The 53536-nt window shown below is 39.5% G+C and overlaps 4 protein-coding genes across 12 annotated transcripts in view; 2 read left to right on the top strand and 2 right to left on the bottom strand.

Annotated features, from left to right (window-relative positions):
* Positions 1 to 1057: 1057 nt before the first annotated feature.
* Positions 1058 to 24572, bottom strand: COL28A1 (collagen type XXVIII alpha 1 chain). Its single transcript, XM_051609257.1, has 8 exons — positions 24200 to 24572; positions 19252 to 21999; positions 14747 to 14815; positions 9581 to 9646; positions 7644 to 7712; positions 6969 to 7048; positions 2064 to 2132; positions 1058 to 1273 (listed from the first exon to the last, which is right to left on the bottom strand). The coding sequence occupies exons 2-8, from the start codon at positions 19355 to 19357 to the stop codon at positions 1058 to 1060; spliced, it is 675 nt and encodes a 224-aa protein (XP_051465217.1). The 5' UTR covers positions 19358 to 21999; positions 24200 to 24572.
* Positions 24573 to 24775: 203 nt separating this feature from the next.
* MIOS (meiosis regulator for oocyte development) lies at positions 24776 to 38095 on the top strand. 6 transcript variants are annotated; one of them, XM_051609394.1, is made up of 11 exons: positions 24780 to 24931; positions 25705 to 27074; positions 27275 to 27373; positions 28225 to 28482; positions 29789 to 29958; positions 31595 to 31660; positions 32221 to 32379; positions 33120 to 33272; positions 34672 to 34876; positions 35946 to 36075; positions 36315 to 38095. In XM_051609394.1, exons 2-11 carry the CDS (start codon positions 25778 to 25780, stop codon positions 36409 to 36411), a joined length of 2634 nt encoding a protein of 877 aa, XP_051465354.1. In that variant the 5' UTR covers positions 24780 to 24931; positions 25705 to 25777; the 3' UTR covers positions 36412 to 38095. The 6 variants fall into 6 exon arrangements, with proteins under 6 accessions (XP_051465359.1, XP_051465354.1, XP_051465355.1 ...); XM_051609395.1 differs by having other exon boundaries at positions 25708 to 27074; XM_051609397.1 differs by lacking the exon at positions 24780 to 24931 and adding an exon at positions 24996 to 25124.
* A 1767-nt stretch (positions 38096 to 39862) lies between these two features.
* On the bottom strand, positions 39863 to 43028 carry RPA3 (replication protein A3). Its single transcript, XM_051609406.1, has 4 exons — positions 42861 to 43028; positions 42510 to 42584; positions 40967 to 41075; positions 39863 to 40477 (listed from the first exon to the last, which is right to left on the bottom strand). Exons 1-4 carry the CDS (start codon positions 42957 to 42959, stop codon positions 40395 to 40397), a joined length of 366 nt encoding a protein of 121 aa, XP_051465366.1. The 5' UTR covers positions 42960 to 43028; the 3' UTR covers positions 39863 to 40394.
* A 13-nt stretch (positions 43029 to 43041) lies between these two features.
* Positions 43042 to 53536, top strand: part of UMAD1 (UBAP1-MVB12-associated (UMA) domain containing 1) — an 82094-nt gene continuing 71599 nt past the window's right edge. Inside the window, exons 1-3 of one of the 4 annotated variants that reach the window (XM_051609403.1) lie at positions 43110 to 43750; positions 47338 to 47480; positions 49448 to 49565. In XM_051609403.1, the coding sequence (XP_051465363.1) occupies positions 49484 to 49565 (82 nt within the window). In that variant the 5' untranslated portion in view covers positions 43110 to 43750; positions 47338 to 47480; positions 49448 to 49483. Of the gene's footprint in view, positions 43084 to 43109; positions 43751 to 47337; positions 47481 to 48225; positions 48318 to 49447; positions 49566 to 53536 lie in introns of those variants that run through there. The other 3 variants (XM_051609401.1, XM_051609400.1, XM_051609404.1) reach the window with 3 other exon arrangements.

Raw genomic sequence — 53536 nt, forward strand, 5'->3', positions numbered from 1 at the left:
AATATGCTTTATATAGCTGGTCTAGATCAATGGACTTTTTTTTTCTTTTTCTTTTCTTTTTTTCTTAAATGGGTCATTATAGGTTTCCTCTGGATTTTCTCCTAATTCCAGCTGTGTCTATAGGATTTTTTTCAAGTCACATTTGAAATATACAAAGTACTTACCAGAATGCTTTCCCTTGTGTGCTGCACCACCACTTTTCCCCTAGAATTAGGATGAAAGCATAGATTTTCCTATCACTTTCAGATAACAAAACCAAAACAGAGCTTGTTAGACCCGGTGGAGGAACTCAAAGACTGACAAGAGCTATATGCAATAGAGAGAACAAGACACGGATGTTGTCAAGGTGGAAGAAAATCTACCAACCTCTCTGGGATGAAACCATGGCTAAGCACAAGAGGGGTATGAGGGAAGGCTGATGCAATCTTTCACACAAGAGTGCCCCAAAGGAGGCCTCAGCTCAGAAAACTGGTGTTCATTGTGTTTTATTGTTTCTGCAAGAGGTAAAAATTTAGTAAAAGTTCCATTTTGCCAAAGAAGAAGAGAAACAGAAAAGCAAGCTGCATCTGGAAGAGAAACATTAGCTGCCATTCAGCAAGCTGCCTTGCCTTGCTGTGAGAAAGGCAAACTCTTATACGCTTATTTCAAGTTTCCTCTTACTAAAGTAGTTTCTTTCACCTGAAAGAGTAATGAAGTCATCTATGTGGTAAACATGTTCTTCATCAGGGTCTGTAGCCATGAGCTGCATTTCTTTCAGAAAAGCATCATAATGAGGATCAGTCTTTTGAACAATCCCAATGACAAACATCTCAATATTCATAGCACGGACCTTTCTTACTGAAGTATCCAGCTGTACTTTATCACAACTAGCAGCTTGTCCATCTGTTAGTACAACAGCCACTTTTCTTACTGCTGGGTGTGCTGCCTGGAATGACTGAGTGGCTTCCTGGATAGCAGAAGCTGTGTACATGCTTTCTCCTAACTAGGGCATTTTATCAGCAGCTGAATTCAGGTATTCTTTGGTCTGGTATTGCTTCAGAGAAGACAGCAATTCCACTTAATGGCTGAAGTTGATAATGCCAATGCAGGTTCTGGTGTGGTTGGCTGATACTTTATGAATGACTGCTTTCAGAAAAGTTTTGATAATATTGAAGTTATCTGGTCTAACACTTTCTGAACTGTCAATGACAAATACCAGTTCCAGTGGTGTTACTGTACGTTTGATACCACAACCTAGAAGAATAACCATTTCAGACATTTTATGAGAAATTACCTTCATAAAAAGGAATTCAACTCTTATATCAGATATGCAGTTAAAGCTCAATTAATGAACTAATTTATAGTTACTGATAAATACAAACAGAGCTGGACAAAATTACTTCCAGTATAGCTCTGGCAACATAGTAAAGCATCATTTTCACATCAATGGTATCTTTACATACAAAAATGCAGAGGACAAATCCATTCAATCAACATAAATTCAGCTTGTTTTATTAAAACTACTTTGTTTCCTATATTGTAATGCTTACTACATATGTCATTGATAAGTCTGGTAACTTCTTGTCTCTGAAAAAAAGGTATTAATTAATTTGCTGTGTGTTCTAGTTTTAAGAATGCTGAAATCTGTTTGTTTATTCACAAGAATACAGGCAATGCAATACTCCATAAACAACCTTGTATCAAAAAAAAAAAATCAAACAAAACAAAGCCCTGAAAAGACATTAGGAAAAAAACAATTATTTTTTTGTCAAAGCTTGGCAAATAAAAGGACAGTTTGTAATGACTAAAAAATATCGGAGGTAATTGAATACATAATTTGACTAATATTATTCTCCTATGAATAGGCATGACCTCATTCTATATCCTACTTCAGAGCCTGGTTCATAAAGACAATTGGGATTTTCACAGACTCTAAAGCAAAAAATAAGTAGTAGGTACTTACCTTGTTAGCTGTACTAGGCAATGTCTTGCCTTCCATTTATCTTCAAAGACACAAATAACTAAGAAAGGAAGAAAAAATTACCTTTTTCTTTTCCTTACCTTACCATAAATGTAGGATTTACCTTTGGTCCAGGAAGGCCAATACCTATTGATCCTTTTACTCCAGGAAGACCTTGATTTCCTTTTTCTCCCTGAACAGAATATGGAAAGTAAGTTTAACTGAAAATTAAAGTAAAATCTATACTGTATCTCTTCACTATTCTGCTTCATAGAATTCTTCATTCACATTCTGCCTCATAGAAAATGCCAGATATTTGTACTATGCAATGGAGCACACCATTTTCAAGACAGAAGTGGTCTGAAGCTGGAGAAATAAGCAATTGGATATTATTCACAACACACTTGAAGCTTTTATAAAGTATATAATGAGGAATTTATTCCTGATTAAGTAAATGAAGTATTTGCATTTCACTGAAACAGATGTAAGACAAAAGTAACCTCAGTGAGAGTCAGACAATTATTCATCCAGTCTACAAGCAGCAAAACAATGTCCAAAGCAATATGAAATACACACCCAGAACCTCTGCAGGGTTGACTTAGTTTTTCTGATCTTACGTAAACAAAAAGACGTCATTGCTTTCCACTATGTGGACAGCAGAACACCTTTCTGCTGATACTTCAGACCACAGTTATCAATTCAGCTACAAAGTTCAAATTTGTTTATAATTATTGTTACATGTGCCCTGCTGCATGCACACAGAATTGAAAAGCATGACTATGCTAGCAGTGAGAGCATACAACATATCAAACACAGCTGTTATGTAGAGAATATACATGTACAGAATATTCTTCCTAGCATCTGGCTTCCAGAAACTTTCCTGCTTTATTTAACAAGGTAACACAAGTATTTTTTTTCAGATCAACTGCTGTATACATTTTAAAAACAGCTAGAGGTGATTACATTCCCTGGTACATAAATGCTTCACCATAACTCACATTACATACATAATTCACATAATAGCAGAGCCTGGTATAGATACCAAAACTAGCTCCAGAGAACGTCAATGAGTTCAGGAGCAGTCATCACCTGTACCAAATCTAGCCTATGTACAAGGTTAGTTTTATTTTTCAGTCAAGAGCTCTCAGACTGTCTCACTAAAGCATATTTTGCTAATACTTGTATAGTGTGCTGTGCTCACACAGCATCAAGGCCTTTTCTACTTCCCACACTGCTCTGCCAACAAGTAGGCTGGGGGTGCACAAGAAACTGAGAGGGGACACAACAGGACAGATGACCCCAACTGACCAAAGAGACATCCCATCCCATACAACATGGTGCTCGGCAATAAAAGCTGGTGGAAGAAGAAGGAAGGGGAGATGTTTGGAGTGATGGTGTTTGTCTCCTCAAGTACCTGCTACGCATGATGGAGTCTGGCTTTTCCTGGGGATGGCTGCACACCTGCCTGTCAAAGGGAAGAAGTGAGTGAATCCCTCCTCTTGCTTTGCTTGTGTACACATCTTTTGCTTTACCTATGAAGCTGTCTTCAATTTCAATGCAAGAGTTTTCTCATTTTCACCCTCCCGATTCTGTCCCCCATCCCACTGGGAGGAGCGAGCGAACGTTTGTGTTGTGCTTAGTTGCCAGCTGGGGTTAAACCACAACACAGAGCTGCTCACAAATGGGCCTAAAGGGGTTATATTGCTCATAACAGGCAGAGAAATACAAAACACATTTCCAAATTTATCAAAACTCCAACCTTCTCCAGAGGCACACTAATTCAGCAGGACTGACCAGTGACAATTCCTGCTGTGCTGATAGGGGTTTGTGAATTTCTGTAGGTGGAGAAGCAGCTGCACAGTGCACCAGCCAAGTCAAACGTCTCTTCCTTGTACTCAAGGCTCCTGAATCCCAGGAGCTGAGAGTTCACAAGGAGTTAGAAAATGAGATGCAGCTCCTAGAAGAGGCAGTATACTATGAGTCATGGTCTGTGGATGGCTTTTGCTGTCCAAATTCCAGATTTGACTCAGATCCTTCTAAATGGAAGCTACTGCTTCCACACAGGTGAGCACTGCACTCCACTCTTCACATCTTCATTGGAGCCCTTCCTTGACAGCCCTGCCCTGCAGGAGCCCTTTGGTCTGCCAGCCCTAACACAGGGAGCTTAAGTGCTCTGCTCATCATCAGGGCTACCTACCACTGACCTGCTAACCGGCAGCCTCTTGCCTCTGTAAGCAGAACTTTTCGCCTTTCCCCTTCCCCAGTTCCTTACAGCAGCAAAAATTCAAACACTGTAAAGCAGACTCTGGAGACTGCATAAAAAGCTGTGATGCACCAAATTACATAGCTGATTCACTAGGAAAAAAAAATAATCCTGCAAATAGGATATATTCCTAAGGCAATGGGATACACAAGGCAATTTATTTTTGTGCTGTTGTAGGAATGCACAGGGTCTATTTAATCTAATTTACTTTGAATCCTTTTTTTAGCAGGATTGTGCTTCCTGGGTCCTTCATGTAGATGATTAATACAAATGGCTTTTAAACAGAGTGAGAGTGCCAGCTTGTCTCAGTACTTGCTGTGCAGCACTGGGACTGACTATCCTTCCTGATTACAGAGCTTCCTGATCAACACCTTTGCAGATCTGCAGAGCACATACAGATGAACCTAAATCACGATATGCTGTGTATTCCAGTGGTCCTTCACTAATAATAACTTTTTTACAGCCCATTTGACATTGTTAGGATGGTGTTCAAGTAATCAAAACTGAATGAGACCTACTGTTCTAAAAAAAATTCATACCTGTACAGCTGACATTTCTCACAGGCATACATGCCAGTTCTATCCTTTGAAACGTCAGCTGCAGAACCAGATCCTGCTTCCTCTACTTGAGCAATCAATCAACATAGAAAGATTTATCATAGATACCATAACTGAACATGTAGTAAAATCCAGTAAGTATGCTGTATTAATTTAAAAATATTTATTGCTTTGCTTGTTCAATCCCCATACAGAATTAAATTCAAACTTGACCATTAGTCTTAGCATAAAAAACGAACTGGTATGCATGTAAAAATGCAGACCCTGAGATCCTTGACCCTAATATCCTGCTAGATTGCTGATAAATAAGCATACTTCTATATAAAAATGTAATTCAATGAACTGAGTGCAGATCTGAGAATGTCTAGACTGTGGTTTTGAAAGGAAACCAAGCATAAAAAAGACCTGTGAATGTAGCTATCAACATAAAGTTACTTGAAAACCACCTCATTTTTATCGTTCTCATCTTACGTTATGCAGACTGAGCTCTATGTATATATTAAAAAATATTTCAAGTGATATTGATAGTTCAAATGCAGGAGTATAGTGGCTTTCAGCTGATGAAGACTGGCCAAAAAAAAATGAAGTTTGACATGTCTGTGAAAAGATAGAAGGACAGAAGAGACAGATAGGAGCTGAAGAAGCATCAGTGTATGGAGGAAACAGGTACTACAGGAGCAAGACAGAACCAAAGCTGTTCAGAAATCAGTTGCTCATAAGGATTATATTAAAATAATATGAATAATAATAATTTTTAAAAGCAATTGTAAAGGAAAGAAAATTCAAATGACAAGAGTGTACCTACATAACTCATGGAATGTTATAGAAACACCACCAGCTGAGTTTGATCCACCATATCTTTACAGTTTTGGTTTCAAACCTAAAGACAAAGACCTTCCATAGCCAGAGCGCACGTTACTTCCCCACATCCCTAAATTCCACACCCTTACATTCAAACCTGCCTCCTTCTGACAGCGTGTCACTGGCCCGTGTTATTCCACTGGAATATCTCCATGCAGTGTATGGGAGAGGGACCTGGGGCTCCTGGTGGAGAGGACGATGACCATAAGCCAGCAATGTGCCCTTGTAACCAAGAAGGCCAATGGCATCCTGGGGTGCATTAGAAAGGGTCTGGTTAGTAGGTCAAAGGAGGTTCTCCTCCCCCTCTATTCTGCCTTGGGGAGGCCACATCTGGAATATTGTGCCCAGTTCTGGGTTCCTCAGTTCCAGAAGGACAGGGAACTGCTTGAAAGAGTCCAGCGCAGAGCCACAAAGATGATTATGGGAGTGGAACATCTCCCTTATGAGGAAAGGCTGAGGGAGCTGGGTCTCTTTAGCTTGGAGAAGAGGAGACTGAGGGGTGACCTCATTAATGTTTACAAATATGTAAAGGGCGAGTGTCTGGAGGACAGAACCAGGCTCTTCTCAGTGGTGTCCAGTGATAGGACAAGGGGCAGTGGGTACAAACTGGACCATAGGAGGTTCCACATAAACATCAGGAAGAACTTCTTTACTGTGAGAGTGACAGAGCCCTGGAACAGGCTGCCCAGAGAGGTTGTGGAGTCTCCTTCACTGGAGACATTCAAAACCCACCTGGACACGTTCCTGTGTGATGTGCTCTAGGTGATCCTGCTCTGGCAGGGGGGTTGGACTAGATGATCTTTCGAGGTCCCTTCCAATCCCTAGGATTCTGTGATTCTGTGATGATGAAACAGAGCTCTCTACACTTCTAAAATATGCTTTAGGTATTTATTCATGGCAGCACCAACATCCAGAATTCTGTATATATCTATATAGAGATAGATAGACAGACAAACAGATAGATGTACATACCAAGTATATTTTGTGTAACCTTTATCATTTTCAGGAACAGAAAAAATATTATCTAATATTTTTTTTTCATGTATCATTATAAATATAGAAGACATTGAAGCTAGAATCAGAGCAAGTACTGACAAAACAAATTCAAAATAATTGCTTTCCTGGTAAAGCTTTTATGAAGCAATTCCAGGCTGAAGCAAATAAAGGTTCTCCTCTGAAACAAGGTAAATTTTAATTATTTTGTTGTTGTTTCAGCATGCCACTGTTTTCCAAGGAAAACCTACTTGTCAATGAATTCCCTGGTGGATTTAGTGTCTTCAGCCAACCACAGTATAGAGAGGCATCTTTCCTAAACCAACTAAAACAATGCCCCTCTCACTGGTCTCACCGGTGGTTTGATGACCTGGAGCTGGAGAGCTGAGCAGTCTTCTTGATCCAGGGAAATAATCATGTTCAACTTCAAGAACACTGATTTAAGAGAAACACAAGAAACAGGTTATTCTTCACTAGAGCCTCAAGTTTTAATAACTTTCTTCCACACATTTATGACACGCAGTTTATTAGCTTTGAATGTTCAGAATATGTTTCCATGTTTGTGTTTTTCCTTATAAGGAGACAAGTTGTGGAACTGGGTGAGTGAAAACTTGATTAAGAGTATGTGGAAGACCAGCTAATTTCTTTTATATTCCTGTACATGTTGTTTGACTTATTTTGACACGGTAGATCTTTGTAACTGTCTTTTGCAGAGGCATCCAGAGAAAACCGTGGATGTTTTCTTTGGACGATCCTTTAAGTCTAAATAAATCGTAAGATGTGGCTGAGATGAGACTTTTTTTTCCAGGTTACATGTATTTATAGTGACAAGAATAATAGGAGAGCAATTGGGTGCTACCAATACTGTAAACTCAGTTAAAGTATTACATGCCTTATGAACAAGAAACTTAACTATACAGTGAATACTTGCAGGAGTTCACTGACTCAATGGTAAAGAGAAAAACAAGGACTCTCCAGGAGAGACAGTTTTGAGAAGAAACTGGACTGATGTCACATTAAACTGGATTACCTTGCTTCCTTGTATGCTGTCGCCAGGGGAGCCAGGTGGACCAGGCAAGCCTTGCTGTCCCATGACACCCTGTAACAGTCAGTGGGGCAAAAAAAAAGAATTAGGAGGCAAATTTTATTCCTGGTAACACTGAAGAAGTTACCTCAAAGTCACTGCAAGAAAAAAGTAAAACCATGTCAAGACTCAAGTTCTGATTCTTCTTTGGTTTATGGTTTCACACTGTGGGCCTTAGTAATTATCCTTGGTGAATTCCCAGGACAGCAAAAGAACAATTAAGCTGAAAATAATTAAAGACTAAAATTGACTTATGACACAGTGTGGTATTTTCCCTAGATTTTCCTGCATAGAAACCAACAGAAAATGTCTTTTTACAACAGCCTCATGCAATTACTCCACACAAGGGAGGCACAACAGTGGAGGCACATATGAGCAGAGCAATAACAGTAAAGCCTTTTGCTTTGGAGGCAGGCTAGTCTAACATTTCGAAGTTAAATAAAAATTAAATGTTTTTCCTTTTCTCCCCTTTCTTCATTTTTAATTGAAAAAAGCTTCTGAAATTTGACCAAGCTTCATAAAACTTTCTGTAGCATTCAGGTTGCATTTTTTATTACTGTCTTATAATAACTAATCACTGTGCTCCAATATAGTAAAAGGAATTCAATCAGTAGTAGATACATTACCTAAATTTTGCATATGTTGAATATCTAGACAGAAGTATATAAAAACTTGATTGTTATTAAATAGAAATATATCACTCTAAATATTTAATTTCTAGATATTAATGATGTTTGAAAAGTCATCATTCTCATCTGTGTAGACAAAAAATGTGCCACAAATTTTGACAGAATCTCCTGTGAAAAATACTGTTAATCCTATATATTTATAAGCAGGAATTAACACAAAATATTGTGCCGAATAGCTTATCTCAAGAACTAGATGACACAAACAGGTCCTGACCCTTGAAAACTAATGTTTCCCCACAGAGAACACATTTTTCATTCTCAAAGGCTTTGTGAAAGTAGCATGGAGTCAGTCACACATTTGTAAGATTTTGACACTCGATCCAAAGCTACTTTTACAAAACAGACTGTGCCTGTATGATCTACCAAAGTACTGAAATTGCTGCAGTTTTCAGAAAGCAAGGCAAAGTCACATACATTCTGAGAAAATTTCCATGCCCTGTTGCTCTTTGCATTTCCGTAACAGGTTGGTAATAGCAATGATTCTCCATTCAGATTCTAGTTTACTCAAAATGGCAGCAGAGACTTCTGTTAAGGAAATCATAGGAAAAATGACAAAGGCATATAAATTTTTAACTTCAGTTAACGTGGAGAGATATACATGATGTTTCTTCTCGTTGCCTTTATAAAAATAATTGATGGATACACCTACAATAAAGAAATCCAGGCATGTATTGAATTTATTTTCTTACCAGCACCTCTTTTTTGAATATTAAATCACTTCAGTGGTGGGTGGAAAAAATTGCCCAGATGTCGCATGCTGGCTGCTTACAGAATTGACGTTTTGTTTTCATGTTTCTTTCATAATGGTTTTACTAATGAAATTAATTGGATTCAATTTCTTTGAGCAAAAATTGTAAACATAAAATTCACATTTAACGTATTTTCCACCACAACATAATCTCTTAGAAACAGAATAGATACAAAGAGAAGAAATGCATCATTTAGCTAATTTATCAGCCTGATAGTTCTGTTCAATTTCCATCTGTAATCTCATAAAGTTTAGCTGCAAATGGAATTTTCATCCAGTTAGTATTCTTAACCATTTGGTAGAAGTGTATGATCAGTGCCCATGTTTTTGTGCAGTTGCAGTAATGTAAATCAATAACTGATGAAGATATTTTTGTCTGAGAGATCAGAGTCTAGCAGCCAGCATCACAAAAGAGCACTAAAGCTTCAACACGGCATCATACCAACCTTGGGACCAACTGTTCTGCTTCCCCTTGGTCCTGGAGGCCCAGGATAGACTATTCCACAATCTCCCTGAAAATAGCCACAGAAATGTCAGTAATTTATCACCTATTAACTGTTATGGCTCATCCACCCAAGAAGACAGTAAAATTACTGAGTTTAAAAAAACAAAACAATTGTTACACACACAAACAGTCACATTATAGATAGATATAAAAAAAAACCACAACCCAAGTGCAGTCACCTACTTTTTTTTTTAGTTTTAGGTGAAGAACATTAATCCCCAAGCAAAGGTCTGCTTGATCAAAATAATTAACAGAGTTAGGAGTCCAATTTGCAAACTTATCAGCCACAGAAGAAAAAGAAAAACAAGCTTATTTGGCAATAGTGCCATCTTCCCATTACACCGTGCCAGGGCTTGGGCAGGGATGGACAGGGAGCTGACTAGTGGGACACAACTGCAGAAACGGCTGCCCCTGCAGAGGGAGCATTCCAGCTGGGAGAGAGACACAAGCACGAATCACACAAATCACTGCTGACACTTGCGTTGGGGTAGGTGAAAAGAAATAACATATCAAACTGATTAAAAAGGGAGAGAAACAAAGTACGGAATCTTTTACTGACTTCCTTTACTTTCTGAGAGGAATGTGTGCAGACATTTTAATGACTGCTTTTAGATTCATTGCCCAAGGTTCAGTCTCTAGATTGGAGATCACTCCAATCTGTGTTTTTTATAAATGTCTATGATACTCTAACGCTAAGTCCTGACGTGTGCTATTTATATATATTAGGGCCCAAACTATGCTCAGGTTTGATGGATTTAGAGAGGTGGGAACTCTGAATCTTATAATGCTTATAATGTTTTCCTTCTTGATATAACATTTGGGTCCTGAATTTGTTTTCAATTTCTCTTTCTGCACTAGAGACTGGCCAATTTGAGCCAGGACATATGTATGGTAGATGGATGCTCTTAGCTTTTAATTGGTGTGTCAAGCTGATTGGGTGAAACTGATCGTTGTGTTCACTCAGAAGGGAATTTCTCCCTCAGTTCTGATCAAAGAGGGGAATTTGTTGTTTTGATCTGGTCTGGTTTGGAAAAGGGAACTAAAGAGATAGGTACTTTTTTTAGTAGTGTTCTTCCTCAGATGATCTGAGGCAATGTCCTTGAACTTTTTGCCCTTCTTCCCCTCCCCCCCCACTCCAGATTCTAGCTATCAACTCTTTAAAAGATTACAATCTTAAACACTTAGAGATTGTACTGCTTGTCTGGTACATGGTGCTGGGAAACGCTCCTCTGCAGTGGGATGAATGACAGATATTCCTGATCTTACAAAAAATGCCCAGTTTCTCAATTCCTCCTGCAATGCATCTTCTTACAATTAGCTTGAGATTGTCATGCTCTTAGGGAAGACTGAGAGTCTAGGCATATATGGATAACTTCCTATTTAGTACCATCTACTATCACAGAAATAATTATTGCAGTCCATGTCCCCACAGGCCATAATACAACCAACTCCTTGTAGGAGAACTCTTCATAAACAGAAGTTGAGCAGAGTAGCCAGAGCTTTCCTTGCCCCAGCCTCCTTCAGAAACTGCCAGAGATGCCAGAACTAAGAGGTGGATATACAGGTAAGACTTTGCATTGCAAGCTTTTTTTAGAAGATCCTGGGCTGCTGTGGGCTGAGAAGCAGCCTGTAAGCTGCTGTGAAGAAAGCTGAACGGGGGGTTACCCAACAAGTAAATGGTTCCTTATGGTCCAGTATCCAATATACCTACAACCTGCTCTTAGACCAGCCCTGACCAAAAAGAGCATAAGGGTGACTTGAAGTCATCTGTCTCTCCTCCCATGGGTAACACATTCTTACACAGGGGTCGTTGCAGGTGAAGGATTGAATTTTAGCCTCACATGCTTAGTTAATACCAGATGTCTCACTGAAAAGCTCTTTTGTAGACCTTTATAGTAACCCTCAAATGTCTGTATTTCTTGGCTTAGAGAAAAAGACTTTTATTTTGCTTTATGAGTTGCAAACTGGAGCAGTTCTTTTTTCTAAGGTATAACCCTACACTTTCCTCCAGGGAATTCATTTAAAGAAGGATTAGTACTGTTCTTTGATGAGGTCTAATGTATTTCTTGGATTGTGCTTGTAGACAAGGTTCTCATCACCCGCAAAACAGTAAACTAGAAAAACACCATTGAAACAAGAAATTGAGCTGAGGCAAGACAGCCTAAGAATGGGATTCCAATGTCTATTCCATACAATTTTTTAAAGAAAATTAATTAAATTACTTAATGGTCATCTGCAAAATAAATCTTGGGTTCCAAATATATACACCTAATTTACTGTGAAGCATGTATATTTGACACTGAAACATAAAACAGACACTGCACTACATAGTGAGAGCTGGTGGATAGAATGGTATTTGTAAGAACATATTTTTAAAAAGACATTGCATCTCTACTTTCCACATTTTAGTTCAAATAGACAGGGCCCAAGCTGCAAAAGTTATTTATATTGCAACTAGATCCAGCTCAAATGTTCATGCACTAGGGACTGGGCTAAGGGTTTTAATAATCCTTCTGCTATCCAGTTACTGAGAATGAAGTTTGCTTTATTTCTAGTGCTGAGCTCTTACTCTTGAATGTCTGTAAGCCACCTCCTAGTTGGTAACAGTGCTTTTAAATCATTTTTTTATTATATTCTGACATTATGTGCTTCTGTTTCAATGCTACAGAAAATAGGGTGCTGCCAGGATTGAATGTATCCCACATGTTCCAATTTTGTTTTCATGTGAATTTGACCTCTGATACATAAAATTCCTATCTAGCAGCGTGCACATATGTGAGCCATTTCTGAAAGTGGGGAGAACAGAGCTCTGATTCAGCAGAGTGGAACATTCTTTTATAATGATACTCCAAGGAATTTCAAATTAACTAGTGTGTAAATTTATTAGCCTCTTCTATCAAATAAATGTTCTTTTTTATAGGCAGAGATTGTTGCTGTTCTTCTCATATTCATTTTTTTATGTGGAAGAAATGAGAGGTAGCCAGTACACTTGCATTTTATTTGAAAAAAACAGATTGTTCATTTTATTATTTAAGTTCTGTGGGAATTCTTGCAATTCAAGTGTATTGTTTTTCCTTGTGGCACCTTTGCTACTAGGAAGTTATGCAGAGACTAAGGATTCACAATTTTGAATAAGCAAACAGGAGCAAAAAATCAGGGATGGGGAAAAACATTTTTATATTTTCTTTTTTCCCAGTGTAGTCTGCACCATGTCTAGAGTGGGTGCACAGAGCTAAATCACAGGTGTGATTATCTATTACTAATTCCCAATAATTACAAAGCCAAATAATTGCTTGTCCCAGCAATTATATGAATTCATGATTATAGGAACAAATGGGACTTGTGACCCACTTTTTGATCTCTCATGTAAGCCAGGCACTATGATTTTCCTGAGTGCATTTCTGTGTATCATGTATATTTGTGATACTTCTCAGGAACACAACCACAAATGTTCATTTTAAAAATTCCAGTTATGAGAAATTTCACTGCAAATACTCTATTGGTTTCCTTTCACTAAAAAAATAAAATAAAATAAAATAAAATAAAATATTTTATTTCCATTTTGGATATAACTCAAATTTCTTTATATTAAGCCCCTATATTCCCACTGAAATTCTGATTTATATTTCTGGGGTTTGTAATGTTTCAACCATGTCTTCATAATGAGAAATAATCTTATTTCATTACCTGACCTGATCTTCCATTTCCTTTTCTTTGGGAAATGCTGTTTTCCAGAATTATGTATTTAGGAAATGAGGAGGAATACCATACATAATGATGGCCCTAGATATTCTGTAGTTTTAAGTTACATTCTTATCAATATCTGCCTTAATAATTTTATACAAGGTTCCAGGGTTTAATGAAATGTTCTCCCATAGTACCAAGAAAAATGTCTTACAGGACTTTACTATGTCAAATTTCATATCTCTATTTGGAAAATATATAATCTCATATAAAAATCAACAGTTCAGCCATATGTATTTTATGGAAGTCTATATTGAATAACATAACTAAAATTAATTTCAGTTGTTTAGTAGTTTGTGTCATGGGCCAGATCTTGCATCGCTTTCTGTGGAATGTCATGTATTGATAAGCAGCAATTTAGAATAAGAGAACAAAGCCAGGATTCCCCAATCCCATTGTCAAGCTATTCTGTGGTCATTCTAAGGATGAGTGTCCATCAGTTTCTTCTTTACCGTGGATATATTTATAAGAAGTTATTGTTGTTGTTTATTTTAAATGGGAATTCTCATGTTCTGGGAAATGAAGCTGAAAGTTCCTTCAAAAAAAAACTTGCTTGGACAATATTTGTTTTGCTTTCTCCTGCAACAGGCTGTCTGTTTCCTATGTCACATATGTAACAAGGAAAAAATTAATAAAACCACTCTGTGGGATATTTTAAAGCTATTTATTCTAGGATTTTAGTCTTAAGTCTCCTTTTTTTTCCTAATTCCTTATAACATAGTATTTACAGCATGACTTCTTAGGTGAATTACGTACTGCTTAGAACTTTATAACACTTCAGCTATTCTGTGAATTATGAAAAAAAACTTGGAATATTTCAGTGTTGTATTTCTACCCCCTTTATCAGTTTTGTTTTCGTTTGGTTTAGTTGCTGCCTAGTTTTGCCTCTGAGCTAATAGTAACTTTAGATGAAGGTTTATAGTCTTAGGAATCCATTTCTAGGAACTTAAAAATATCTCACTAGTTCCACATAAGCAATATTTCCTACTCTGGGGGCTCCTCCCTTGCATTTCTGTAGGACAAAGGAAGTGCATGATTATTAGTGCATAATTATTATTATACTCTGCCTGTGTTGGATTCTAACTTCCACATGGAAACTCCAGCATCTACAAACTTGCTGGGTCTTTGGATGTATGGAAAACCTGCAGATTGGCATCAGATTTGGGGATAAAGCTAGAATTTATTTGTATCGATCATGGCAGAAAAGTCTATTGTAAACTTTTCCTCTAACTGAAATGGGAAGTGGGAGATGAGATGGCAGCATTTTGTCATATAAATACCATTCTAATCTAATGCATTTTCTGGAAGATATTTGTCTACCTTGTCTGCTAGTCAGCTGCATGTACTTCTACTGTACACATACCTTTGGTCCAGCATCTCCCATGCCTTTTGGGCCTATTGGGCCTGGGGGGGTGGCTGGTCCTGGAGGTCCCTAGTACAGGAGAGGAATAAAGCATGTCAGTAGTTGTCCTAAAGGAAGAGTACTTGTGCTCTTCAACAAAGGAGATAATTTTAGCAATAGTTAATAATCTCTTTGGTTTTACTGTATTTTGTAAAATTCTTTACATTTCCGATGTGCGCTGAACAACAGTCGTCCTCTGTCCCAAGCAGAAACTTGAAAAGACCACCAGAGTAGTGGAAAAAATGCCCAGCTCTTGACCTAAGAACATCAGAGTTGTTCTCAGCTCAGAAAACACAGTGAGAAAGCACACATTGCTTCAAGATTCATACACTGCAGACGTTATACATCTGGGATACCACAGCTAACCCCTCTAAATTTGGGGGTTGGGTAACCCAAACATACTTTGGTGTATTTGTGCTCGACAGCCTGTTCTCCTGAAATCCCTGCTCAATCCACCACAGCCCCCTGAAGTGCCCCTCATGCTGCTGGAGGCATCCTCAGCCTCCCTTTCAGCATTCATAGGGCAGATACCTTTGCCCCATCATGCTACAGAGACCTTAGTTCCATAAATCTTGTCCGTGTCTGCCAGGGGTTTACAAGGTTGATCTTTCCAGATCGTGGGGAATGGAAAGGCTGCCCGAGAAGGGGAACGATGCATGCTAGTGCAAACAGAACCCTCACACATTTCAAGGACTTGTAGTCATGTGGCAGATGGAACACGTTCAGCTTTTACTGAAGCCTGAGATGGAGTTGCAGAGAAGCATGACTTCTATGGCAGCTGCAGATGTGAATTCTACAACAGACATGATTTCAGGAATACTACTGCAGAGCAAAACTATTACTTTTAGTTGTCTAGTGACTGACAGAAATGCAAGAAGCGCATACGTACAAGTTTGTCTTCCTGTGACTGGGCAAACTACAACCAGCATCTGTATGACTTCATTAATTAATGGTCACAAAACCAGGCTTCTCATGAATCATTTGATTAATTAGAAGGTAAAGGTTTTTTACTTCTGACTGACATCTTTGCTCTATTTCTACCAACAGTTCTTCTTCATATAGTTTAAACAGATATCTTTACTTGTGGGAAACTGTTCTTTTCTTCCCCACATAAGTCTAAACAAAATGTCTTTAAGGCAGCAAAGGCCTTCTGCTGATTATTTCCAGCTAATGGACTAAAACAGACTTGCTACTCAAGGACAACTGAAACAAAAACAACAGATGTGGTAGGGGACAGAAAGGATGAGCGACAAGTCATACCTTGCCCCTGGCAGTCACCGCCCTAACTTGGGGCTCATGGATGCTCATTGGCTCTGGACAGTGACACTGCCTGGACAGGTGGGTCACGGGGGTATCAAAGGCAGCGAGTGCTGCAGGTGGCCCCTCTGCGGGCTGCTCAGGTGCTTTCTGCGTGGGACATTCCCCTGCTGCAGAGCCTGGTGCTGGGACCCACCCTGCCTGCCCTCCTGCCCCGGGTCCAGCCGGGCCTCAGCGCCCAGTGCGCCGGGGTCCTGAGCCCTGGGGTTGGGGCCGGAGCCCCCCCGTGTTGCTGCCGGTTGCAGCACATATATATATATCCCTGGTAGCCATTTTCATTTATATTTTCCCTAAACCTCATCCCTCAGTTTGTGTTAACCCTTAATAAACCGATTAATTTGTGAAGTAAACATTGGTCTCAGTAGCAATTTGTGAGGGTGGTGGGGGTGCATTCTAACCTCCACCCTACAACACGGCCCCGCCGCGGCCGCTCCTCTGCGAGAGGCAGCGCCACGGGGGATCCTCGGGCTCATCCAACAGCCCCTCCACGTCGGGGGGGAAGTCGCAAAAGCTCCTGACAGCCGGTAGCCCCCCAGTACCGGCTCATGACACGTGTAAAGCTTAAAACTTCAGTTTTCATGAGACATTTTAAGTCCTACTAAAAGTTTGTCAGTCATCTGTTTGCATCACTGTCTTCTTAATTATTGTCTTTGCATTCACTTTTAAATTTTTGTTAAATGATTTATTTAATTTTTTTCCCCCCTGATTTTTTTTTTTATTTATATTGTTAATTTCTTTAACAAGGCTGATGATTTGCTATGATCCAGTTTTTATTATTCGGAAAATAGAGAAACAAAAAGAAAAAAAAACTATAAAAGGAGTAACATTAATGTTGTTTCATATGCTGTATTAAAAATGCAAAATGGAAAATACCAGTTATTTAGTGATGCTCTAAGCCTAAGACACCAGGAAGACCTTCTATAAGTACACAAGTAGCAAAGACAGCCTTCTGTGATTATAAATCCACAGAACTACACCTGAAGCAGTCTATCTACTAGACTCATACAAACCAAATCTGTTAAAATTACTGACGAATATTTTCCTTACAGCAGGTTAAACAAGGTGGGGAAAACCATTTTTTGCCTCCTGCAGAATCCTGAGAGCCTCTTTTCTAACCTAAGTGAATCTCATGCAGTCAGCCTTTGAGTTCTATGGCTACTTTCTACCAGATTTAAGACAGAGATACTAAGCTGGCACTTGTAATAAGTCACAGGAGCCATGCAGTGAATGCAGCACCTGGTGGCGTCTACCACCACCACCCTCTGACACACACATACAAGGCAAATAGAAGTCAGCCCTTACTTGAGTTTCCTCCACTGGCTGCTCAGTCCATAGGAACTCATGAACTTGACAATCAGAGCCCAAGGCTGCAAACCAGACACATTATTTGCTAACTCTTACCAAAAAGGCAGGAAAAGACACAGGTGGCTGGTAGGGCTGATGGGAGCAGTGAGGACAGGGAAGGAAAATGAAGACAAGGTACTTAAGTAATGTGGGAAGGGAGCAGAAGTACTGCAAAAGAGGACTCCAGACACTGTAGGAGTACCTACGTGCATTGCAATAAATAGAAATATTAGGAAATCGGAGGTTACTGTTGTATGGCTGGGAATATTTGATCCAAAGAAACCTAGTCTTTGTTTCATTGTTTACAAAAAAACTTGCTGTACTGGAAAGCACACTTCATAAATCTGCATACAAATGTTATATTGTTCTTGAAGGAAGTTAAAGCAGTTATGAGCAGGGAGGGAAAGAAGCAATTCACTGAGGAGAGTAACATTCTAAGATTCAGATTACCTTCACATTCTGCAATATGGAAAACTAAAAGGGGAAGGAATGAACTACTTAAACTTCACTAATCAAATACTCATTTTTTATTTTTGGTACAGTTACAGACCCTAATAGCAATGTAGGTGAAAGTCATAGGTTAGGGTTTCTCCTAAATCAGAGAGTTATTACAATGTTTGATCTCCCTGGACACAGACACAGCAAGTGGTGTTTCACTAAAACTTGCTATTATAAAATGGTGTAGATAATCACACCTGCCTGTCTTTTTTCAGTTGCCTTGTAGAAAACTGTAGAGAAGCCATACCTGCTTTGCTTTAAATCTGGTGTTTAAATAACCACAATGGAATATGCTAACTAGGAGCTTTTAAGTAAGTAGAGTACATTTTCTGCTAATTTCATTAACATTTCGGTGAAGGGGAAAGTACAGGAGGAAAAAGAACAGGGCATCACTGACCACTGAGAATAAAAGAGTCTCTGACTTCATTCAGCCTAGTAGAAGCACCCTTCATCTATCCTGAGAGCAATGTCTCCTCTGTTGGTAGACCAAACACCTCCTGAATCCCCACTTTCTGCTTCTCCAAGGATAGATCCTCTTTTCAAAGCTATTCATCTAGAATTCACACTTTTGCAAACACCCATAATCTAGTAATGAATTCTGTGAGCCAGTATGATAGCATATGTGACTTTAATTTATTTAAACTGTGAGAGAACACATACTAAGTAACTCAGTTCTTAGCTCTTAGCAAAGATGGAGATAATGGTAACCTGGTTGCATGGGAGAGCTGTACATCTGCCATGAGATTGTACATAGTACCATTCCAACACAGAACTGTCAGTCTGTGCATGCCCTGTTAACATGAAACACACTGGAGGAACATGCTGCTACCAGAAAATAATAATAATAATAATAATAATAATAATAATAATAATAATAATAATAATAATAATAATAATAATAATAACAACAACAACAACAACAATAATAATAATACATGGCACTGCTGCTCACACTCTTTTCCCAGTGCAACTGAGGAAGGATTAGCTGTCCCAGCAGCTGCAGCCTGCTTCTGAAAGGCCCCTTTCCTAGAAACCTCTCCATCATCTCCTGTCAGATGCTGGATGAGCATGTGCCACATCCACTGAGGCTAATTTTCTTAATTAAATAAATGCTGTCTCCATTATATAAAACCGAGACTAAAGAGTTTCAGTGGAATACGATCTTTCACACTAAATATCTGCTAATGCTATATATAAATTATAATTACCAGCAGCATTCAGCATCTATTGGATCAGACACAATAGTGATTAAGCATTTTCCTAGTAACATATTAGTCACATGGATCTGTTTACACACTTATTCTTACCATTATGCATGTTTAGATCAAGACTTGTAAACAGCCGGTTCCAGAAAGACATTGTCAGATGGTCAGAAGAATGCTTTTTCCAGCACTCATCAAGGTTTATCAGCATTATGTGCTAAAACAGAATGGAGTGAATGGATTTCTGGCTGTGTTCAAAGATTGCTCCTTTTTTTTGGACCTGCAAACATGATTCATTTATCAGAGATCAGAAAATGCTAACATTAATTATTTTTAGACATAATAATTCCTGACCGGTCAAACACAGATGTAACCTGGTAGTTCTCACAAACATTTAGTGCTCATATAGCAATGGAGTAAAATTTGGTTGTATTTCTCTGGCTAGACAATCTGTAGATCTGTTGTTACATGTTGTGTGTACCTGGTCTCTGGAACAGTCTAAACTGTCTTTCACTATTTACTTTGGAGGTACAATAATGATCTTGATGATTCTGTTACAAGATTGTAGATTTATGATTCGTGCTTTATTTTTTCACTAGTCTTTGCAGTACATAGCTTCATAGCTTTATATTCACTTAGAAATCAAATCTGATGGAAGTAATGCCTCCAGATTGACAGCATTGTATTTAACACTACTAATACTTCTTGTTAAACTGTTTAGTACAGCTGTGTTTCAATGGCTGCTCTGAACCACATGCCCTGAATAAGATGCTCAGTACATCTATCTAGCCCCCAGGACTATTGAATTTGCCTAAATTCACTCATAACATGGCCATACTAAAGCTCTGGTCTGCAACAGAAAGTTTTATCTCTAAAACTCACCTTATGCCGCTATAGAATTTCAAGTTTAAAAGCCCTTAGTTCCTGCATTCATGCTAATTCACCTCTTCTATTGGAAAAAATCACATATCAGCTTTCTTTCCTGGTACAATATCTACCCTCTTTGAATACTTCCTGTTATTCTTCTTCCTGCAACTCAAAAACCTGTAAAGAAGAAATGAAAAGAGAGCTGACAAAGACAAGAGATAGCTTCTGTATCAAGACAAAGTAAATTGTGATTCTGTATCTTGGAAAGCCACAAGTGAATGCAAATACGATACAGATCTATGAAAGTATGAAAGAAGGTGACTATTCTATTGTACATTCATGTAATATGTCAAAGGAATTTTACACTTTAGATCAATTTCGTTGAGGATATAAACTAAAATTGACTGCCCTAAATTTACATATTTTCCCCCCAATATGTTCTTGACTCAGTAAGAATGACAACAGTTACTAAAAAGAATGGTAGAATTTTTTTCTGGCTAGGAGATACAGCTAAAGGAAGCAATTTGAAGCTCCTATTTTAAACAGTTTTTTTAAAAACCACCGTTCCTTATACTAGTTATAACTTATTTCAGGGCTACTGTTATTCACACACTATGTTAGTAAAGGCATGATTCTATGTCTTTTGAAAATTGGATTGCAATAAATATATCAAAAGGGTCATTTAGCTGCTGAATTCAATTAATGTAACGTTAGAAAAGAAATGTAGTGTTGTTTTCGCATCTTAGTGTTAGAAACATATTGTTGGGTTTTGTTTTGGTTTTTTATATACCCTAGTATTAGGAATATAATAGTTTGTTTAAGAGAGAAGTGAGATATCTGCGGATTCCAGTGACACCTGGGGTGGTTTATGGTCCACAAAACTGAGGGACTTAATTGGGCTCCATCTGGGGGATCCGAACATGGAGGATTTATGGCCAAGATAAGACCAAACAAAGTCACTTCTATCTTGCTCCTCGGAGCAGGAGGACACCAGTAGGTATAGATCATTTTGGTGCTTGGGAAGACAGCCAAGGGGGCAAGAAAGGTCAGAATTATACCTTAAAAGGTAAAAAGTAAACTGCTAGAATGGAATGTGTAAGCAGGGGCAGGAAACTTATAGGATAACTAGAAGCGTTGGATAGGCTGTAAACCCTGGACTACGCAGCCAGTGGGGAAACATGGGAGGGAACTTTGCTTCGGGAATAGAGAATATAAACAGTTGCTCACCTCACTATCAGGTGTGCCTACTTGGTTAGGTCACCCGTTCTTGCAAGAGTGTAAATAAACTGCTTCGCTGAAGGATCTGTTTGGGCCTGTTCATTGGCGCTACAAACGTTTCTCACAGCAAGCTGTAAAGATATTTATGCTATCTAAACCCTGCCCTCTGGTGTATCTACAAGATAATGCATAATGATAGCCTGTCATACAGGGTGACTCATTCAACACCTACTTAAGAGGCAGCTGGTGAGTAAGGCTACTGTCTGAGCAAAATGCTGGCCCCATTGTAACAGAAGGTGGAAGCTGAAGACTAAGATCCAATGCTTTAAGGAGGGAGGCCATTTCCCAAAAGAACTGGTTTTACTCCTTAGTTCCTATCTGATCCTGAGAAACTAAATATCCATTTAGAACTTTCCTCACTTTTAGATACCCTGACTGGGAGCACCAGTATCTGGTATGTAGATCTTCTGAGCACTACAAAGTCCATGAAAGCTGAAAGTGATCACATACATATCAGCAAGGTAGTGTCATCTGCTAAAGGCAGCACAGTTCAGGGTTTCCAGAGAATCCAAATGACAATCCGGTTGTGTCACTTTAGAACACATGTAATACTGGCCTTACAAATGTTGCTCATTGGTCTTCAGGTAAATTATTATTTACAACAGTAAGAAAACAGAGCAAGGATTAAAACAGTAACTATTTCAAGACAGATTTACTTGTACTTCCTGGCAGTCCTGTTCCTGAAATTCCACAATCCCTTTGTTGTCCCTAAGAAAAAAAGGGGTAAAAAAATTGGACTTTAGAATTATTTTAATAAAATGCTTTACTTCACTGACAGCTTAAAGCAAAGATGAACAGAGTTTTTATATGCAGTGATCACAACATCCATTTTGTAGCTATGAAAAATTATTAGTTTGAAAAATTGCATTGGTCAGGCTCAGCAATAAGGAACCTGGTTGAAATACAGCATATTCTGTCTTCAAATCCTTTACATCACCCTTTGTAAAGCCTGTACACTTCAATTTATTTTTGTAAGCACCTGATGACCAAGCTTGCTTATCAAAACATAAGATCCAGTTCAAGAGAAGTTCTCTCTATGACAGTGAACTACTGATAGTGATCCCATTGCTGAGTTCCTAAAGGTTATTATTAGTAAGGAAAACTATTCTGGGGTTTAGTTATGATCCACACGATAAACCTAAGTGATGGCAAGAATACCTGTTTTTCAGTATGTTTTAACTTACATACATGAAAGGAGATAATTTTGAGTTTATCTGACATGACTATGTAATAAAGCCTTAGTTGTTCTTCCCTGGGCATCTTTGTGAGTATATGAAGTCAAACAAAGACTCCTGTTTGGCATCTGTGGGGCTTGGATCAGACTTCATAACCACTTGTAATGCCCATCACAGAGCACATTCAAAACCAGAGATGAAGCAAAGGGCACAGCTAGGGAGCATGCATAGAACACATCTGCCTGATTACTGGCAGGCTGGCAACCACACTCTTTTATTACAGTGGCCCAGTATTTCCCATTTATGCCTCCGTTTTTTGTTGTTTATAGTCACATGTAACTTTAAAAGCAAAAATTGAAACTATTCATGCCAGATATCTTTCTAAGTTTTTGAGCCAAAGCACTCCAGTCGTTTCCAAGACGGAGCCTAATGAAACCCAGGTGTTTTTCTTTTAAATATAATCTGCATCCTTAGTGTTTTGGAGCAGTAAGGTGTACTTTGGAAAGTAGAGGGCGTAGAGAAAGAAGGTAGAAGATAGATGTTTTTACTGTACTTCTTATGCAAATCTACTGATCTTTAGCCCAACTGAAAGCCTTTGAAAAAGGTAACCTGCCCGTAGTCATGATACACTTGGATTAGAACAGGGAGAAGAACTTGGAAAGAGAGAAGCTAGAGGGACTAAACGCAAAAAGAGCTGAGCATGAAGGGGAAAGCTGGAGTACCTCCTTGGTGCACCACAGTCCTTGGAATCAGACTACATTTTCCCCAACCTTTTTCATCCCTCTCTAACAACAGTCCACGTAAATGGCAACCAGCTAGTCTTGCTGTTATGTAATGTCTGGGTAGAAGATTTCAAATCTTACTTAAGTGTAAAATCAGATCTTAACTAAGTCAGTGTTTTCTATGATGACTATAGGTCTAGCATTAGCAATTCCTTCTGAAATACAAACCTTTTTCTTCTGTAGAAGATACATTGTAAAGACTTGCAGGGAGAATACCTCCCCTACTACCTCACAAAATTTCAGCAAATGATTACTGCACTGTATCCATAAAATACGCAAACACCAGATACAATAAAACATTTCTTTTAGTTGGTTTAAGGGGTTTGAGTCTTGGAGAATACTACTGTGCTATCTGCTTCAAAACGTGTACTTGATATTCTGCCAAAAGATGCTAAGCTCCAATTTCCAGGCACAGGCTTTTACCGTTTCTTTATCTGCACAATTAGAAAGACCTCCAGCATCAGCTATTCCCTCCATTCATAGACAACAGATGATTAGAAAAGTTTTTGTTTGTTTGTTGTTTTGTTGTATTCTTTTCCACACAGAAAACGCACACAATTTTTAGTTTGTTTTATTCGTTTTCTGAAGAATTTCAACTTCAATTAACAAGTCACTGCTAGTATTTCTGAAGAACCTGAGGTCAGCTGTCACCCGCTCTCTCCTGACCACAGCAGCAGATCTCCAGCGGGCTCACACGTCTTGTTCTGCTCTCTCTGTTCCATACCGGGGGGAGGAAAGTCCTTCGTCGCAGGAACTGGCTTTGCAGGCGATGCTACATCGGATCCCAACCGTGTCCTCTCTTACAACAAATACTCATTCAGTGCCACTAACACGCCACAGAACTACTTTCAGACAAAAGCTGGTCCGTATAAAATGAAAATTTTATTCCGGAAGATGCTCCAAGATCGCCACCAAACAAGTTTCAACAGCAACTCTTACCAGGCCACGTACCAGTCACAGCCAGGGTTTTCACGTTTGCAGACCTCCGCAGCACATACACAGGAGAACATCTACTTCGTGCTGCCGATAACGAGACCCTCAGAGAAACCAGAGGCTTGGGAAGCTACTGCCGTCAGAAAACGTGCAGGGAGAGCCACCTGGATGGCAAAAGGCAGCAGGAGGCTCCGAAACAAACCCGCTCTTCCCGAGGTTTGCCACCTCCGGCCGCACCGCTGCAGCTCTCAGCGTAACTACCGGCGTCCCGCCGGGCCCTCCGGCAGGCCGCTCCCGCCCGGGGCGCAGACCGGGGGGCGCAGACCGGGCACCCGGCCCGGCCCGGCCCGGCGACGAGCCCCCCGCGCCCCCGCTCCGGAAGCGCAACAGCCCTTCCTTCCCCCCGCCCCTGCGCCGGAAGTGCCGCCGCTTTTCCTTCCCCGCTGCCCCCGCAACCGGAAGCACTGGTGCGGTGCCCGTTCTGCCCTGCGGAGCGGCGGGACCTGCGGGGGCTGCGGGGCTGCCGAGGCTGCCGGGGCTGCGGAGCCTGCGGGACCTGCGGGACCTGCGGGGGCTGCGGAGCCTGCGGGGCCGCCCTCCCGGCGGCCTGGGAGGGCCCAGCGGGGCGGGGGAGCGGCTGCTGCGGCGGGGGCCTGGCGGGCCCCGGCAGCCTCCCCGTGCCGCGGCCCCTGCGCTGGGAGCGGCCGGACGGGCCGGGCTGCGGTCAGCGGGCCCTGCTCCCCCGGGCAGGTAGGAGCCGGGCTGGGGAGGTCCGGAAGAAGTAAATAGCCCTTCCTTGTCGTGCTTCCCCAGCTAGCCTGTCCCAGTTTCCAGCTGTTGGGGAACTTTATAGGATCTGCGGGGGCTTTTTCTTTGTGTGTAGGTACATGTGATGATTCCAGAGGTACAGCCACTGAAAATGTAAACGAGAGTTCACAGCGATGTAAGTTTGTGCGGGCTGCTGGGCCAAACACGAAGGGAGATGAGGGAGCACTGGGGAAGGAGGTGGGATTAGAAGCAGTAGAATAAGATGAGGAGTGGAAAGCTGTATTTCCATAGAAATCTTCAAAGGAGGCAAGTCTTTCTAGTTTACAGAACCGACTTCAGACAACAGACAGACTCTCAGTTCTGTCGATTAATGCATGTCAGGCAGAGATGTTTTCTTCTGCGTGTTTCAGGGTGTGGCTCTTCAGCAGCAGCAGCAGCAGCAGCACACCCACTTATCATGCCACATCACATTTCAGTTAACTCTTTCCATAATAAGATGATACTGGTGTGGCATTTGTAAACACAGCAAACCCTGTTGGAAGTTGGTGGGTGGTTACGCTGGTTCTGTTTCAGTAGGTATATCCCAGACAAACAAAGCCTGTTGCTGTGGAGAGGATTCAGGCTTTGGCCTGAGGTGTGCTCTAGGTGAACCCTTGGGCCGAGAGTTGTCCAGAACCGTCTTCTTGATTGTTTGAAGATACCAGATTACAGAATCACTTGGGATTTGATAACATTCATACACATTATTTTCTCAGCAGCGTCCTTGTGAATGGATATCACCTGAATCTTCTTCCAAGAGCTTAAATTGCATGTAAAGTTGCCTTAAAGATGAGTGGCTCCAAACCCGACATCCTGTGGGCCCCACACCACGTGGACCGGTTCGTTGTGTGCGATTCGGAGCTGAGTCTTTACCACATTGACGCTGCTGTCAGCTCCGAGCTCAAGGCGGGGTCCTTGCGCTTATCAGAAGAGACCACAGCTACCCTGTTGTCCATCAATTCAGAGACTCCATATATGAAATGTGTGGCTTGGTACCCAAAGTACGATCCCGAGTGTCTCCTTGCTGTTGGACAGGCCAATGGTCGAGTGGTGCTGACGAGCCTCGGTCAGGATCACAACTCAAAATCTAAAGACTTGATAGGCAAAGAGTTTGTTCCCAAACACGCCCGGCAGTGCAATACCCTTGCATGGAACCCACTGGATAGCAATTGGCTTGCTGCTGGGTTAGATAAACATCGGGCTGATTTCTCAGTGTTGATCTGGGATATCAGCAGCAAATACGCCCCGGAGACTGCAGTTGCTGCAGAGAAAGTCAGGCTTTCAGCAGGAGAGCCGGAAGCGGGACTGGTAGTAACAAAGCCACTGTACGAATTGGGACAGAACGATGCTTGTCTCTCTCTTTGTTGGCTTCCACGGGATCAGAAGCTTCTTTTAGCTGGAATGCATCGAAATCTGGCAATCTTTGATCTGAGGAACACAAGCCAAAAAATATTTGTAAACACCAAGGCTGTCCAAGGAGTGACTGTTGATCCCTATTTCCACGATCGTGTAGCTTCCTTCTATGAAGGTCAGGTTGCCATATGGGATTTAAGAAAGTTTGAAAAGCCAGTTTTGACCTTGACAGAGCAACCAAAACCCTTAACGAAAGTTGCATGGTGTCCAACAAGAACTGGACTGTTAGCTACTTTGACAAGGGATAGTAATATCATTAGACTGTATGACATGCAACATACTCCCACCCCCATTGGTGATGAAACTGAGCCAACAATAATTGAAAGAAGTGTCCAACCATGTGAAAACTACATTGCTTCATTTGCCTGGCATCCTACAAATCAAAATCGAATGGTGGTAGTGACTCCAAACAGGACTATGTCTGACTTCACAGTTTTTGAAAGAATTTCTCTGGCATGGAGTCCAGTGACATCCTTAATGTGGGCTTGTGGACGACATTTATATGAATGTACAGAGGAAGGAAAGGCTAGTTCCTTGGAAAAAGACATAGCTACCAAAATGCGGCTCAGAGCTCTGTCAAGGTATGGTCTGGATACTGAACAAGTTTGGAGAAATCACCTCCTAGCTGGAAATGAAGATCCTCAGCTGAAATCGCTTTGGTACACTCTGCATTATATCCTTTATTTTGCTGTACTCTATATCCTAAAGAAGCAACATGCTTTTTATATAAACCATTTCTATGAAATACATAAAAGTCTTTAATGCAGCATCCTGAAACTACTTTGCATATGTTAACAGGATGTAACAATTAAATTAAAATATTACAGTTTTCAAACACTTGGGAAAAATTAAGCTTCCTATACATGGAAATACTTATGAAGCAGTATACTGAAGATATGGATCAAAAACTTACAGGAAACAAGGGTCCCTTAGTTTATGCTGGCATTAAATCAATTGTGAAGTCATCTTTGGGTAAGAACATTCCATCTTTGCTAAGTTATATTGTAGTATGTTTATAGAATGATGCTCTTGTGGGTTTGTCTTTAAAAATACTGGAAAAGGCTATTTAAAAACACAGAAGCAAAGTATTTCTGTTTGTGTTTTAATATATTGAAATTAAAACTTAATATTACAGTAATTTCCAGAATTTCCAGTGTTCTTGGAAAGTCAGTAATCATCAAAATATCCTTCAGCTAAACTCTTTAAAACATTTGGATTTTGATTGTAGCAGTGAAAATTCTTGCTTCCCGTGTAACTTCTGTTTTTCAAAGTTCCACACAGTAGTGTCTATAGTCACTGCTAATGTACTTTTATGTAACTAGGTTTAAGCAAGCTGTCTTGTTCTGAAGTGGTAATTGTCCCTGATGCATCACATTATGCCTCCCACACTCAATGAAGCTATTATAATTATTATTGATTTTTATTATTTGCATCTTTCCATTCACTGTGTCTTATTAATATTTATGCTCCTTGATGCTTGCTCAGGAGAAGAGAACTGGTAGAGCAGGTGCTTGACTGTGTATAACATGTTTTTGAATTGAACCTACTGGTCACTTCTGTCAACTATACCAAGAACCTCCAAAAATCTTAGGAGGTAGAGGAAAGGAAAAAGACTTGGTGGGAAATATGTGTCAAGTTCAAATGCATGATTTATAGCAGATGAAAATAAATGTGTTTATGTTTCTCCTTATCACAGAGTTTTTAGTTGTGTTAATTTGAAGTACTAAAATATGATACTCAGCTTTCATACTCTGAAATCAAAGCGTTGTGATTGCAATTTAAGTTGTGATTTAAGCATAATTTAATTTATTTCCCATTTCTAGGAACAACAGAGAACCTCAGGCACAGCAGAAGTGGATCCGATAGGCAGGCAGATATTATTCAGTATCTGAGTGAGGAGCGATCATTGGCTTTGCAGCTCTGTGGGTGGATAAAGAAGGGAACAGACTTAGATGTGGAACCTTTTTTAAATTCATTGGAACAGGAAGGAGACTGGGAGCGAGCTGCTGCTGTAGCACTTTTCAACTTGGACATACGGCGAGCAATACAAATTCTAAATAAAGGGGCTTCCTCGGGGAAAGGTGCGTATTTTGTTTAGTATCTTTTGGTTTGGCATTATATCACCTTTTCTGAAAACAGAATTATGAAAGATAGTATGAGAAAGATGCCTGTTTTCTTAAGAAATAGTTATTTGAGCTGGAGACTGACAAATCCTGGTCTTTCATTCCTCAGACTATCATATATGCTTTACTGTCTAATTAAAATAGATTGTGTTTCAGGATTTCCTATTGATGCAGACACCAGGAAGTGTTATACTCAGTACTAGTGTGATTCTTTTATTTTAATGGAATTGTGTCTTGGCTAGATGCCATATACATCTGCTTCTGTAGGCTGCATGCAGCTTTTCACCAGGGCAACAGCTGTGGAATAACTCAAATGTAATAATAAAATCAGAGAATAGTTTGGGTTGGAAGTGATCTTTAAGGGTCATCTAGTCCAGCCCCCCTGCAATGGGCAAGGACATCTTCAATTAGATCAGATTGCTCAGGATAATACTCAGGGTCTGCAGAAAACGTGTTTTGGAGTAACACTTGCTAAGAGTTGCGACGTAAGAGGCAAAAGTTAAGATACTGGAGCTGGGACATGAAGGGATTTTTGTTCTGTTTTCTTGCTCCTGCAAGTCCAATTTGCATTAGTGTTCTCTTACTGAATTAAAAGGACTGTCTTGCCACTAAAGTGCTTAGGTAAAACATGAAGGGAGCTGTTAAGGTTCTTTTATTTTTAATATTGTCCCTTTTTAGGGGGAAAAGTGTGTTTGCCTTCCATAGGGAAGGTTTGGAGTGGACACATTCTGTCTTTAAATTCAAAATTAAAATTGAACTTCCTGACAAAAGGAATATTTAGATTAAATAGATTTAATGTTTTTAGGAAACTTGATAACTTGAAGCTGCTATATGCAATTGTCATCTTCCAGCTAGATCTGTTAAGTGATGCAATATATGCAATCCTATCTTTAAACTTCTTGTGGATATTAATTATGGTTATGGCAATCCTTTATAGCAACAGGAAAACATTTAGCAGTTCAAAACTATTTCAAAATGCTGGAACCAGTGTGGTGTTGTTTCAAGTATAACTGAGGCTGTCATGCATGTGGGCTTGTGAGTTTTAGACCTGTTAACTTACCTGAACAGGCATATAAAGCAGAAACTGAAACATGCTAGTGTGTATGCACATTTATTTCAGGTAGTGTTAATTCTACTGCATTTTGTCTTGCATTCTGACAAAATGTTCTGTTTCAAACTGATGTTTTCAGTTACAGTTTTAATTTGGTTTCATTAAGTCCTTAATTTGAGCATTGTTTCATTGTTGTTTTTTTCAATATATCAGGTGATTTGAACCTTAATGTAGTAGCAATGGCTCTGTCAGGCTACACAGATGAGAAGAACTCACTTTGGAGAGAAATGTGCAGTACTCTAAGACTGCAGCTGAACAACCCCTACTTGTGTGCCATGTTTGCTTTCCTGACAAGTGAGTCTGGTTCATATGATGGTGTTTTGGTGAGTAAATGTCTCTTACATGTAAAATCCTTTAGGTAATAGATGCATATATATATGCACACACACACATGCAGGTGAAGTGCTGTATACTCCGGTAATTAAGCAGATTAGAATATATTATTTTCTTCTGCTGCTGCTCAATACCATTTTTTTCTCCTAATAGACATCTCATATTAGTGAATGTTGTGTTAGTGAACAGAATATAACAGAAACAACCAAAATATTCGACACGGTTCACGCAGAGGAATTATTGTTATTTTTTTTAGTGGGGACATCTTAAACCCTTAGAAATACATTATCCAAATTATTTAAGCAGGAAGGAAAAGGGAAGAGGGAGTTTAATAATGGAAAAGCACAAAACAGAGTAAGTGCAGGGGAGTTCACAGAATTTTCATTGAGCTGTCTTTGCATTGAATTGTATTACATTTTTCCTTGCTTGTTAAAGTAAATTTAGTGTGATAAAACAGTAGACAATAGTTTCACATCTTCTGAAATCAGTATAAACTGGCTCAAACCAGGACACCATGTGAGAAGGAAACTAAATCTTTAATTATGAGATATTTTGAGGCTTTACAGGGGTAACATACATGGTCTTTGATTAGAGAACAACATAGACTCATAGAATTACTTAGCTGGTAGTATTTAGTTCAAAAGAGGACTCCTCTAATGCAGCAGGGAAATTGTGCAAAATCTATTGATGACAAGGCTGTCATAATATGATGCTTTTAGGGTAGTAAATAAGGAAAGAATCCCTGAGGAGAGAAACCTGAGGTTTTTTTCACTGGCAAGAGAGAATGCTTGTGTTGTCTGGATGTTATTTAATAATTTTATAGTTGTTTTTATTGATGGATCGGAAATGAACAGACCATAGGGTTTTTTTGTTTTTGTTTTTTTTTTTAATTTTCATTTTTCCTTTAATGAAACCTGTTGAAATTTCCATGAAAAATATTTTGCCATGCACATCTCCTTGTTCTAGCAGTGTCAATCACAATTTCTATTCTGAAAATACCAGGAGGGATAAATATGTGCACAGCTAAGTACCAGAATGAATCTAGTAAAGGATTTTTTTCTGAAGTGTTAGATCTAGTGAAAGGATTAGAAAGCAACAAGTAACTACTATTGCAGTGCTGCACCTTGAGTGCTAATATACCTGTGAGAAATCTGTTGGATGTTGGGGGTTTTGTTTTTAACTTTTAGTTATTATTGTAGGAAGGAATCCAGTGGTTAGACTAGTTATTTTGTATATATAGTAAACAAAGGTTGGTTTGTTTTTCTTGTCCCTGTGGCTTCCTGAGCCTCTTGCCTGTATGTGCTAGAAGAACTCTAGGCCAGCCCTACCTGTCTTGCAAAGTTTCTGTATCCAGAGTTTCATAAACAATATAGGATGTGTTGTAGCAGGATTTCAGCTACTTAAATAGATTATGCCAGTAGTCTGGGGCTGATACCTGTACCTGAGTATAAACAATTCATCTGATAACTAGTGTTAGCATTCTTCAGCTGCGATGCTTTCTTTGTCCACGATCAAATTCATGGTGTTAGTTACACAATGGCGCAAATGTTCTGACTTCTACAAAGAGCGTGTTGAAAAAGTAGAAGCTTGCATGTGATGGTGGTGTTCTCATTTTTCTCTCCAAAGTATGAAAATAATGTAGCCGTAAGAGACCGAGTGGCATTTGCTTGCAAGTTCCTCAATGATGCTCAAGTAAGTCTGACGTTGCATGTTTAAGCAAACTGTAAAGCTGGGTTTTATTTAGAGATAGAAGAAGCTTTGGGGTGGAGGGGTGAGCAGTGGAAGCAAAGAGTCATGAGTGATTTTTCTTGTCACAATAGGTGATAAGGTTATAGTAATTTTTAAAATGTTGATTACATGCTTATTTGTTAAGTGTTACTGCATTAACTGCCTCACTGATGACTACTTGTACTTATTCAATATTTATTTCCAGATATTTACCTTCTTTTGATTTAAGGCTTGGTTTTACAGCAAGACTGTTCTCTTTTAAATCCATCAATTTAAAGAATATGTAACGTCCCTCTTTGCACTTCCTATCAGGAGGCTTAAAGTTTGTTTGTGAATATTTTAATTCTTGTAGTATAATAGATATAGTCATGCATCTTTTCCTTTATAACATTGAGCAAGCAGCATATTCTGTTAGCAAAAGACCAATTCTTAAAGAAAGTTATCCAATTATTGAAAGTTTTGACATAGGCCAACATAAATTATTTAGGAACAAATGGCAGAAGTAACTTCTTTTTTTTGAATAGCTGAACAGGTTTATTGAAAAGCTGACAAATGAAATGAAAGATGCTGGGAATTTGGAGGGAATACTGTTAACGGGGTTGACAAAAGATGGAGTGGACTTGATGGAAAGTTATGTTGACAGAACTGGAGATGTCCAGACAGCAAGCTACTGTATGCTACAGGTTAGTATTTCACTCTAAAACAAATCTTTAGAAGACAACTAAGCATAGTTTATTTAACAATATAGTATTGGATCTTGTGAACTAAAAAGTATGTTCTATAATAATTTGTGACCATATATATCATACCTGTTCTATGAAATAATCTGAAGCACTCAATGTTACCTTCAAACATGTATCTTCACTCTCTCTGGTCAAGATAGCTTGAGGAGATACCAGGGAAGGGAGGCAAAAAGAAAAAAATCATCCTTTTCACTAGCTGAACTGGGAATATCCATTCCTGTGCTTATTGCTGGTGTGTTTCCTAATAGGTTCAAAATGATAGAGAACTGAAGTGTTTTTTGTTTCTCTGTAGGTATTGGTTTTGTTTTGGTTTTTTATGACGAATATGTCATGGCCCTTAACAGTTGCAGCTATTGCCAGCACTATGTTTAATTGCATATGCAATCAGAGCAATGATACAGGCTCTGGTATGTGACAAAATTTTATAATCCTTCATTTGACAGACATGAGTTTCTAGTAGGACATGGCAGCAGGGATATTTTCAATCAGGCAGTCAGGCTGAAGAAAATTTTTACCAAACACCCATTACAGTTTAACAGAAAACTAATCTTTTTCTAGACAAATTACAGTGCATTATTTCTTTTATCTTGTAGTAGGCTTTGTAAGGTTTTGTGAAAAAGTGACTTCTATGTATTGTGCATCTTCAGTGTGTGTCTGACACATTCTCCTGCCTGCTTTAGGGTTCTCCATCAGATGTACTTAAGGATGAGAGGGTTCAGTACTGGATTGAGAACTACAGGAATCTTTTAGATGCTTGGAGGTTTTGGCATAAACGTGCAGAATTTGATATCCACAGGAGTAAGCTGGACCCCAGTTCAAAACCTTTAGCCCAGGTAAAGATAATTCTTGTGTGATGAATCCAGAAAGGAAAGTGGCATGGTACTTCTGTAGAAAAAAGCTGCTGGCCACACCACAGCTTTTATGAGGATTCATATATAAAAGAAAGATTTCAACTCAGTCTGCCCTAAAAAAGTAGTAATGTTTTTTTTTTTTTTCAAAATAATTTTTGAGAAAGGACTTAACTGTTTTGATAGAGAATACAGAATTATGGTAAACAAAGCTGCATTTCTTCATATCTAACCTATGAAATCAATTCCCTACTACTTTTATTAAAGTGTTTGATTTTGGTTGTTTTTAATTTTATTTTTGTAAACCCTTCCCTTTTCTTTCAAATAACAGGTTGTCTTTCAGAAACTGTAACTTCTCTACAGTTTTTCTGGGGGAACTTCTCTTTTCCTCCCATGTTGAAAACCAAAATCAGAGATGTATCATCCAGCTAAATATTGTATCATGGTGAGGATGATGCTGCAACCAGGGAATTGAACAAAGAACCAGTTTAAATTGGCTCTGTTTTTATAGAAGCGAACCTCAAAACTATTTTTGAGGTTCTTGAGCCTTAAAATAAAAGTGAATAGCAGCAACTTTCATTATCAGTTCTGAACATAAGCTAAACCAAAAACTAACACCCTGTCTGACTGCTCTACTTAACATCTGGTGGCATTTTTAGCTAATGTGGTCTTACCACAGCACCTTCCACCCTCTTATGTCTGCAAAGTGTGTGTGTTACAAGCTGTAGGGCCCAGAGGGTTCTAAGGAAGGCTATTTTTGCTTTTGTGTATCTGTCACAGCTTTTAAGGAGAGCTGCATCCCTACTGCTCCAAGTGGGAGGGATTTTAGTGATTATAATGGTATCTATATAATAAGGTAATATATAATAATAATGGCCATCATAATCTAATAAGCTTTTTCCTTATGTCATCAACTTAAATAGCCCCGAAGAGCTAGAATTATGTGCTTCTTGGTATCTAGTCACAACCTCTGACATAAGGTATGCAGACAAAGATTAATAGGAAAATTCTTATGTTGGGGAATTTGAGTGGTTCACCCAACCACAATGAGGTAGAGACCAGATTTAATTATACCATGAGTAAACACTTTATTACTGTAGGTATAGGTTTTTGTTACCTTAAAGAGTACCTTTCCAAGTTCTAGCAATTGTGCATGTTTTTATGTGCTTTCAAGGTAAGTGGGCATCATTAAGGCCTGCTGCTCAGGATTGTGTGCCACATCTGTGAGCCAAGGTGGTAGAAACTCCTTTACAAGTAGCTTTGGTTTTCCAGGACACTCTAAAATATCTGGTAAATAAGTGTTTGCTAGCTTGAGTGAATTCACTCATGGCTGTAGCAAAAGTAGGACAGAACGAAAATATTAATGGGCTTTTGTTCTCTTTAGGTGTTTGTGAGTTGCAATTTCTGTGGAAAATCAATCTCTTACAGCTGTTCAGCTATTCCTCATCAGGGGAGAGGTTTTAGTCAATACGGAGTTAGTGGTTCACCAACTAAATCCAAAGTTACCAGCTGTCCTGGTTGCCGTAAACCCCTTCCTCGCTGTGCACTTTGCTTGATAAATATGGGAACACCAGTTTCCAGCTGTCCAGGTATGACACAGTGGATTTTAGTTATCCAGCTAGAGTACTAGTTAGAGGCTTAATTAGGCAATTCCTGTTGAAAGATCTGTTGCATCTTTGTATTTATACTTATATATATTCACACTTGTCATTTTGAGAGAGAAAGACCATAATTGAAAACTTTACATCCCATCTGATTGTATAGCGATACCTATGTCTCAGTTCCTTGGTGTCAGACAGTGTGCATGGTTCTGACAGTTTTTTTTCCAGTGAGAATATTGGTGAAATTCCAGTCAGATTAAAAGATTCAAGTATTGTGGTGGTCAGTATTGTGAGCCCTAAAACATAAGAAATGGGAAGTGAGATTCTTGAGATAAATGGTAGGGGCACTACAGAAATCTTGGAATGTGTATTTTTAGCTGGAAGAGGAATTTAATGTGTTACATGTTCTGTCACTAAGTATGAAAGAATGGGTTATTCTGTCACAGATAAGGAATACTATGACTAGAATCTCTTGGGTCTAAGTGGCTTGGGCTCAGCCTTAGACAAGGACAAAGTGCAATTGATTTTGTGTATGTTTTTAGGTCAGTCTTGTTACAGATACATTAGCAGCTCTGCAGTTGTCTTTACACATCTTTTTTCATCCTTTCACTGGTCTGTTATGACTTCCATATAGTATTTGTTCCAATTCACTACTTAGACTTTGTTGTCTTTTTTAATATACATACATACTATTTTTTTCCTAAAGCAGAACATCTCATTTGCAGTAAAGCAGGCCTATAATTCACTGGAGCATAAATCAATCACTGAAACAAATCAGTGTTGAACAAGATTCTGTCTGTAAAATTTATTTAATAGCCAAGTTCAGCATGTCTGTAAGATGTGAAACAAGAGCTCAGCAATGCAACTCTTCTTTTGGCCTTCCACCAGTTCTTATCTGTCTAATAACTTTACTGATTTCTCTTTTAAAATCGGGTCACTTTTTCCAATAATATTCCTAATTTCGAATTTATTCGAATAGTGTTACTGAGACTGAAAGATTAAGTTAAGCATAATGATTTACAAGCATATTTGTGGGGTTGGGTTTGCCTCTGCACAGGAGGATCCAAGTCAGATGAAAAAGTGGATCTTAGCAAAGACAAGAAGTTAGCCCAGTTCAACAACTGGTTTACTTGGTGTCACAACTGTAGGCATGGTGGACACGCTGGCCATATGCTTAGCTGGTTCAGGTAAGTTGATGTTAAAATCCTCCTTACTTCACAGGTGTATGCTGCCCTGAGTAGGACTTGCCTTCTTTGCTTATTTATCATTATAATGTTTTGTTGGTTTAGGACATATGCAAAACTTAACTATGATGCTTAGTTTTTCTGAGATCTATGTCCCTGCATGTACTTAAATATATAGATCACAAAATTCCTGTTAGTTTTATTTTATCTTTTTTTTTTTTTCCTTTGCTACTGCTATCTAGGGATCATACTGAGTGCCCGGTTTCTTCCTGCTCATGTAAGTGTATGCAGCTGGATACAACAGGGAATCTCATTCCAGCAGAGACTGTCCAGGCATAAATACTGTTTGATAATGTGGGGCTCTCTAATGGATGTCCATCATAGTCCAACCATGTATTTCAGACAAAGGTCTTTTGTGACTTACTGTGAAAAAATAAATTGCTATCAGATGAGTACAATGATGTGTGTATGACTGTGCTTGGTAGAAACAAGTGTTCCTAAATTGAGCCCCTGGGTACAGTGTGTGGTCCTTCTTCAGAGAACTGAAGTAAGTACAGAAGCACTCATGGGATCATGGACTCTTTGCTAAAACATTTAATAAAAGTATTCAGGGTAATGCTGGTTGGCCTTTTTGTTTTTCAAACAAAGCAGTGTTTCTAAGCTCTGTTTACTGAAATGGGCCTTCAAAATAAAGACCTGAAAAGTCGTCTTCAGAAGATTACAGTGATGCTGTGGATTCCTCCATTCATTGCTTCATCACACTTTCTTGTATGCAGACATTTCCTTCTAAGTTAATTCAAAGTGCCACTATTAATTGTATTCTCAAGATTTTTATTTTAAAGAAAATTCCATTTCTTTTTGTTTCAGTTTTGTTAATAGTAAAGTAGTATCTTTTGCAATTTAAGCTCTTACTTAATTTACCTACATATGTAGCAGATGTGAATTTTAATGTTAAAGAATTTGGGGATTTTGTCTCCTAGAAAAGGCTATAATCCTAGAGAAGTTCCCAAAAAAGTAATGAGTCAGTTCCAGTGCAGAGTGCAGGTAAACTCTAGGAGATTTTGTTTGAGTAATTTTTAATATAGTACTGTGACGATCTAAAATTGCAAGGTGTGGAGACTTGTAAATACTCGTTTTAAACTACGTACTGAGTTTTGACTACAAAAATATTTGAAGACTTTTGGTTAATCAGTATTTTTCTGTACTTCTGAAAACATACTGGAAAGTGTGAAATTGACCAATAGAAATCCTGCTTCTGGTCACTAGTGGCTACCAGTGTGCTCCCAGAAGGCTGCAGTTTCAGAAGTAGTTCTAGAAATGTTATCAGCTGGAACTAAAAATATTTATTGAGAGTCAATGGTATTTTGCTCATACCATTGCTAGATGCTAATCAGTATTGTTGTCTTTGATTTGTAGGCAACAGAATTCACACAAATTAGGGAAAAAAACCCACCTGTTTTAAGGTATGTGATAGTAACATCAGTTTACTTGGTGTATATTTATTTACTAGTAGAACAGTGTATGAATTACTTCACATGTGCGTGCTATGAAATACTTAATGGAATGCTTGAAATAAACTGGTAACATATTGCCAGGATGGTGAAAACTGATGTTTTAAAAGAGACTATATTGTAATATACCACTAGTTTTAAGTACTCTAGTGTAGTTGCAACAAGATAGAACGTGGAAGTGTTTTCTGTAGATGTACATGATTACATTCAGGACTTTTGGTTACATTTTCTGATTTAGCATTAATGTATCTGCTGCATTCATTCTGATCTAAATTTCTTGCCTTATTGACAAAAGTTGAAAATCTAAGAGGTACTTGATATTTGTAGGCATGAAAGAGTGGTTACTTTTTTTCTTGTTCGACTATTTATTTTTCTTTCCAGTATTTTTGCACACTTTATGTTGCTGTTGAAGAGCTCTTCAAAATGTTCCCCCAGATGTAAACTGGGGTTTGATTTATGATACCCTATTTATATAAATACAGGCAATAAATCCTCATTTCCATAAAATGAAAGTTTTGTAAGTGTCCAGGATGTTTTTATTCCTCTCAAATAACAACAATTAGTAAATTATCCTGATAAATTCCATGTCCAGGTGAATACAACTACTAATTTAGTCTCGATTTCTTATGTAAAGAAAACACATAACATTTTTAACTTGACTATACCTGTTTGTGTCCAATTCTGTCACTTAATTAAGATCTTTACTGATACTTGGCATGTCTTTGAAGTGTTTTGGATTATGCGTATGTGCATACAATGGCACAGTATAGCCACCCGTTTTGGCTGTTGTAATTGGTAATCAGGCTTTCAGACCAGTTATTGCACTATTTGCAAAATTTACTAAGTAAAAGGTATATGTTTTTTAATGATGAGGTTTTTTTTTTTTCCTTGTTTTGCTTTTAAATTAATAAAGCTATGATTTTGGGGGGTGATTTGTTGTCTTCTGACAATAAGTATAGCTGCAGACATTTCATTATCTGCAGTTTTACATTTACTCTATTCTGATAGGAAAACAGGTCCCAGAAGTCAGTCATAAGCATGATGGGAGTAGAAGGCTTGCTCTCCAGCTCCAGATGACAGGAACCTCCTCCAGTCAGCCCCAATTATGTAACTCACTTTGTAGCCCCTTTTCTGCTCCCAGGTTCCCACCCTTTACCACTCTTTCCTCCTCCCAAAGGAGCCACATGTTCCATTTCAGGCCCGATTTTGGTGACATTTCTCTTTGGTATTTATGGTACAGTTGCCCTGGTGATACCCTTCGATTAGCGACCCACAGAGCCACTATTTCCTTTATTATTATCTGCAAGGTCTGGCAGATTCTCACACCTTTATCTTGTGTGTGCAGGCCTAACTGGGGCCAGAAACTTCCATAGTCTGGAGTAGGTGAATGAGAAGAACATAGTAGAAATGTTGTGTTGAATACTAGCCACCTATCATTGCTGTGGGACTAGATGGACAAAAAGAGTCTTGATCGGACAAAGGGAAACTAGCATTTATCATTTGGATGTATTCAGATACCCCCACACAGGCACAATCCAAGGATGGTCTCCATATGGGGGTAAAGTGCTATCTATAGCCATCTAGTGGCAGACTATTCTATTAGGCCTCGATAGTCTTGGTAACCAAGAACTATGTGCCTGTAACATCATGTTCTATGTGCCCAAAATACCAGTTTTCTGAAGTGGAGTAATACAAAAGACTTAAACTCTAGGAAAGCAAGCATGCAGTTATTAACAATGCCCTTCTATTTTAGTGAATACTGTTAACCACTAATACAGTAATGAAAGCACTACAGGACAAAGCATGGTATGCCATGTTGAGCTTGTGTTCTTGTTTGCTCTCTGACACTGACTCATACTTCAGAAGTCCTTCTCCTGTGAGACTGTCTGTCTTCTAAGTACAGGGGAAAAACAGATCACCTGGTAACTTGATTATCCACTTTGATAAATAAGAAGTCTTTGAAGAAATTCCTTGACTTAAAATGGAGATGCCTATAAATACACATAAGGCTAAGCAAGGTTAATACAGCACTAATCTAGCTATTAAACCTGAAACCTGTTTGTATGAAAGGTTAATGAAAATAGCTATAAATAGGGCTTTTTAAAAATACCTTAAAATAGGTATTCATTCACAGGGAGTATTTCCAGTTAGATTTTACTTAGGCTGTGTTACCTTAAGGGATGTAAGAATTCTGCTACATGCTGTAAGTAGCCTGGATAGTAACAAAACCTGGAATTGTGTGGAAGTTTATATGGTTAAAATAATCGTGACACTTTGGCTCAATCCCGGTACTTTAATTAAGACTCCCAGACTCACCATGGATCACTGAAAACACCACTCTTAACATGTAATACTGACACAGTTACATGAAGTCAGATCTTTTTTATCAGAGGAGAGGATTTTCAAGATGCAAAATACACTCCCCCATGTTCAATAAATTTATATCAAAGCAAATGAAATAATACAAAATCTTTACATTAAAACCCCACCAAATGGTTTGCATACATGTCTGATGTTAAGTATTCTAGAACCTCTACCACCAATAACAAAGAGATGCCTACAAAACTTCAGTCTCTAGCAAGTCCAATCCTGCAAAAGGGTTAAATATATACAGACAGTGAGATACCCACAGAATTGTTCTTGCTGCATAAATTAATTTTCAAAGCACTCTTCACTGGCCATACATGGCACACAGAACAGCATATTTTCAGTATATTTGTTGGAAATAAATGCAACTGTTACCATGCTGTCAGGCAAGAAAGCTCCAGTACTGCTGTCCCCTCTGGACCTCTAAATATATGCTAAGAAAAATCAATTGCTCCTCCCACTACCAAACGGGAAATAGTCAGGGAATTCATGAATAATTTTTAGTGCTTCATTGTAGAGTTCCAGATCTGAAAGAGGACAAAGAAAATGGTTATTATGCGTAAGCTAAATTGCTCACAAGCAAATGGCAGCATTAAAGCACTGCTTAATTTCAAGCAGTATAGCTGAGCATTTCCATTTCCCTTCATCCTCCCCAGTTTTCCCAAGGCAGCTTGACTGCTTGCTTTCTGGAGCGTTATTTTTAGGCCTGCTAGGTGCACAATCCCACAGGATCCAGTGCAAGGCAAGAACCACGTGGCTGGGAGTGGGAGATTCAAACCATGACCTAGACTGGCTCCAGCTTTGAGTCAGTCCCTACAGTTTGACTGTAGTAAGTGTATTTTGTACAGTTTTTCCCATGACACTCTCCTTTTCTACATTCTACTCCCTATGTGGAAGCTTAAGGAAAGACTTTGTCTATAAGAAAAGCTATTCAGTCAGGCAGCTTTCCCTTCTTACGTATTGAAGAAGACTTAAGAATACAAAATGGATTTGTCATAATGTATATTCTTACTTACCAAATTGACTTTTATCTTCTCTGAACTGGACATACGACACGCACATGATGGTTGCCTGATTTGTTACTCTTCCCACTACTTCAAGAACTCCTGAGATCTCTTCATCTAACTAGAAAACAAACCAAACATGAAATTAGCATCACTAAATTAACTGCTATATTAACTGCATAGCACTTACACCAGGAACTCTCCACAACTGACGGTTTGTTCATGACCACAGGTGCTGTTCCCTGTCAAACAATAAAGTACTTCTGAACACCACTGTCCCTCTCCCCAAAACACCCCACAAAAGCAGAGACACTTGTATTTGTAACAGCCCATTCAGTACTGACACAAATATGAAGAAGCACTAGAGAGAAGATACCACTTTATAAGTGTATAAAACAGTGTAATTTAATCACTGAACAGAAGCTTATCTAGAATACAGTGAGCAGAAGAATCCAGATTTTTATGTACCACATTCAAACCTGAATAAACTGTAGAACTCTCTAGAAGCTAAGGAGGAGGTATCACACATGCCAGAGAGCAGTTCAAGTATTCCAGATTCAGGAGGTACAATCAGAAATTATTTCTTCAGTAATCTGTCAGTAAGTGTTCAAAGACACTGACAGTAACAATTTCCCCTTGGTTGAACAAGGGGAAATAAAGAGGCTAAAATTTTATTATTACTAGTCCCAAATCATACACCTTGACACGCCTTCTTTCTTTTTTAAGATACTAATTTTAAGAGTGCAGTACTGTCTCAGTAATGTTCTTCCACATCTAACTCTGACCTTTAATTTCATAACAAGTTTCCTGGAACACAGCAATAGATTTCCATCCCTGCCCATAATTTTGGCTTTCTCTGTTGAAAGGACGAACTACACACACACAAAGGAGGGAAAGGACAGAAAGTATTTTCATTATCAAATCTAAATCTATCAAATCTAATCTATCAAAGTTCTTCCATTTACATCAGGCAAATGGAGAGATGAACCTGACGTTTTTTCTGCACACACCAGCATTAATTGATAGAATTATTTTTTAAGGAAAAATGTTCAAGCTAACTATGACATTTATTGGAATGCTATGAAAGTGTTCTAAGCATTTAGAGAAATGTCAACCCAAAGGACTCTTGGAAATACAGTATTTTGGGGTTTTTTGGATTATCTTCACCAAATACTTTGTTAGGCACACAAAGGCAATACAGCAAGGGAGGAAAACGTGAAAGGAAACGGAACGAATACATATACTGAAATATATTACACTGTAAACAACAAACAGAGCCAAGACAAAGTAGCCAAACAGGGATGTGTCTGCTGAGTAATGAATTCTCTCTTAACACCAGCTGAAAACTGATCAAGATCAAAGCAGTTCATTCACACAAAGACTGCGTGTTAGCTGGAAGACGCAAAAAGCAGAGGCAAGGAAACAAGTCCAAAAGGAAGAAAAAGAAGAGATTTTTTTTTTCCTGACCAAAAACTTAATACACGCAAAGCATGCGCAGGTTCAGGTTTCAGAAAGGACAAAACCTCCGGGATCCACAAAGTATTCCTTAACTTACAGGCTCGCTCAGCTCCACAGTCGTATGTTTTCCTTCTCCATCCGAAAGCACGAAAAGCTTGCCACTGGGATGGATCTACAGAAGACATCAGGCCTGCGTGACCAGGAGGCAGCTGAACGCGGGGCGGCCGCCGCTGCCGGGCCCTGCCCCGACAGACCCGTCCCTCAGGCTGCCGCCCCCCGCCCCGCCCGGGCTGGAGCCCCCTGCCGCCCCCGGCCGGGCCGCCCCTGCCGCCCCCGGGCCTGCCCAGCCCACCCCGCACCGCGGGCCCGGCCCTACCCCGGAGCGCAGCGGCTGCCGCCTCCCCCCGCGGCCCAGGCGGCAGCAGCCGGGGCAGGGCCGGTCACGGACCTTCTCGAGGCGGCCCACGAAGCAGACGGGCTGCCCGATGTTCTGCGCCAGGTGGGCGGTGGCGATGCGCCGCCGCGGCAGCTCCAGGACGTCCTCCATGGCGGCGCGGCTTCCCGCGCTCGGCGGAGGGAGGAGCGCGGTTCTCCCTGGCGACGCGGGGAGGGGGAGAGGCCGGGCGGGACTTCCTGCGCCGGACGCGGCCCGGAAGCGGCGGCGGCGGCGGGTGAGTGGCGGCGGCGGCGGCGGGCCCGGCCCAGCCCGGCCCAGCCCGGGGGGGGCAGCGGGGCGGGGGTCGCCGCGGCGGGGAGGCCGGCGGGGAGGGCCGAGCCCCGGGGAAGCCGGGGGACCCGGCTCAGCCATCCCCGCCGCGGCCTGGCCCACCCCTTCCAGCCCCGTCCTGTCATTTAACCCTTTGCTCTGAAGTAACCCCACACGTTCCCTCCCCTGGGGGCCGTTTCCCTTCTCCCTTGAGGCGCTGGCTCTGCCCCGGTCACCGCTGCCCAAGCCAAATACTCCCGTTACCGGCCTCTTAACCCTCGCTTGTTTCACCGGTCGTAGTTGGTACTCGGAACGTTGCCTGTTAACGGCCGCGATACCCGCGCGTTTCCGCAGATCCCAGTTTGAACTGGGCGAGGAGCGGCTGGAGGGCAGCCCTGCGGCAGGGCGCCGGGGCCGCGGGCTGGCAGCAGGCTCCCCAGAGGGCAGACTGCACCCCGGGCTGGGTGCCTCGAACGCGGCCTCACCCGCCGGTGTTCCCCAAAAGAGGGGACTGCCCCCCTGTGCTCAGTGTTGCTGCAGCCTCACCTGCAGCTGGCCCCCGGACATGGGGCTTTCACGACGTGTCTTGCCTTTTCCCCTGTGTTCTCGCCAGCTGTCCCTTGTGTGGAGAGGTGAGTTTCCATTGCCCTGACAGTAAAGGTGGCTGATGGTCTCCTGGGCTGCATTAGATGTAGTGTTGCCAACAGGTCGAGGCAGATGATCCTTCCCATTTTGCTTGGCACCAGTTGAGGCTGCACCTGAAGTGCGGGGTCCAAGTCCCAGGTGCGAGAGAGATGTGGACTTACTGGAGGATACGGGAGGATTTCAGTGGTGCCCAGTGACAGGACCAGAAGCACTGGCCACAAACTGAAACACAGTAGGTTTCATCAGGAAATGCCTTTTTTTTTTTTTTTTTTACTGTAAGAGTGACCAAGCACTGGCACAGGATGCCTGGGGAGGCTGTGGAGTCTCCCATCCTTGGAGACATGCAAAAGTTGCCTGGACCTGGTCCTAGGCAACCAGCTCTAGGGGCCCTTGCTTAAGCAGGAGGTTAGATGAAATGGCCTCTGGAGGTCTCTTCCAACCTCAGCCATTTTATGATTTTCTTTCTGTTTCCAGGACTTGTGTTTCAGGAAATACTTAAGGAAATCTAACTCTACTTCTGCCTAAAAGGGTGATCCCAACACTGTGTTGCTTGTCTCTTCTAACCAGCTGTGGGGTAGTTTAGGTTGCTAACCAGCACAAAGCAGTTTTGTTAACTGGCTGGGTTAATGTGATGGCTCAGCAAGCTGAATGAGCTTGCCAAAGAAGCAAAGCTGCCCCCAGCATCTGTGCAGAACCAGCATGTTGTCAGGAAGGAGAGTGCTATGGGGTTATATCTTCGACTGGGTGTAGCTAGGACTCGTGTCCTCACTGTCCATGCTGCAAAGTGACTCTTCTAGGACTATTTGTCTGCCACCTTTGAAGAATTAGCTGTTAGAAAAACACTTTGTATAAGTTCTTACAGATATATGTCTTGTTTCAAGCTTAGCTGCTCTTTAAGGGTTTCAGTTAAAACCAGAACAGTTTGCAGGGAAAGAAGGTTTCAACCTGTTGAGTATCTAATAAACACCTGTCTTTGTTTTAGCATCTTTTATCTTAAGGGTTTTGAATGTTGACATTGGTTTGAGTACTGTTTCTTCACTCCTGACTTAGTCTTTGTCACTTATGCTTTTAATGTCTGACTTGGTTGTTGTTGCTTTTTTATGATTCAGAATCCTCGAGTGGTTTTATAGTATGGTAATTTGCCTTTTCTGCTTCACTTAAATTTAATGAAAACTTTAAAAATAAATATTCACATTTTATGTAAGTAAAAAAGGCTTAGTTAGGGTTTTGTTATGTGTATATTCTTTTTTATGTATTTGTGTTTCTCTTGGCACTTCCTTTCTTCTGCTTTCAAGAAACACGATCTAAGGGAATATCACTAATGTTAATGCCAAATAAAACAAATTGTAATTTTTTTTCTTACACTAGGCCAAAAGCTTTTAAACTGCTCTTTTGGTGTCACAGGGAAATATTTTCAGCTGCATTTTCTTGACTCTTAAGTGGGTTGTTTTCATGTCATAAGCAGGGCTGTACAGGGCTGTTAACATCTTGCTATTTTATTGGTGAATCACGGAATATGTTAACGTGAAAGAGAGATTTTCTCTGATGCTGTTTTCTCCTTTCATAGGTAATGTTGCTTAAACTACTATTCTGGTTCTTTAAGGTCAGGTTTTTATCTTCTTCTGACCTCATTTGATAATTTATGTAATTACCGGCAGTTCCACTGCAATTCTGCTTTGCTGTATTCCTGGGCTCTTTTTATCTTAGTCTGCATCTTTGGTGTTTTTAATATTAAATTACCATTCTCCTCCTTCACATGCAAGAAAACTCTGAAAAGTAATGCTAAATATGCAAGGATCTTCATAGTACAGAAAAATTTTATTTGATGTAACGTATTGGTTTGGCTCAAAGGTCACCCATGGCTCTTGTCAAAGGAGACTGACAAAATGCAGGAGGAATAAATTAACCCCTTTGTGCAGCTCTGTAACTCATCATTGTCCAATCCCACCTGTGCTCTCAGACCTTCACAGAAAATGAAATTATTTTTTGCAGCCTCACAGAACTGCTATAGTTTGCAGTTTATTACTTGCTAATGACTGCAGTGGTGCCAAAAGCATTATTCTTAACTACCAGCAATTGAGATTGGAGAGAAAAAAAATTGTGTTCACTTTTTGGTGAGGGGGAAACATGAGGAGAGGGGAATTGCATATTCCTACCAAGGGAGATTTTTATCTTTAGGCAGTGAATTCAATTTCAAGTCTCCTATAGAAATAAAATTAATCCCATCTGGAAGGGAAAAGTGCTGTGCTATATAGGAGAAATTACTGCAGGAACATGGTACTATCTCTGAATGGCTGGTGTATTTTCTGTGATTTTGTGCTGACAGCTTTAAAAAAAACCACAACCACAACTAAGTGCTTTTTTCTCTAGTCTGTCTGACCATGCATCCTGGTCCACAGACTTCAAATTTAATTTTTACTCTGGAATGAAACTTGTGCAGAAACCGGTTGTTCTCAGCTTTCATTAACTGAAACCTCATCTTATCTACAAGTAGTAAAACTCCAGTCTGACTCTGCAAGTGCTTAAACTGTGTTCTTATCTTCAAGAGCACGAGTGTTTCCATTCAACTCTGTGTTTCTTTGTTGGACAGGGGCTTTGTTCTGTTTTTAACATGTAATTCCAGAAATGTAATGGTTGCATTTCCTGTTGCTGGAGAGATTTATGTTTACTTTTGAAGTTCCACAGTTGATAAAATGCTTGACAGACCAGATATCACAAATGTCCCAGCATTGCCTCTCTACATCTTTTCCTTTACCATACTGCATAGAGCTCTACTTTTTGTTTCTGTGTCCCTTGTCCTATTTTTTTAGTCATTCTTTGGTACATAATTTTAACTTAATATTGTCTTCAGCAAAGGTACTGAAATACTGCAGGGAGTAGCTGGTGAGCTCCCTCCTTCGCATTGGTTACGCAGATCCAAGATCTACAAGCACAAGTTTTGTTTCTCAGTGGTGAATGCCCAGAGAAGGAAATGGTTTCACTAACCATGTTACGGTGATTTCCTGGCATGGATTCCTTACTACCTCCCCAATGTTCACCATCACTAAATACAACATATGGTATTTTCTTCCTGCTGAACCAGTGGTTTTAACAGCATAAGAACTTGAAGCCTGAGCTTTGGGGTTACTTTTGTTTGCTTTGCTTGTTTTTCTGTTTCAAGCAGAAGGATGCATGGGATTTGTTTGGTTTTGTTTTCAGTTTGAGAAAGGCTGTTGGCAATGAAATTAGTTAAAGTTACTTCAGAAACAAAACTATGGAGTAAAGATCAAGCCTCATGTATGTAAATAAGATTAATTTTGTGGGTTTTAGAAAAAAATTGGGATGCTCAGGCTGCCTTCTGTCAATTAAAGGAAAAGATCTAGTATGTGAAAGCTCTTGTAACTTTAATTTGTCCAGATCAAATTGTATTGATTGTTAATTTACTCTGAATTGAAAGGTCTGATGCCCTTTAAGCAGTAACATTTAGATATATTAAATATGCAAGGTTTAAAAGACAACTAATGCATGGTTTCTTATACAACTCTTTTGTGCCACGTATATACTGATTAAGATGCTTTTTTTTTGTGCAAGAAAGAAGGGAAGGGGAACACTATGCAACAGAGCTGAAAACTGTACAGTAATGTGGAACTTGAAGATAAAAGAAATTGTGATTGGAGCAACTGCAGCTCTGGCTCCTGTAGTGGCTGACTGGAATCTGGCCCTTTACCAAAGCTATCTGTAAGATTTTACGCATCGAGTTGGTTTTGCTTCTTCTTGTTGTACACTTAGGATGAAGGTAAAATTGCATTTTAAACTGTTCCACAACTGCCTCTCCTTCATACATCATCGAAGCAGAAACCTGACTCTTGAGCATTACAGCACAGGTTTTTACCACTTGAGCTATGGGACTGACAACTCTAATTGGTAGCAGGAGAAGACTTATTCCCTGAGGGCTGAAAAAGGAATATGCTGCTGGCGCCATGTGTTGAGCCTGGGTGTGGGGGAAGGTAATGAATAAATGAGGTAATTAGGAGTTTCTACTGTGTAATCTGCTCAGAACTGGAAATAGCAGTATTTCATGTGGTAAGGTAGGAGAACAAGCAAAAAGGGATAAAGTGCAGATAAGTAACTATTTTTTTATTTTTAAATTACTGCATACCTAGGGCTGGATGGTTTGTTCTGTTCTTGTGTACTCTAGTGTAGTTCATGTGGTTGCTAGAAAGTGCACTGCCTCAGCATAAGCAGGCAGTAGCTGGCCAGCCTGTGGGATATTCAGTCTTTTAAGTCTCAGGTATCAGGCCACAGTTTGAGTCATTGCTGCTTTTGCCATGTTCTATTTATATACCATTGCTGAAAGCCTGTGCTTACACTTCATATAGGACTTTCTGTGATCTGAAGTATGGAAGTGTTGTCTATTGCTTGTACCAACAGAGTGTGAGGCAGTTTGTATCTGCTGAATGGTCCATGCTGATTGTGCAGTTAATTGCTACAGGACATTGGCAAAGGCAAAAAAGTCTTGCTTATGGCACCATGAATATTTGTGTTGGAAGCGAGGAATTTCAGCAAATAATCAAGGTTTTTTATCTGTCTTTTTTTTTTTTTTTAATCCAGCCCCTAGATGGTAGCACTCTTATGTCTTTCCCACCTTGTAAAAATTCTTCTTTGTTAAATTTTGGGTGAAATAACATTATTGAAACTTGGCACTGTCACCTGTTTTCTTTAGACTGGGCTCCTTTTCTCTATTGCAGGTGAAGATTAGATGTTGTTACCAGTTTGTCAGGCCCTTTAAGTGTTGGTGTCTGCAAAGTAAATCAAGATTTTGCTCCTCAAACTCTACTTCAAATTTGAAATTACATTATTCCACTTTTCCCAACTTTATATTGGTATTTTAGTAGCAAAGAGCTTCATGAACCATTCTTTAAAACTTTCTCTCTGGGTTTGGCACACAGCATGTTTCAACCAGACCACCAGCTATAGGTTGGTGTTGTCCAGTGGTCCGAATTCAGCCCTCAGGGACAGGAGGCGAGCACACCCCCAAGGGGTGACTTCTGCTGTGGTGGCTCTTGCATTTTCTTGTTGTCCCAGCACTACAGACAGTGCTGCTGTTGCAGGAGGAGGCTGGAGAGACTGACAGTTGCTGAGTTCAGTGGTGCCATTTAGGTAGAAACTAAAAAAGAGGTCGTGCTTCCTTATAAAGCTTTTCTTATGTCTTCCCTTGGAAGAAGAGAAACTTCCTTGAGTCTACATATTAAAGTTCAGAATAATTACAGAATTTGCTTAGAAGAATGTTTCGTGATGTATCCATGGTGGTTCATAGGACTTAATGTTGTATCTGCCCATCTTGGGTGATGCTCGTGGGGTTTTTAATATTCTTCTTAAGCAATTCAGAATGGCTTCTATGTAATTTTCCAGTATTGAGAGACAAGATACTGAGCATAATCCTGTGCAGTTAATGTTTTTATCCCACTTTTAATGGTTCTACTCCATTCATAACTTTATAGAAAAGCCTTTTATACTTGACTCTCTTTTTGCCTATTTAACTGAATTCCTACATCAAGAAGTTGATCTAACATGCATATGCCTGATATCTCAAATCTGGTAGTAAAGGTTAAACTGTAATATTCTGTATATGGCCTTTGGCATGGTGTGAACTTCTTACAGTAAATTCTGCTATATTTATTTAACCTGTTTTGTCTTCATTTTAGATAACAACTTAGAAGAAAAAAACAAAACCAGAGGCTATGTTCAGCTTCTTCCGAAAAAGTCAAGATTCAAAGAAGGTTACAGTGCCAGAGAGAGAAGCAGATGGATTTGTTATTGTGGGTAAGTTGTTCTTCTGTATAAAGTGATTCTTATAATCTTTGAAATGTAAATATTTCTTTGAGATGCTGAGACCAAATGAAATGTTAAGAGAAGCCATGATAAAAACTGTTCAGAATTCTTAATTTCATGAAGAATTTTATATTCCTAGTCTCATCATTTGGACCAAATAGCAGAAGGTTAATTTACATAGGTATCAACTCTTATTCAGGAGCATTGACAATGTAGTTTCCTGTATTCCTCTAATATTTTGAGCAAGGAGAAGTTACGCCCACACAAAACAAGAAAGCTCGAAGTTGAGGCTTCTAGCTTTATGTTTGGAGTTGTAGAAAGAGAATAATTTACTGCAGTTGTTAGAGGACTTTTTTCAGGTTCCTTCCTTTTAGTGTTACCCTCAAAGTATTTTAATAGTAGAAGCCAAGAAGCATCTGAATATTTCTAGTTACCTGGTGAATGTAGATGTTCTGTCTCAGAATCTGACTCTTATTTTGTTTGATTAATGTTAAGCAGTTTAAGGTTTTCAAAATCTTTTTGTTATTAAAAAAATCAATCTGAAGTGTACTCATCTGTGAACTGGCTGAAGTGCAGCTTTAATGAAGTTCTTTCACAGTCTTGTAGGATGATGGCTCAAGCATGCAGAAGATAAAAAAATTATCTGTAACTGATCCTTTTTCCTCCTTTGAAAGTTTTGTTTTCCTCCTTGTACATCTTTCATCATCAATATTCAGCTTCTGCTGCTATGATTTACTGACTTCTTACCAGGAATCTTACAGTGTTTCTCTACTTAAGTGTTACTTCTTGAGCATTTTCAAGTCATGGTAGCCTCCAGACTATAAACATGTAACAATATGGATTACATAACTGTACCTACTCTTTCTGAGGAGAACTTACTTATATTCTTTGTAGTCGTTCTCCTTTAAAACAAATACTCCCACCTACACAGCAGCTGTTAAAAAAAGATCTGATTTCATATCTGTGACTGTGTGTGGTTATGTTTAATTGTTGTCTTCCACTTGATTTTGTTCATTTGCACTGGTTTTCATGGCTCCATCAAATCACTCCAGCACTTATCATTGTGGAAGGGTCAAAGCAGGCACATTGTCATCCCAAAATCTGGAGATCATTTAAAATTCTATAACAGGCAGAGAGTTCTGTACTCAAATGATACTCATGTCCCAGAATTGCTTATTATGATTCAGCATTCACAGACTCATAGAATGGTTCTGTTCGGAAGGGATCGTTAGAGATCATCTAATCCAATCTCCTGTAGTGAGCAGGGACATTTTCACATACAGCAGGTTGCTCAGAGCCCCGACCAACCTGACCTTGAATGTTTCCAGGTATGGGACTTTTACCACGTCTCTGGGCAACTTCTGCAATGTTTCACCATCCTTATTGTAAACAAATTTTTCCTAATTTCTAGTCTACATCTACCCTCTTTTAGTTTAAAACCATTAACTCTTGTCCTTTTGCAACAGGCTCTGCTAAAAAGTTTGTTCCCATCTTTCCTATAGACCCCCTGTAAGTATCCAATTTAGTTTCACTACTTTTTCCTGAAATGCTGTCAGTGACTAAACATAAATTTATATTAATCTGTTAAATACAAACTTAAGAACTATCCATTTTGCTTGAATATAGTCTTATTTCTATGTATTGTTATTAGTATTAGTCTTTGCTCAGACAGAAGTTAATTTAGAAAACTGCAAAGAAATTGACTGTAAGTTCATCTTAATTAATTTTGCCTGGGCAAAAGAACTGCTGACAGCCTTGTCAGTGGAGCTGTATCACTGTTAGCTAGACAGCTATGGTTGCAGAATTACAGGTCAGTAGTTAAAGTAGATACTTACCTAGAAGTTTTGTTTGCCTAGGAATAGTGGCAGTCCAAAAAAACCTGTAAAAACACAACACCTTGCTAGTCTGCTATTTACTTTTTTATTAATCGAATGGGAGATTCTGAAGCTTTTTTAAATTTATCTGTAAAATAATCCAGAATACCAGAACTAAATATCTTTAACAAATCTCAGTAGAATTATAAGGCCATTAGCATGAGTACTGCAATAGGCAATGAACACTCTTGAAGGGAGTGAGAATTTACTTTTTTATTTTTTAAGTTGGTTCCTAAACCTGGTCTTTCATTCAAAGCATATACGAACAAAAAAGCCTAGTTTGCTGATATTCTGTGGACACGGGAGGAAAGGCTTTGCTTTTTTTCCCTGTAAAAGAAGAGGAAAAACATATCCTCAGGGGATGTCTGCTCCTGATTTCCACTGTCGTGGTTAGGACAGCTTGTTTGTCAGAAATCCATTGCAAGATTGTTCACACCGTGCACCACTGATAAGGGCAGCCAAGGACTATTACTGGAAGTCTGAATGAGACTTATCAAGAAAGAATCAAGTGCCGTACAAAAATGTAATTATCTATCAAGAACTAAAGCATTTTTATGTCTAACTGCCGAATCACTTATTTTCCAGATACTGGTCATCTCATCTGTTCACAATGCTGTAAAAGTGCTGATTATTCTATAAAAAGCAGAACTATTATTCTGAAAAGGGAAAAGAGGCTTATAAAAACGCACACAACACATGCAATTGGTTTTAATAAGTGAATCAGTTACAGAAATATGAAAAATGTTTCAGTGGGTTGCCTGGTCATCATAAATAGGTCTTAAAGTTAACGTTCTGAATGCTAGGATTCAGAAAACAAGTAAGTTTTCAGGGCATTTTGAAGAGTAGTAGTTTTAAAGGAATCTCTCATATTTTGTGGCTCTGGTGATATTAAATAAATTCCAGCCTACCATCTGTTCTTTCTGTTGCTATCCACGGGGAAGTCAGGTTAGTGCTAGTGTTTTGTTTTGGCATACAGCTAAAAACTCCCATCGGATCTCAAAGATGCATGCGACTGGGAGTCCTAATCCCAGCCTAAAATCAGGAACTGAAAAACTGAGGCAGCAATGCTGCTTCCCATGTGTGTTTAGCAACAAGATGAGAAACTCTGCAAACATCCATAGGGTGCTGAGGGTTTCACTGGGGTGGATGGTGAGTGTTTTTTGCTTGAAGACAACTGAAATATCATTGAAACATACAATTATTTGGGTTGGAAGGGACCAAGATCATCTAGTCCAACCTGCCTGCCATGACCAGGGGCATCTTTCACTGTATCATGTTGTTCAAAGTCCCATTAAAAACTCCCTTTTCCCTACAGTGCTTTCCTAGATCCTTGGAGGCTATCTAGTAATAGTAATCAAAATTTGGATTAACACCTATTTGTTATGCTTCTCGCTATTAGTGCAAGCATGATTTTTGCCTGTTATGGTTCCTCTCAAGAAAACAGTCATAAGAAATTCTGTGTTTTGAACTCTCTTCCCAGTAGGAGAAGGATTTACAGTATTTAAGCGAGTCTTGGATCTGTTGAATTAACCAATGTGTACCATTTGTTTCAATGCTGATGCCTGAGGAGAAGCAGCTCTACAGAACAGATGGGGTCAGCGTTGCAATATCTAAAAACTCACAGTGACGTGGGAACTGCTGTCTTTCATCCTGTGAGATGAAATACAGTATAAAGCAAATATTTCATTCTTATAAAGAAAGTAGAAGAGAACTAGTACTAGATAAAATTATGATGAATGATAACACATATTCTTATCTCAAAATTTTGGTGGTCAGGTATGACTTTCTATTTTAAGCTAATCTCTGAAAGGCATTCAAACTTTGGCTTTATCTTAAATGAGATACTTGAACCTTCCTCTGATGTGTTCAGTAGATATATTACTGAGTTAATTCAGTATTATAATTCCTTTGTATAGAATCATCCTTATCTGTAGGCAGGACTATTCTCACTCAGCTGTGAAACTGTGAAGAGAATGCTTTACAGCCAACTGCATGAAGTTTTCTGTGCTGAGATGTAGAAAAGATCAACACAAGGCAGTCATTAGTTGTGGACATCTTTTCTGTTTTTCTGAAGAACAATTTTACATA

Source organism: Apus apus, chromosome 2 (genome assembly GCF_020740795.1).
Source record: "Apus apus isolate bApuApu2 chromosome 2, bApuApu2.pri.cur, whole genome shotgun sequence".
In the NCBI taxonomy this organism is placed as follows: Eukaryota; Metazoa; Chordata; class Aves; order Apodiformes; family Apodidae; genus Apus; species Apus apus.

Coding starts and splice junctions, on each gene's coding strand:
- COL28A1 (XM_051609257.1), bottom strand. CDS start 19,357: ATGCTGATAAACCTTGATGAGTGCTGGAAAAAGCATTCTTCTGACCAT. Junction 9,647..14,746: donor TGGGAGATGCTGGACCAAAG/GTATGTGTACAG, acceptor GGCTATTTTCAG/GGAGATTGTGGAATAGTCTA. Junction 2,133..6,968: donor TCCAGGTCATCAAACCACCG/GTGAGACCAGTG, acceptor TATTCTGTTCAG/GGAGAAAAAGGAAATCAAGG.
- MIOS (XM_051609394.1), top strand. CDS start 25,778: ATGAGTGGCTCCAAACCCGACATCCTGTGGGCCCCACACCACGTGGAC. Junction 28,483..29,788: donor AGGGGCTTCCTCGGGGAAAG/GTGCGTATTTTG, acceptor TCAATATATCAG/GTGATTTGAACCTTAATGTA. Junction 29,959..31,594: donor GTTCATATGATGGTGTTTTG/GTGAGTAAATGT, acceptor TTCTCTCCAAAG/TATGAAAATAATGTAGCCGT.
- RPA3 (XM_051609406.1), bottom strand. CDS start 42,959: ATGGAGGACGTCCTGGAGCTGCCGCGGCGGCGCATCGCCACCGCCCAC. Junction 42,585..42,860: donor TCGTGGGCCGCCTCGAGAAG/GTCCGTGACCGG, acceptor TGTCTTCTGTAG/ATCCATCCCAGTGGCAAGCT. Junction 40,478..40,966: donor AGAAGATAAAAGTCAATTTG/GTAAGTAAGAAT, acceptor GTCCTCTTTCAG/ATCTGGAACTCTACAATGAA.